The 67,500-nt window shown below is 39.1% G+C and overlaps 4 protein-coding genes across 4 annotated transcripts in view; 2 read left to right on the top strand and 2 right to left on the bottom strand.

The window, feature by feature from the left end:
* Nucleotides 1-6,102: 6,102 nt before the first annotated feature.
* Nucleotides 6,103-15,533, top strand: LOC139716105 (elongin-C). The gene is made up of 4 exons (XM_071627665.1): nt 6,103-6,164; nt 11,967-12,172; nt 13,461-13,509; nt 14,996-15,533. Exons 2-4 carry the CDS (start codon nt 12,010-12,012, stop codon nt 15,135-15,137), a joined length of 354 nt encoding a protein of 117 aa, XP_071483766.1. The 5' UTR covers nt 6,103-6,164; nt 11,967-12,009; the 3' UTR covers nt 15,138-15,533.
* Nucleotides 15,534-28,254: 12,721 nt separating this feature from the next.
* LOC139715279 (ribonuclease H1-like) lies at nt 28,255-35,409 on the bottom strand. The gene is made up of 6 exons (XM_071626890.1): nt 35,306-35,409; nt 32,717-32,991; nt 30,680-30,828; nt 29,856-29,943; nt 29,112-29,236; nt 28,255-28,377 (listed from the first exon to the last, which is right to left on the bottom strand). The coding sequence occupies exons 1-6, from the start codon at nt 35,407-35,409 to the stop codon at nt 28,279-28,281; spliced, it is 840 nt and encodes a 279-aa protein (XP_071482991.1). The 3' UTR covers nt 28,255-28,278.
* A 5,056-nt stretch (nt 35,410-40,465) lies between these two features.
* LOC139715173 (small ribosomal subunit protein eS7-like) lies at nt 40,466-45,407 on the top strand. The gene is made up of 5 exons (XM_071626799.1): nt 40,466-40,550; nt 41,098-41,169; nt 42,199-42,342; nt 42,967-43,182; nt 45,239-45,407. The coding sequence occupies exons 1-5, from the start codon at nt 40,470-40,472 to the stop codon at nt 45,314-45,316; spliced, it is 591 nt and encodes a 196-aa protein (XP_071482900.1). The 5' UTR covers nt 40,466-40,469; the 3' UTR covers nt 45,317-45,407.
* An 8,648-nt stretch (nt 45,408-54,055) lies between these two features.
* Nucleotides 54,056-67,500, bottom strand: part of LOC139715064 (protein DEK-like) — a 15,347-nt gene continuing 1,902 nt past the window's right edge. The window contains exons 3-11 of the mRNA XM_071626715.1: nt 66,687-66,839; nt 65,345-65,421; nt 63,766-63,863; nt 61,447-61,583; nt 60,669-60,874; nt 58,432-58,654; nt 57,659-57,717; nt 56,814-56,966; nt 54,056-55,812 (exon numbers count right to left, since the gene is read on the bottom strand). Of these exons, the coding sequence (XP_071482816.1) occupies nt 55,801-55,812; nt 56,814-56,966; nt 57,659-57,717; nt 58,432-58,654; nt 60,669-60,874; nt 61,447-61,583; nt 63,766-63,863; nt 65,345-65,421; nt 66,687-66,839 (1,118 nt within the window). The 3' untranslated portion in view covers nt 54,056-55,800. The remainder of the gene's footprint in view (nt 55,813-56,813; nt 56,967-57,658; nt 57,718-58,431; nt 58,655-60,668; nt 60,875-61,446; nt 61,584-63,765; nt 63,864-65,344; nt 65,422-66,686; nt 66,840-67,500) is intronic.

The raw sequence follows: 67,500 nt of genomic DNA, 5'->3' as shown, positions 1-67,500 counted from the left end.
ATTGAGGGGGGGGGGGGGCAGTTACGCCACTGATTGGAGACCTATAACGGGAGAGGGTGTGGGCGGGGTATCTCCCTCCCATGCAACGGAGCTTTTGCATTTTCTGAATTGATAATACGTTGCACAATGAATGAAATATACCTTACGTATACAGTACGGGCGATAGTAAACACGTGATGCATGTATAGCATCAGTGCTGCCAGAGCCGGGTGCGATTGTTTTTGTTTTTTGTTTTTGTTCTTGCTTTGTTTTTCGTTTTGTTTTGTTTTGTTTTTTTCCTCCTGGTGCAAAATGAAAGAAAAAGAAGAAAAATGGAAAAAAAAAAGAACAATTATTTAGCGTCCGGCGTTGAGGTCACTTGCAGATTGAAGCGTGTTTTTTTTTTTTTTTTTAAGGTTCTGAAGGGGGGTGCGTTCGCACCCAGCGCACCCCCCCTGGTGACGCCCATGAATCGATAAGACGAAATAGTATTCTTTACTCGTAATATCTGTATCACTTTGGTTTTTTATACATCGGACGCCTATTATGTTTCTTTTTGAAATCATACTTCGAGCCCAGAGCACTCTCGACTGCGTGAGTGTGTATGAGGGAAGAGGATTGTCGAGTTGGTTGACTTATCAGGTTTTATGATTGTTCCCCCCTTTTTTCGGGATGCCACAATAGTAACGAATGATACATTCAGACCCAGAGCTTGTATCTTTTATAGGTCCCCATCACCTTTCGTTTTTTGATAGGGGCCTCGGAACGTTTGGTAATTTGGGGCCAAGGGGGCAGGATCAATGGTATAGCCTTATTCTTTCTTTATATATCTTTTGTTCTTTTTTAAGAGCATAATTGTGTAGGGGGTGGGCTGCTGTCACATCCCATCTTTCATTTCACTATTCCCTCTAGCAACAATCTTCACACATCCCCACTGCTATAATTATGTCTGACATTACGTAATTAATGATACCTGATGAGGTACTAGATACTGGGCCTACCTTCTTTGATAGTTGATACTTTGACTTGTGTATATATAGTGTATTTCATAATCAATGGCTGTCGGTGCATGCTTCCGAAAATATATGAAGAGTTTGTTCGCAAAAACCGACAAGTCCATATTTGCCTAATGGAAATATTTGCGATTAAAGGTCAAGAAAAATAAAGAGAATAATTAGAAATTTTTGCTTCTTTGACCATAACTTCAAAAATGTACCTTTATACACTGTATATAGTGACCAATATATCATTTAAAAGGTATTATTTTGTACCTTATGACAGAGGCCGCACTTCAAAATCTTCAAAAATTGACTTATCGGTTTTTGCGAACACACTCTTCATATGTCATCCATGCACGCAATTACTGTGAAGAAACACTACATTTTTTTTTTTTGTGTGCATGCATACGTCATTCATGCACTTCTGTTAACGACTTTTTGGCCACAATCTTGTAAATAACATTAATGGTGGAAATAGAACAGTATTCAGTGACCAATCAGAGGCAACAGTTGAAACAATTCCAAATTGTCATTGTGTCTTGTATTCTTCATGTCACTTTTTCGGTGTTTCTTTGCTGAATAAAACAAGCCAAGGACATCCGTTGAATTTCGAAATATCACATGAGGATCGAGTCGATAAAAGTTAAAAAACAAAACAAAAACATGAACCCCAAAAGCCCTCAGTCCCCCCCCCCCTAAAAAAAAAGAACACAAACAAACACTAAGGTACTTAACATTGTTTGTTAACCGCGACTTTGAGACGACCTATTTTACGGTGGAAGTTTTGCGGAAACTGGTATGACACCGACATCTCCGGATGTTTTTGTCATTATTATTTCTGAGTAGATAGAGATTATCGAAAGTGCATGTAATATATTATCTAGTGTATGAACGTGTGTGCGTGTGTGTGCGGGTATGTGTGATGAGCGTGCATTGGTGTGTGTATTTTAAAGGAGGGTTCGGGGGCATTTTCATGAAACGTTTTGTCAGATTTTTTTCTGACAAACCAACCATTGTGAGCTACTGAAATCCTTGCATCATTTGTCAGAACAAAACAAAACAAAAAAATCCGACAAAACGCTTCATGAAATCCCCGGTGGCTTCAGGTCTATCTCCTGTTTATTATAGTAGAGATATATAACTGCATCCCTTTACATGAATTCACATCAATGCTGTCAGCAAGCTAATATGATGAAATGTAGCCCTCAAAATAATGTAGGCCTATTCAAACGTAGGCGTATTTTCTACAAATAAAATAAAACAAATAAATACCCACGATCCTCCCCCACAACTTAACTAACGTAACAACCAACTGTGTAAGTGTGCAGCGTCCATTCCAGGTGGATTTTACACAGGAGCTACAATAGGCCTACAGTTCGACCTCTCCTATCCGGCCTCCCTTTATCCGGATCCGGAAAAAAAATCCGCCGGATGCGATCTCGGCGGATTTTTTTTTTTAATTATTATTATTATTATTATTGGGTTTCTTTTAATCTAATAGTTAGGCCTACGAGGAAATAGAGGATATCAAACTCCAACGAAATTCCTACACAAACTCACATGAATTACATATTATTCCCAATATAGTAACGCACATTCATATCTTATATTCATCTAACATAACATGCATTAAGACATTCAACCCCCCCCCCATAAATCACTGCATCGCACATTACGCAAAATTATCAGAGAATTCTGAACTCTGATCTGCTGACGAGGACGTGAAATGTTCACGCAAAATTTATACATATAAGAGCTCCCATTGGGTAGGCAGCTGCGTGTTAAACATTGAGTCTCCAATATCCGGCCAAATCCCTTATCCGGATGAGCTCCGGTCCCGACATGTCCGGATATAAAGAGGTCGGACTGTACAATCTACTAGTAACAGGTGGGGGGGGGGGGGGGGGGGGGGAGTAGCTTGGTATGTGCATGTATTGTGTACATAGAGTGCTTTTATCATATTATTTATGGTGTAAAATTCATGATTTAGCAGCTGGTGAGCAGGAAGCATGAACCTGGCGTATATTTGGCTACAGTCAAAGTGGACAAAGACCAAAGTGCGACCTCAGATTGGCATAGGCCCTAGGTTCTCATTCCAAGAAATCGTTGAGTACAGTGTACCGAGTACTGTATGATTCCTGGAATCCTTATGCGCTACTGGGTAAAACAGAAACGTCACTACACCGGCGGCCAGTACTATTTCCGGCACATTATTGTGCTTTGGTTTCATACTTGATTGATTTAAATAAGTTTAGATATATTTCTGCATAACAATTTAGGAATGAAAATTATTTGTGTGAACTTCATCCCAGGCATTAAAAAGTGGCAGTCGTTGCCTGCATATTAAAGTCTAACAGCTCGGAGACTCTTTGTACTGTTGAAAAGGAAACGACTGTTGTACCGCGTGATGGATACTGCTTGCCTTCGCCGTCGCCTATACTGCAAGCCCGGCTGCCCCTATGGCGCGCTATTTGCCCAATAATTCCGATAATTGAGTTTGTCGCCGATAAACGTAGTTTTTCTTCTTCTTCTTCTTCCAAGTTAGTGCATCTCTCTTGCAGAGTATTGTCGCACTTGAGTATAAAAAGGTAGTGCCAATAAGCTCAGTTTATCAATCGATAAACTCAGTTTTTCGGGAGAAACTCTGTTTATCGAGTGAAAACCTAGGTTTATCACGATAAATTTAGCTTTTCAATTGATGATCAGGCTTTATCGATAAACTTAGTTTACACTCGATAGACAGAGTTTATCGATAAACTAAGTTTTTCGCTCAATAAACAGGGTTATTTTTGATAAACTGAGCTTATTAAAAATCTAAGTTTACACTGCAAAAAGTCCGGTGTTAAATAGTGAACACCGAGCTGGTGTTAAATTTTCGGTGCTCATTCATGGTGTTAAATTAACACCTCCGGGTGTCATTTCCAAATTTTAAACTGTTTTTTGAAGAGTTTCTTAGTAACTGCACTTCTTATTGATTTTTAATTTAAACAAAACGATGAAAAATGTGAAAATAAATTTACACCAAAGTAACATCAGCTGGTGTGGTCTCTTATTGAAGCTGGACGGGTGTTAAACCATTGATATTAACACCAACAAATATCAAATCAACACCAGTACAGTGTCAAAATAACACCAGGTACAGTGTCAAATTAACACCACGAAGTGTCAGGTGAACACTTTTCAACACCATCACAGTGCATTTTTAACACCTGTGGGTGCGGTCCTTTATAGAAGTTTGATCGGTGTTAGATTTAACACCCGTGGTGTTAAATCTAACACCGATGTTTTTACAGTGTAACGGTAACACTTTGTTTATAAAGCGAAAAACTAAGTTTGTCGATAATCATGGTTATTTAAGCATTGCCGAAAAGGGCGCTTGCACAGAATTAGGGCAGGATTAAGACGTGGAGCTCAGGTAGCTGCAGACTTGCAACTTTAAATAGTCGCGATTGCAAGCATCCAACATGAAACCAAAAGGCCACTTTTTTTCTGTGTGGGCCTCATGGCATGCCGCAAATGCTTGATGCGGTAAATCCTCACTAGCTCATAGCAGTCTCATTGACAAATTAAGGTAAATTTATGAAATATGCCATTTTTTACAGAATTATGTTGAATGATAAATATGAAAAAAAAAACATACACAATGTCACTTTATTTTTGATTACCAATAAAATGATAACCTAAAACAGATATCATTTTGAAAAAAATTATTTGCAGTTCTTGATTGCCATAAATACATTGCGATGTATCGACTACTAGGTCTCGAAAGTTCGAGCTTTGCCCTTGGTTTTGTCGGTCAATTTCACCAAAATGATCAATTTTATCCTGTATGAAGGTCTACCTTTTCGAACTAATTCTATCTTAGGGAAGTCGGATGTATAGGTCATGTTAGATGAGAAGTATGTGCAAATATTTTATTCATATACAGTACGTCCTGCTGGCCTTTAACTCCTGGGAGCTGTAACCAATAACACGAACTTACACTTTCACTGTACCAGTCTGAATCAAAGTATTTAAAATAACAGACTTACGTCTGCATCTCAAAGTTCTGGATATGCTGGCTCCTCTGGCTGCCCACTTGTACCTTCGGCGTCCATGGCAAAACAGCGAGCAAAAACGATACTTCATCGATGTCCGTTGCGTTGTGATTGCAGGGCGACGCGCGTGGTGAAGTTGACAACTGCCGTAATGCAGCAGTGTCGTATAGCACCCACTACTGACAACAAGGCTAAACATTTTTGTTCTAAAGAATATTTTATTCTTCATCAATGGAATCAAATTATGCAGAACAAATATGTCATTGTTATCTTTACATCAATTGAATAATCCTTACATTCTGGTGTATTTTTTTTCCACAAAACATAAAACACAAAATCATATACAGCAATATCCTTTTTCTTATTTTTTTTTTACTGACAAACAATCTCTTTTTCAATAACATTCATTTGTCATTGTGCAAAATATTTTATCCTTTATCAATAACAAAGCTTTTATTCTCATGTTCCTTCCGTCTGACCTTAAATATCAATCAGTGAAGTTTAGTACTGCCATGCACAACACCTATTTCAGTTTGAGTGCGTCGAAAGGTATTTCCTGGTGGATGTGCAATAGGCCAAAAATAACTTTTATTTTCGATTAAGTAAGTTTATTGACTGAAAGGTTTATCACCAAAATACTAAGTTTATCAGTCGAGAAACTAAGTTTTCGAGAAAAACTCTGTTTACTGTAAAACTTACTTTTCCACGATGAATTTAGTTTTTCTCTTGAAAAGGTTATATTTTTTCTGTTTTTTTTTCTTTTTTTTGGATAAACACCATTTCTCTCGAAAAATTTGTTTATCGACTGGTAAACTGAATTTCTCCTGCGATAAATGCGATAAACTGAGTTTTTCGGAATTATTGGGTGAATGGCGCGCCATGTGTACCAGCAGAGAGCGCGTCGATCTGTGCGCCTCGCAATCGAAATCGCCATCAGCGTGCAAGCGGCGAGCACCAAGTTTTTGTGCGTACGCGTACTACACAGCAAACTGTACATGCGTACTGCATCCGGCGCATGTGAACGAACGGACAACGTTACTGGACTGGTTTGTGTGGTATGAGTTAGCTGGCTGTTGTACTGCACTGTTGTTTCGTTGACGTCTTGACGCTACAATCGATCGTTTTGGTGTGGCCAGCAACGAAGGAGTCGGTGAGTAACAACGGTTGTATATTTTGCCTAAATCCTTTCTGTATCACGATGGACATGTTAAATATTCATTTCTATGTAATGACTGCAGTCAGAGATGCGAATGTTTACATCTAGATGGTTATTGGTATAGTTTTGGCCAAGATCGCCGGTTTTAACTACACCGGATCGTGATGAAATTTTCTGCCTCAAAATAGAATGTAGGCCTATGCTGCAGTGTACAATTGTATACATGTTGTACACGGCCTGTGACACACGGCCACTCACGAGCTCACCATTCATTCGTTCGTTCGTAGCTCAACAAATTCACCTTCCTTGCAACATGCATGGACCATCGTCCACGGTTTGGGGGTAATAAAGTACGTGAATTAAATGGCAAATCAATCCTCATTGTCACCGTGATTACTCTAACATTGGCACAACATAACTTCAAAATGCGATAGTCAATTATTTACGTACAAAACTAGGGAGGGGAAAACTAACAACAGTCTAACAGAGCGAGGCAGGTCCATTTAAAATTCTAACCTTAGTCTAATAGTGATACACAACAATCTAACAATGAAAAGATTTTCTAGATTCTTTGTAGCTATGTATGTGTGTAGCCTCAATTTTAACTGATGAGTTGGTTCTAATATACTTCTACTGGATAGAGTATGCATAGAATATTTTTTCGGCATGCATTATGTTAGAGTTAGTGCAGTATCCAAAGCCAGGCATGGGCAAAATTGTGAAATCGGCCCCACCGCACTGCGCATGCATCCGTGCATATGTTATTGTTAGCAAGCAAGGACAGGTTGGGCTTAGGGTTAGGTTTTTAGGGTAAGTTTAAGGTTTAGGGTTAGTACACTGTACTGTACACAAGTGTAAGTCGCGACAGGGCTGTAAAGTTGTAGCTGTACCGACTAGCGACTTGCGGTAACATAATCTTTAAATTCTTGGGCGCCGACACTGTTCTGAATTTACTAGAGTTTCTACACCATATTTGTTACTCAGACTATGTAAAATGAAAACTTTATCTATTTAGCTTCCGTCTTTAGCTATTGATATTGACATACAAATCACAACTTACTGAAAATGAAGCCTTTTTTATTAATTTTAATTGTATGCGCCGCAGAAATCGCAGAAATGATTCGAAATGTCGGCGCAGCACTGCAAAATGCTGGGCAAAGGGGGTGCTGTCGACCGTGCGGGCATACAAACTCTACCAGCGCAATTTGCATTGTTCAAAGCTGGGAAAGATTTTTTTTTAATCGCCCAGCGATGATCACAGCATTCCGGGTTAAGATTGGACTTTTTGCTCAGTGTATGTTGCGTGAGGGCTCACTATGGACTGATAATATACCACGCTCATAGTCCAAGCATTTCAATTCACGTGAGTGATTCGTAAAATTTGTGATAAGAATGTAGAAATTTTCAACAGTTTTGTTGTTGTGTGGCCGTGTTCGAGGGTCTTTAGTAGATTGGTGTATCACAGTCCGTCTGATGCCGTCTTCGCACGGCGTCTGGTTGGGCTAGGGTTAGTTTAGGGTTGTATATGGTTAAATTAGTCGAGGGACATTTGGAAGTCTTTCCAAAAATAATAGGGAGAAAAAAGAAAGAACAAAGATAAAAACAGGAGAAAGGAAGGATGAAGTTGTGGAAATCGGCCCCACTACTGCATTGTATCAATCTCGCGTAAACGTTGTTTGGTGGGGCCGCATTCACGAGTACATGTATGTATTACGTGGAAGAAAGCCCCGCTGCTGTGCTTGTGTACCGCTGTCCTGAACACCACACTGTGGGGCTGAATTTACGAGTTGAAACAGGCAAGCTGCCATTGTTCATTTTCCATCTGTGAAGATGGCTGGATAGCCCATATTCAGCTACACTAAGCTGGTCTTCCATGGGGTCCAGTTGGTTGTGGGGTGGGACCACTTCACCGGGTTAGACACCCTGCTCTTTGCGATGAATGAATGAAGCGGGATCTTTTACGTGCATAAGCTGTGACTCTCTCATACACGGGACCTCCATTTTATGTCCTATCCGAGGGACAGAGTGTTTTGCCTCTTGCTAGAGGGGACGGTATGTTTACACACAACATTGCTCAGTCCAGACTTGGGTTCGAACCCGGGCCACGTGATCGTGAGGCAGACGCGCTACCGACTGAGCCAACTCACCGCCCAACTCACCGCCATAGTATTAATAAGGACACGCAGTGGTGGGGCCTACAGTGTATTTCACGAGTATACCCAGACATGTATGCTGTTCAAGCAAAACATCCAGATTTGACAGCGATAGGTCATGTGATCTGTGACTGCTACATTCTGAAAATTTTACATGTGGTACAGTGTAGATCTATAGTGAATAGCGTAGCTATCAATAACATCAAATGAAAGAAATAAAGCTTGTGTTGGTTGATCATTCAATTCAAATTTATATTCAAAGGAGCAAAAGCTGATGATAATGATATCCAGGTGCCAGGGAATAATATTCCTGGTATCGCATCACAATTTGCTATAAATGCATCTATGGTTACATAAGTCTGTACAGAACTTTCTTACAACTATTTTGAACTAGAATCCTCTTATTTACCATTGATCAAAACTGCTAATCACATTTGAGAAGTAAAGTTATTTCCTGGCTATCCGTCCTTCTTTCTTCATCTGGTTTTGCCCACATCCTTTCAACGCTTTTGTCTTAGATACAAGTACAAAGAAAAGTAGGCTCTGTGTAATCTTACACTTTATCACATGCACGTTGTGATCTTGTGCAGGTCAGGTGCGCGGTGCAGTAATTGCAATTTTATTAACAAGAATGATTGAGTGTGATCAACGAACATGATTGGGTCCACTAACCCCAAGGCGCCCCACTGTTGGATCGCCCTGAGTGAATGGCATGCTATTTGCCAAGTGGAATTTTTTGTTTTCTCTCATACAGTGTACAAAGTGTAACATACATACACTCTTCTGGTAAGTGATTGTGTAGTGATATGTGTGCCGTAAACAGTAATTAGTGTTCCTCATATTCATTCCAGGAAGTTACAATTACTTGTACATGTATGTCTGTATACAGAAAATATAAGAAGGATCAGGGATGGGGGGGGGGGGGGATTAACCCACCCCTGCTAGTTGAAGTTCAGTCTTCCCAACAGTTGAGAACCACTGACTTCACAACTTATGTCAAGGAGCATAATAACATAGCATAACATAACTAAGAGAAAACTTGTACATTCACAACAGTGTAGCTGCATGCAACATGTTCCTTTAAAGGTGTAGGTCTACACCCCTGAGAATTTCTCCTAAGGTTGTAGCATTTTGTTGCCAGCAGTCAGGTCTCTAAATGCTAGCTGTATGTGTACGCTGCATGCAAATGAATAAGGTGATTTTACGCACCCGGGCGCAACTTACTGTCACGCTTTCGGTGTTTACTAACAGTGCATTTCTAGTCTAAATGCAGAGTACTTTGCAACAGGCACTCACAGAGTATGTCAGTTGTACGTTAATGCAGCATTAAATCCCACCAAATTTTCTCCTTTTTACCATGGCTTAAACATTGTCGTGACACAGTACTTAAAGTTAAAAATACATTTTAGGGTTTACAAATTTGTTATTTCTTTCTCCAATACGTTCTGTGCATATGTAGCAATTGCTGAGAAAATGTGCAAAAATACGTACTGTGGAGCTAAAGATAGTGCTCGCTGCTTTTCGTGTTTGACCAAATAGAGCTAGTGCTGAGCACTGGCACAGCATTGTGAACAGATAATTGTAAAAGTTAAATAGCGCCACCACTGCTTTGATTTGTTCAAATGCATGTATATGAGATGGGGTGACTTGATCCACATGGCCAAACATTTATGTTTTGCACATGTGTATAGTGTTTATCAGGGTGAAAATACCTGTCAACTATAAAGCAGTTGCCTGTTACAGTGTTGGGACCATTTTTAAAACCAGGTCAAGTTAGGCAATACCTTGAATTGATAAATGCAGACTCACACAAACAATTTTATGTGCAGTCACAAATGGCAAAAATCAAGGCTTCTTTGTCATTTTGGACTTCCGCAATTTGTTGATGAAGACGAGGACAGCTTATTGGAGGTTTCCTGCATTTTCATAGCGAAATGTGACGAGTCTAGGATGATCTAGAGCAATCAAGTGGTAGATTTATATTGAGACTTACCAAGTAATGAAATCAATGTGGGGAGTTTATCGGGAGGTCTTACGATTAACGCTACGTTTGAATGTTTAATGTCAATCAGTTAATGAATTTGGATGTCAATACTTGGGTACAAAGGTGAGGGTTTCTCGAAGCCGGTCAGTGTTCAATGACCTTCTTTGAATTTCATACTATACCGCACATGCTCACTAGTGAACACAGTGACCGTGTTTATCGGGGCTCACAGCAGTCATATCTGATGATGCAATATTTAAGTGATTTTTGCTTCAGGCTGGGACTTTGTATGGGGATGAGCTATGGATAGTGGACTTTGTATTGTAAAAGTTTGTCCCGGCCAGTGGTGCCATGTTTGGTATGAATGAAAGCAAATAATTGATTGCCCCAACACATGCTGTCTTGCATGACATGCCTCGGGAAGCACCTGAAAATGAGTCACTGTGACCTAAGGCCCTGTCGCACTACATTGGGTAGAGCTACAGTTTGTAGCATACGTGCAACATTTCTAAAAAATTTATGTAAGCTGGTGTGTGTTGTCATTAGTGACACATCCTGTTTTTTGTTCGATTCATTGCACAGGTAGCACCACTTTAAGGATTAAGTGCTTGAATAGACCCTGTACTTCAGAGCCTCTTTTCTCAGTTTACATTTTTCCAGAGTGTGTGCTTTCTTTCAAACATGTTTCAAATGTTTAGATACATAGGTTAGGAAAGTCCATTTGAATTCACATTTTAAAGCTTAGAGTCTGCTCTTTCAGAATATGCACTTACTTTGTAACTAAAAATCCATGTCTTCCGACTTTTTAATTTGTTTTTGTGCAGGGTCACATATAATATGCTACTTTTTGAAGTGAGACGATGTCATAGCCACTTTCAGTGAATTGACAAAGTTCTGTGCATTTGTAGAACACACAAGTATGGTGGTTGAATAGCATCGATGACTTTTGATGCGGTAGAGACAGTTTTTTTTTTTTAGATACAGATCATGTATGATATGTGAAATCATACTGGTAGTAGCACACAAAGAATATTATGGAAGAGAACATACATCAAAGAGAGAGAGGGAAAAAAAATCCCTTACCCTGAAAAAAAAAAATTCTAAGACAAAAAAAAGAAGTAATAATGATTGCCTTCTTGTACAGTACTGTACGCATAGTACAGTACAAACTAACTATGTGTATTTCTTCAAATGATTTAAAAGCTACACTTGTATACAGTGTTTTCCAAAGACAAGTTATAATGGCACATTTCTGATGCTCATTTCAAGTGAAATTTCTCCAAAACTTTTGTTGAAACAAACATCTCCAACTGTATAATTGTGCAAACAGATAAGATATACCGGTAGTCTTTCTTTATTCAGGGTAGCCTGTTCACAGGACATTCTATTGCCATTGTTCTACCAGAGTCTCCTGTAGTTATTATTACCCTTGCATTGCCAGGCACCCATTTATACACCTCGGGCGAGAGTTTACATGGTGGGTAGAAACATCTTGTTCAGAGATGAGGCACTAGAGGAGATTTGAACTCCGGACCTCCGATTGAAAGACGGGAGTCTTGTCCACTATGCCACAGTGCCCCCCCCCCCCCCCACAACAACAGATGTGCATTAATTCTCAATATAGGGATATCACTTGATGTTCTTTTGTTCTCCTCACAGAGAGCCCTTCCCCCCCACACACAAACAGACACACTTGTCAAGCATGGCTGACAACAAGGACGGAGACGATGAGAAGGTCTACGGCGGCTGCGAGGGCCCTGATGCCATGTACGTCAAGCTGGTGTCCTCCGATGGCCATGAATTCATCGTCAAACGTGACCACGCGCTAACCTCGGGAACAATCAAGGCGATGCTGAGCGGACCTGGTAAGTGATGATAATGCCATCAGTTTTGTATCACAAGCTATCCGAAACCTCTTGAAAGGAAAAAATGATAAGAATTGTTCTTTTTCGTATCAGTTATAAGCCCTGTTCACCATCTTGACGTATAAGCCAGATCGGGGTTAGCTCATGGGCACATTGGTATAAATGACCTTTCTTCTTTCTCAATTGATGAGGCACTCCACAAGTTTTCAAGCGAGAGAAGGTATTTCAGCTTACCCGACATAACAATTTATGGAATTCATCAGTCATCTTCAAACAAAGAATGAACTTGCGTAGACCAGGTGACCAGCACAATGATTCGTTAATTAGCACTTTGGAAAGCATCCATTTCATTATTTTGCATTGAATGTATTAACAATCTTTTTCTATTGATATTGACAAGTACCACTTTTGCTGTTAGGTGGATGTGCTGGCAAGCACCACTCATAATGATCACTTGAATAATCATTACGTCACAGATGCTTATCCCAGTGAAAAAAACCCCAACATGCTCTGCCGGTACAGATGACCTTTTTCTGCTCATGCTCAAATTGGAACCCCGAACTGGCTTATTGTCATCTATGGAAAGTTATCCTGCAGTGTGTACCTACATGTATACATCTACAGGTGTATGCATATTCACCGTCACAGCAGAACTTACCATGCGGGCATTGGGACACAATATCATGCAAGATACGCAGAACATCCCGGAATGTTTCAGCCCGTGGGAGAGCATTACACATGGCCCCAGATCACATTATCAATTTTCATTGGGACTCACTCAATGTTAGACTGATAGTTAGATATACTGTCTATTGAAGCAGTGTTTAAGTACATTTAAATGACGGACCTCTGAGTGCTGTAAAAGCAAAAATGTTCACTGCGTTTTAATTTGTGATGCTCAGCCGGGTAAGACAAATTTTATATACAATCTCAACAAATTGAGTGAGCACTTTAACCCGTTGAGGACGGTTTGATTTTGCTGCAACATGCATTTCCCATAGACACCTGCCCGAGTATACTCGGGACTCGTCCTCAACGGGTTAAGCAGCTCACTGCTGCTACAGCAGCACATGTACGGTCCAAAGTAGCTGGTCTACACTATGACAACAAATTCACTAATGCGTGGACTAGCATACAGTGAAGAAAATCTCATACATAACAGTTCTGTTGTTTCAAGGAAACATTTTTAGTTTTGAGTTTGGTTCCAATGTTTATTGTATGTTACATGTACATGTGTATTGATTTCAGTACCTTATACATACTTTGTATTTTCTACTTTTTCCAACAGGTCAATTTGCTGAAAATGAAACAAATGAGGTTCATTTCAAAGAGATCCCGTAAGTGTTCACAAGACAGTGATTTGCAGAAAACCTGTCAATATCTAAATTCTTGCTAATCTTGCAGTGTATGGATGGTTTTGCATACTATTGTTTTGTCTTACTGAAGCTTGTTTAACTGTAAGACTTCAAGACTTCTGTTTAAGTTTTTAAAAAATGTAAAAAGCATTATAAAATGTGAGAGCAATTTCTAAAAGTGATCATTCATCAAAATTCAGTGCGTCATCCCCACTTTGATTTGGCTCAGTCAGTAGCGCATCTGCCCCCAGATCCAAAGGACCCGGGTTCAATTCCTGATTCTCACTGAACAACGTTGTTTACAATCATACCGTCCCCTCTAGTAAGAGGCAAAACACTCTGTCCCTAGGGTAGGACATAAAATGGAGGTACCGTGTATGAGAGAGTCGCAACTCATGCACGTAAAAGATACCGCTTCATTCATTCATTGCAAAGAGCAGGGTACATAACCCGATGAAGTGGTCCCACCTCACATCCAACTGGACCCCATGGAAGACCAGCTGGTGTAGCCGAGTATGGGACATCCAGCCATCTTCTCAGATGGAAAAATGGAATAAACAAACAAACAAACAAAATTAGTGAGAATAAGAGGAATTATATGACAAAAGTTTATGTAGCACTGGCACATCTTATGAAAAGCATGAAATAATTTGTGAAACAATCTGGTCAATATTAATAATTATTGTAATTTGTGTCAGTAGTAGTAGAAATTGCATCGTGTACAAATGAATGAGATTTTCACACACCTCGTTGGTGTAAGACTTAGAGTTGTTAAGATACAACTGTATGACAAGCAGCTCCGCCTTGCTCTTCTCAGCCACTTCTGTGGTTTTTGTCTTGGTGGCAGGTTAGTTGTTACTGTTAACTTGTCCATGCCAGAGAATATTGTTTGCCATTACAGGCCGGAAAAAGTTATTCTGAAAAGAATGAATAACATTTTACAAGTATAACGGCGAATATTGGATCAAAATCATAATGTATACATCAAATACATGCGGAAGTTCGTGTCTGCACTATATGCATTGAATGCCAGTAGCAATTCATCAGAATTTCATGCTGCGAAAAAGGCTGTCAGCTCCAATTTGTGAAAATTTCATGCCGCAAAAATATGTTGCTGTTCAGTAATGATCGGTCAGATATATCAGAATCTAAGACTGGGGCATATATATTGCATTAGAACAAAAAGCTGGAAAATTCAACATTTTGTGTACAAACTATAAAGCAAGTTGTGAGGGGATGACATCATCAACTCACCCATGTGCATAATATTCATATTGACTGTTCAAGACCTGTTCTGTGAAAATTAGCGAACTTTACAATTTCGTAACTTCCTTAATTGTTATGCAGCTTTGATCAACTTTTTACAAGATTTTCCCCTTTAAAATGACGCATGGCTAAAATATCTCTGTGTGATCCTCACAAATTACCAGCATTTCATCAATCCATTCCACTAATATATGTATTTCAGATCCCACGTCTTGTGCAAGGTGTGCATGTACTTCACCTACAAAGTGCGCTACACCAACAGCTCCACAGAGATCCCGGAGTTCCCCATCCAGCCAGAGATCGCCCTCGAACTCCTCATGGCTGCCAACTTCCTGGACTGCTAGGCAGGTCAAAGGTCAACAAGCGAGGGCGCAGAATCCTGGGGATTTTTTTGTAGGATTCTGGGAAAAGGCGTGGTTCACTGGTCGGTCAGGCACACCTAAAAGCTAACCTATGAGTGACTTACTTTATAATTGCCATCTTCTCCTAGACTAAGAGCTGAAAACCATGTTATCGTAGCCTGGGATATTAGAAAGTGGCCTATCACAGTTAGGGTGTGTCACTGAAATGGTATAACACAACGCGGAGAGTGACAGGAGGGGTAGAATACAGGAAACGCAATTATTTCTTGACCCTATCCCTCCTATTTCTCTCGCTCTCTCTTTAACTATGTTGTCAAGATTTGATGATGCTGTAAAACATTTCTTTGCAAGAGATGTATGGTTCATTTTTCAGGGAAACAAAGAGTTTCTTTTTTTTTCACAGGTTGATTTAAAGGTGTCGCAGATATTTACGTGTTCCTCCTGTGGAAGCAGCACATTAAAGGCACTGTTAGATGTTTTTCATTCAAATTCCATTAGCTGCATGTTCCTACCTGCCACCGGTGTGTGTGATATTTTGTAAAAAGGAGGAACGGGAAACGGATTGCTGTATTTGAAATTCATTCAAAATGCTTAAAAACAAATGAAAACTCTGTAAGTGACAAGATTTAGTATACTCAATTTCCCCCAAAGACAGTAGTATTAGAATGAACCATGTATTGAATGGTTTTTATGAGCAGGGAGATATTTGCTTATAAATATCTTAAAAGTGACAGCATAACTTTAAACATTTTTGTATTAAAGCTGGAGTGTGTTTTTCATGCATGTGTACATCATTGTACGGCTCAGTCAACAAAGTTCAACCATTTTGTTTTATTGAATTTAACCACTGCAGTGCTACACAGCGTCGTTAACTTTGGCGCTGATGCTAAGTTTGATTCTGAGGTTAATTTTGATCCTTGGTAGTTGAGTGTTTCGCACCCTGTGGAGCTCATACATATGCAAATTTGTATTATCAAGGCAGGTTCATGTGTTGGTCACACGAGAAAAGCGTATTGAACATTTTTAGAATGGGAGCGATGTATCGGAGATATTACAGATATTATTGATTATGGCTATCGCAATTAGAGTAGAAATTGATGACCATCTTTAGCGTTTAACACTGGAGTAATGAGTGTATGTGGTAGCTTGAAGTCATCAAACAGAAATTTTATTTTTCCCCTCATTTAATACTGAAAATTTCCATTTGGTATAGTTTTCGATGAGGGGAAAATGGACTGGCTTCTGTTGTTTGATTTTCATTACAATATCAATATCGATAATTGTAGAAATGATGTATGCATATATATATATCAAGATGATACTGAAGAGCATATCATATTTGAAACAAGGCACTTACAAGAGTTGCATTGTCCAGAGATACAACATAGCATGTCGTAGGTCTTTAAAGTATGGTAATAACCTCCAGCTAGCATCTGACTTCAGTGGAGTCAACTGAGTATTAATGAACTTGATATATTCAGGCTACCGGTACCAACCTTTGTCCTCTAACATCACGTTTCAAGTGGTCTGATGCTGGACGTTGGTCAGTATTGAATGCCCATATGAATCACGTGTGAGGTTAAATGATGTAGGACACTATGGATGATGGTGGTCACAGGTCCATTGTTCTTCATTCTTGCTTTGATCCTAAAACAGTGGACTTCGCACGTGACGCATGTTCTTGAGACTGTCGGGGAGTGTGAATGTTGCAAAGAGGTACAGTGTTGGGGAAAGTTTGTGTATTCGAATTATGATATGTAAAAACATACTCCTACACTCCTGTATTGATGTGGAAAAATACAAAAAAAAAAAGAAGAAAATAATTCACGACATATTTTCCCAACAGAGCAAATATTGACTTATAGCAAATATTCTTTTGGAAGTGATGGTTTGTGAGGACATTTGTGTTGCTTTTCATAGTTTTGTATTTAAAATATATGTGTTCATCCACAGACCCAATATTGATAAACGATCGGGATTGGCTTCACAGCAGTAAATATGACACACAGGTGTAGTGTGCATGCTATATAGCATTGTCAAAATCTATGTACAGTATTATATATCAAACATCTATACAATCAATATGCTCTATTTCTAGAAAGATGTATCGTTATTCCAAATTGGTATCACATATACTGTAATTCTGCATATGGAATACTGTATTGGACAGCTCCTACACACGAGATCTTCATCCCAGTATATTATCTATGCCATAGCTGGTAAACAATAAGCCTCCATTGGTGTCTTACACTTACTCTCTATCTATGTGGTCACAACTGGAGTCACATACCACACCATACATAGTGTTAAGATTTGATGTTGTGTAACTTCCTATGCTAATGATTGCCACTATTGATTAGCCAGATACAGCTGTAATATCCCAATGAAAGGGCAGTCTGTTGATCAAAGCCTTTAGCTATTTAAAGCCGTTCTCAAAAAGAGCTGTCGGGCATTAACGCCAAGAATATGCGAGGTCATGTTCAGTGTGCACCACTGATTAACAACTTCTTTGGAAGCAGTGGGTATTAAAGAGTAGGATGATACAGTGTATGGCTTGGCCTGACAATAGTGTGTGTGTGGAGAAGCGGATTTTGTCACTTGCTGAAACAAATAATAATGCATATTCTAATCAGCAGTTTTTGTTATCTCTTTTTTTTTTCTTTTGAAACATGTCTTGTTATTTTCTTCTTCCATTCCAATGTCATTACCACACACCAGGTTACAGCAGAACATGTGTGAGAAAATATTTCATGAAGCTAATTGTACCAAATCAAAATCTTGACTGGATAAAAATGCAATTCTAAATTTGATAAAGATGCTTATTTGTGGGTATTGGCTGAATGCTGGTTTCTCTGCGAATGATCTCGGAAACGATGCTATAACTTGAGCGACAGCTGTAGCCAGAGTGGAATGACCTCTTTTGGAGCATTTCTCAGTGAAGAGTAGATGAGGTATGATGACATTTTTTGTGACATACATGTCAGTGGCATCAAATTCTTGAGCTGTTTTGAAATTTGTCACCTGATAGTTGACATCATGTGATCAAAAACTGACTAGTCTCATCCTCATATTACAAAAAAAAAAGAAAAGAAAAGAAGGAAAGTTAACTCTTCTTCTGAAGTAGCACAATCTGATAACAGCAAAACCTTATAAAGAGGTTGGGTAACATGATTGTCACATAGCAAGATGACTTCGCAGGTCCTATCTCTGTGTATTTCTTCTATCTTTCTTTTTTTTACCTTGGTATAGTGAGAAACCTAACATAGCATGGCAATTGTCATGGCTTACAGGTCCTCATAGCAAGGTTCCTTTGTATAAACAATTGCTTTATCAGTGCTGATGTTTGCTCACCAAATTTGCATAACGCAGACACATGACTTCCCACCTTATGAGGCAAGTTTTAAACTCATCTTTCATCCTTTGTTTTCTCGTGAATATAAAATCTGGGCAGGTCAGTGCCATGTGCATAAAACTGTGTGTTAATTTCTTCTCTGACAGGAATGACTTGAATGTGTGTAAATTATTAACCTGTGACGAAGCCTGTGTACATAAGATGGCTGGAAAAGAAATTTTTATGTGCCAAGAAATGATGCAAGCTTTACGTCATTCTTCTGTAAAATAACAAATAGCAAACAAAAGCAAAACTGTGAAAATGAGCGTTTAATTTTCCAAATGGGAGGAACTATGTTGATGAAATATGTGTAACTGTACAAGAATATTACATCTTCTCAGTTTGCGGGCATAGATTTTACACTTGTGTATTTTGTGTATTTGTATTTATACAAATGTGAGTGTCATATAGACTGTTCGTCGTTTAGCTTGTAAAAACACACATTTCTGCACTTGTATGAAGCTAATTTCTACTCAGCAAATATGTCAGCTCATATTGTGCGAAAATATGAAATGTTTTTTGTGGCACCTAGTGACGTGAAATTAATTTCCAAGAGTAAATGAAACTACTAAAATATTCGATTAGTTTTTGATAGTCACCGCTTAATAGGAAATGTTTGAAAATGAGAAAGAAAAAAAAAAGATGTTGCAGTTTTATTTTTGTAAATGATGAAACCCCTGAGGTAGAATATTTCAGTTGTCTTATTCATTGGAAAAAATATGTACAGTGTATGTGTGCATTAAAATGAGTGTAAGGAGTACAGGTCTACCGATGGTCAAGCTAATGTAGCAAGTTCTGCCAGTCACGAGCAAACTACATTTTGCGAGGTCTCTTTAATAATGAGCAGTTAGTGTTCTGTGGAGCAAAGGAGAAGGCCCATCCATTTGGGAGTATCTCATGTAAGACTTCATTAAGTTTGTTCCCATTTTCTGTTTTTGTGTGATTTGATGCATTTTCTTTCTTTCTTTCTTTCTTTTTTACACATGACATTATGAAGATATGCCCCCTTGTATGCCTATTAAATGCACATGCTCATTTTTTTTTTCTGTGTGGTGATTTGTGACATTGTTTTGTTAAGTTATTTTGTAATGCAATAATTAAAAAGAAAATGTTTCTAGACTTGTTTTCTTTTTCTCCCTTTCAAACCAGTTTGTAAATTCCTGTGTCTCATTTTGTCCGAGCTTCTTCAAGAGATTGTTGGTGGCACTTTGGTGAGAGATGGTCATCTGTGAGTCAGGCACCCAAATCCATGTGGAAAAATTTCAAGCGCAGGGAAACCCTGATATAACGAGGTCGCCAGGACCGCAGGTTCTTACCTCAGTACATGTAAAGTGCACTCCCATTATAACGAACATGGTTACATGTACTGTGTAACAAAATCTGAATACAACAAAGTAATATTCAGGGCCCCAAATTATCATCTTGATACACGTATCTTAAAACACTGTATTTGTTTAGATATAAAAAAATTTTGATATAATGAAAGAAAACTGCCAGTCCCGAGGACTTCATTATTTGCGGGAGTCGCCTGTACAACTGCTACGTACCTCGTAAATGTACTAAAAAAAGATACCAACTACACACTGTAATGGAAAACCATGACCAGCGGATTAAGCACATTGGCCCGAATTCACGAAGGTGGTACAATCTTTGTCCATGGTTTAAACCATGGACAAACGTATGGGGCACCAAATGTCATATGGCCTATTTCGTTACGAAATCAATCATTTCGTCAACGCAATGTTAACATGGCCTATTTCGTTACGAAATCAGTCATTTCGTTCGACGAAATGACCATTTCGTTGACAAAATGACTGATTTTATAACGAAATAGGCCATGCGACACTTGGCGCCCCATACAAAACTACTGTAGGGTCTTTGTCCATGGTTTAAACCATGGACAAAGATTGTACCACCTTTGTGAATTCGGGCCATTGAGTGAGTTTGTTATAACAGGGTTTCCATGTAGAAGATTATGGGATTTTGTTGTTTTTGTAAATGAACCCTCTTTTTTTTTTCCCCCTCAACAATACAGAAAGATATTTTAATTTTTTATACAGTCAACCTCGCATATTAAAATTGAATACAATTCAATAATCACCCAGGTCGAAGGTCTTGAAGTCCTCTTCTCTTTACATTGTATATTTTATTGATTTTAATCCCTCGTAAGTCAAATTTTCTCTATTAAAGTCAAATCTATTTTTTCAGTCCAAAATTTGGACTTCATAGATTTGTCTTGGGCAATGTTGACTGTACTTTAAAATACTTTGTAGTAAAGGTACAAGTATATACATGAGGAATGAGGGATTCAGATAGTTCATCTCCCATTGTCTTGCACCGGTGTGAGTGTCTTTGTGTGTTGGGTTTTTCAGTCTGTCTGTGAATGTATTTGCAGTTCATTGTGTATTAATGCCATCTTTTTACTCTGTGCGTGTAAATGCAGGCCAAAGTTTAAACCATTCTTCAAGCTCACCCTAGTCATGCCTTTCCTGGATTGTAAATTTACTTGTTAAAGGGATGTTGTAGTATAGGTTGAGATGGTGATTCAGCTTGAAACTTTTTGCGAGATGCTTAGAAATCACTTACGAAATATTAAAGACCATAATGATTCTAAGAGGAAGTTTATTTGAAGAAAATTGGCTCTAAAACTGGCTGAGATATCAAAAAACAAAGTAAAACAAAGCGATCTTAACAAAACGTGGGTCCCACCTTTTATCAGAATCGCTTTGTTTTGGATATCTTGGCCATTTCAAAGCCATGCATTTTCATCAAATAACTTTGAAATCCTCTTAGAATTATATGCTCTCTCATATTCAATGAGAGGTTTCTCATTGCTGACGTATCTCACAAAAAAGCTGGAAAACTGAAGCCCCACCTCAACCAAAAGTGTACCATCCTTATTTAAGCAAGCCGTGATTAAGTCCAAAAAATGCATTTGAAAAAAAGATAATGTATATATAGGATAAAATGTGAAAATGACTTGGTACGTGTATCACTACCTGCACTTGAAACAGCATCATATGAATTGTTTGTTTGCAAAAACCGATAAGTCCATATTTGCCAAATGGAGATATTTGCAATTAAAGGTCAGGAAAAATATAGAGAATAATAAGAAAATATTTGCTTCTTTTGACCATAACTTCAAAAATGTACCTTTATATGTAGTGACCAATATATCATTTAAAAGGTATTATTTTGTACTTTATGACTGAGACCGTACTTCAAAATCTTCAAAAATGGACTTATTGGTTTTTGCTAACAAACTCTTCATAAGTTCACTTTCATGCAAATGTTTCTGGCAATTAAGCACATAACTGTATCTATTGTTCAGCTATAAAAGGGTTACAGGTTGATGTCACAGTGGAAATATGAATAAAGATGTTCTCGAGGATTTTTTTTAGGGGTGTGGCCTAACAGGGTGAAGAAAAAAAGTCAAGAAAATATTTCAATGTGATGTACAGTGTTTATTATATAGTGATTTGGCTTACGTACAGACTAAAATGCATCAATAGAGGGCAACATACATTTGGATTGCAGGGAACTTTTAAGGGCTCTGGAAGCTCTAGGGTTATAGATGCTCTCTTGTGCTACCCTAGCCTTACTTTTGAACATACAGTGGACTCCCGTTAAAACGAAGTCCTCGGGACCGACAGTTTTCTTTTGTTACAATGTATGTCGAAATTGCATTATAACTTAACAAAAAACAATAAAAACACAGAAAGTGGATACTGTTTCCCCCTGAATTTTTACTTCATCGTAACCGGAATTTCGTTATAACCGTGTTCGTTATAATGGGAGTGCACTGTATTACTGTACATGACATACCTAAGTTGGGCCAAAGAAACCTCATCTTTAAGCAGGAGAAAATGTGTCTCATATAATCACATAGCTGGAGCTGGAGAAATTCAAACTCAAGCAAGAGAGTGATAGATTTTGAAAAAGTGGACCCAAAGCGGTAGAGATGGAATCTCTGAAACATAGAAGTAGTGTCACCAATAATGCAAGATGCTACTGTAAACGCCATATATTTAGTGAGTCTAATTTTTCACGAGTCGAGACTTCCTAACAATTTTGCAAGTGGTTGAATTTCAGGGGCGGATCCAGGAATTCTGTACCTCACGTGCCCACTCCCCTCCATTTTTTTTTTCTTTTGTTTTAACAAAAAAATAAAGGGGGTGCGTGCCCCCAACTGGATCTACCGCTGAATTTGCAATTGTGGAGTACAGTATTGAACAGAGAAATGTATGCGTGCATGTCACATTCGTGTTGGGATGAGAGTTTATAAAGGGATAGTATAGTATTGGTTGATACACTGTATAAGGATTCAGCTTTGAACTTTTTGCAAGATACACTGTACTTAGAAACCACTTTTATCAACTGTTAAAAAGCATATAATTCTATAAAGAGGAATTCAAACTTTGTTTGATGAAAATTGGTTTTGAAATGGCCGGGATGTTCAAAAACAAAGCAAAACAAAGCGATCCTAATAAAAGTGGATTAGGATCACTTTGTCAGTATGTACTGTTTTGGATATCTCAGCCATTTCAAAACCAATATTCATCAAATAGAATTGACTGTCAGCTAATATGTGCATCAAAGCATACATTAAAGGGATCATAAAGTTTTGGTCAAGACATAATTTCAGGTTTCTAAAATTATTTGGTGAGATAATGAGAAACCTCTCATGAAATATGAAAGATCATGTAATTCTATGAGGAAATCAACGTTTATTTGATGAAAATTGGTTTTGAAATTGCCGAGATATCCAAAAAAGAGTGATTGTAATGAAGTGTGGGACCCACACTTTATTACGATCTCTTTGTTTTACTTTGTTTTTGAATTCCTCTAAAAAGTGTTTTCTTGGTATCTTGCAAGAAGTTAAAAGCCCAATTCTCATCTCCACCAATACTGTACCATCCCTTTAATCAGTAATGGAAAACTCCTGCTGAGATTCTTCAGCCCTGTGTGTACGTACATAGAGATCATTGATAAAGCTGTACACAGTGGGCCGAATTCACAAAGGTGGTACAATTGAAACCATGGTTTAAACCATGGACAATTTGTATGGAGCGCCAAGTGTCGCATGGCCTATTTCGGTACAAAATCAGTCATTTCGTCGACGAAATGATTATTTCATTATCGAAATTAACATTTTGTCAACGAAATGGTAATTTCGTCAACGAAATGACTGATTTCGTAATGAAATAGGCCATGCAACACTTGGCGCTCCATACAAATTGTCCACGGTTTAAACCATGGTTTCAATTGTACCACCTTCGTGAATTCGGGCCAATATGTTACAGAGATGTTACGGAGATTTTCGAATTCATCCAAGCAAGGCCAGCCTTCCTACTCTATGGTATCCACACGCTATTAGGTCTTCCACGCTTTTGTCATCTAACCACCTTCGCTCACACCCTCACCACTCATACGCTTCTTATCTACAGTCCAACCTCTCCTATCTGGCCTCCCTTTATCCGGATCTCTCTATTATCCGGACGAGATCTCACCGTGAGTAGTAGTAGTAGTAGTAGTAGTAGTAGTAGTAGTAGTAGTAGTAGTAGTAGTAGTAGTAGTAGTAGTAGTAGTAGTAGTAGTAGTAGTAGTAGTAGTAGTAGTAGTGGTAGTGGTAGTAGTAGTAGTAGTAGTAGTAGTAGTAGTAGTAGTAGTAGTAGTAGTAGTAGTAGTAGTAGTAGTTGTTGTTGTTTTTTAATCTCATAATTACAGGGAAACGGGGATTACAAACTCAGACAAAATTCCTCCACAAACTCACATGAATTAAATTATTATTCCAAACATAATTTAATAATTTACATTATAAGCATATCAAATTTTCAGCTATAAAACATGCATTCAGACATTCATTACCCCCAAATCACAGCAAGGACATGGAGAGAAAACTTTTTATTACATCACACCCAATGAAGCGGGGCAAGGTACAGGCGATCGTTCATTGAGCAACTTATTAGAAAATTCTGAACGCAGACCAGCTGACGATAGAGGACGCGACTTGATCACGCAAAATAGATACATGCATATCACGGCTACCATTGGGTAGGCAGCTTCGTGCATAAAACATCGAGTCTCCCACATCAGGCCAAATCCCTTATCCGGACGAACACCGGCCACGACATGTCCGGATAGGAGAGGTCAGACTGTACTATGCGCACTGTAAGAATGATTGCAAGGGGCTTTGTTAGAGTTGCTTTCCATTTAAGAGATACTGGATACAATGCAAGAGCTTTCTCTAGAAAATCACACAATCTTTGTCATTGACGATTGCTACAATCAAAACTTGCATTTCAAAACAAAGGAAATGTATGCAAAGTGTGTAACATATCTTCCGTTTATTTGGCATTCAATACAATGTACTTCAAAAGGTTTACATTTGCTTTGGGCATAGTGAAAGGTATTGTACACATCTTTCTTCTTTTTTTTCCAAACAAAATCTCATTAAATATTCTTGGGAGATGACATAGAGCATGCAAAATGTACACATATGATTTTTATTTCAATAAACACAATCTGAATATGACGTACAAATGGTTAGAGTATCCCAATGTACATGTCGCTCTATAGTTACCGACTTATTGCACTCGCTATCACGGTCAAAACTTTGTCCTCCAATCTGACACTTTGAATTCCAAACGTTCTACTCCTTTTTCTTCTTCTTCTCTTTTCTTTCTGCCCTTCTTAATCTTAAAGGGACTGTACAGTACTGGTTGAGGTGGGGATTCAGGTTTATAACATTCCTAAGTGAGATAATGAGAAACCTCTTATGAGATATGAAAGAGCATGTAATTTTAAGAAGGATTCAACGTTTATATGATGAAAATTGGTTTTCAAATGGCTGAGATATCCAAAAAAGTGATAATAAAAGGCGACAGGCTACGCCTTTTATTAGGATCTCTTGGTTTCACCTTGTTTTTGGATATCTCAGTCATTTCAAAACTGATTTTCATCAAATAAACTTTTGATTCCCCTTAGAATTGCATGCTCTTTAACATCTCATAGAGTGGTTTCTAAATATCTCACAAAATGTTAAAAGCTAAATCCGTACCTCAACCAAAACTGTACACACCCTTTAACTGTTTTTGCTTATCTTCTTTTCCCTCTTCTTGATCTTCTTTCTGCCTTTCCTCTCCATGTTCTCTTTTTTTTTTTCCCTTCTCCTTCAGAGCTCACCTCCAAGGCAGTACTTTGTCTCTTTAATTCTTTCTGTGCCAATGAGTCAAATGTGCACAAATTTTACACACAAACCTATGGACAGGGAAATGACGTGACAAGCAGAGGCTTAACTCTTAATGTGCCAGGCCCAAAACCCCTAACGTGCCAGAGGTTTTTACCTAACGCCAGAACGTTTCGAAACTGGACTGACAATGAAATTTAAAATCGCCATATCTCTGAAACTATTGAATGTTTCGAATTGAGTTCTACACAGCATATATCAAGAAATGTTTGTTCTTTTGTGTCATGTAGTCAGTTTACCATAATATATATCTGAACCTGAAATATTGCAGAAATAACTGATACATCAAAAAAATTATTAGAAATTTTTGTGTAGTATGGAAAAAAAGAGTCAGGCATGTTTTTTCTTCAATAGAACGCTCCCTTGACTCTGTGAGAAGGTTTTAGAGCAACATCTCCTCTTTCAAATGATGACAAAATTGCCTTCTAGAATTGTATGATTCCAAAGATACTAGCAGTTTATTTTGTCCTAGCAACTTCTCTTTCTACCTCAGAAATTCATTCCCAAATCTGAGTCCTCTAGTCCCAGATCCTGTATTTGCAACTAAAGTAATTGTCCCGGGCCCTGGAAGAGTGTCTTTTGTCCACTTGAGAAGGAAGAACCTACTAATCCTCCTTTTGTCTAAGCGGACCACTGGGGTACTCTATTGAAATCGGCAGCCCTTTGTCCGCGCGCAATTCCTTTGCTAGCGTGGGGACGATTAGTGACGTTTACGAAAACAAAAGGATGAACTACTTGACCGACGAACGAAAGCTGACCCTCTTTGAGGGACAAAATCAAAGCAACTCCCCGCAGGACAGCATCCAAGCGGAACAATGCGAGTGGAACCGCATAGACAATACACACAGATTCAATAGCATATACGCGCGTGGTTTACCACTGAGACTTTTGATCCATACACATCTCGCTGAGGGTGCGCTCGCTGAGGATTTTCCCCGACGTGAAAAAAAAAACATCTAGCTGAAAAATCATGTATTTACTCAAAATTTTCCAATGTAAGCATGCTCATATTTTTAGTGGAAACGATGGCTATGCTTATCAGCTACCAGTACATATCATTGTCAATTTCATAGTGTAACACACTATGGTACCACTAGAACTTCAATGACCAATAATTTTCTCACTCTTCTTAGTCGCAGAGTCGCCGATCGGTGACCATGGCACATCAGGACTAAGGTCGCCATTTGGCGACCATGGCACGTTAAAAGTTTAAAAAGGACAAGTCCACCTTCATATACATGTGGATTGTGTGAATGTAGCAATATCAGTAGAACACATCAGTGAGAATTTGGGGAAAATCAGACAATCCATTCAAAAGTTATGAAAATTTCAAAACATATATGCACAGTCACTGCTGGATGAGAAGACTACTACAGTGTATGACATCACATGCATAGAACGATAGCTGTTTACGGAAAATATAAAGAGAATTTCACAAAGTGTTACTTTTTGAAAAAAATGCACAATTCCTCAACTTGTCACTGACGTATGTTATGGGTAATATAATTTCCCCTGCCTTCTGAAAGAGGGAGGTCAACTGTTCTTTTATTCTGCCAGAAAAGTGAAAATAAGTTGAATTTTCTTTCTATTTTCTTTCTATTGTTGTACACATATGACGTCACAAGCTGTAAGTCTTCTCATCCAGCAGTGACTGAGCAGAATCTTCAAAAGTTCATAATGAACGGATCGTCTGATTTTCCACAAACTCTCACTGATGTGTTCTACTAATATTGCTGCATTTACTCGATCCACATGTCTATAAAGGTGGACTTGTCCTTTAATTGTAGTCTTGGTTTCAGACCTCTGCCTCTCTGTCCTAAATTTCCGATCGATTAAGCATGTCGTAGATTGGAATAATGTTCACACAAATGAATGGTCTAGCAGAAAGATTTCCATCATAATAAATTGAACAGTGAGTGGGCATTGGGAATTGGGAAATATGCTAACATGGGTTTGGCATCTACTGCAGCAATCAATTTGGATTAAGTATTCAATATATTGCAATGTTTTGCTATTATTTCTTAATTACATGAAGGAAAGTATCTTTCACATCCCTATGAGTTTGTTTAGAGTGAAAATTCCTATTGGAGTAAAATTTAGAAAACAATTTTCAAAAAGAAATGAGGAGCATCTGGTCACCTTGTGCACATATGAGAAAAACTTGCTACTGTGAATTTTCATGTAAATATTGTATACAAAACATAATTTCAGTACCATTTTTCGAAAAAGGGACATCTTGTGGCAAGAGTGAAAAAAAAATTGAAACAGAAAAAAAAAATACCACAATTAGACAAAACTACAACAAAAATAAATCATTTTATGACATCATTCTTAGTTCTTTTCTTCATCCCTTTTAAAGGCTCTACTTCCCCTGTTTAATTTCTGTTCTTTCTACAACCCGCACAACACTGCTAGGAACAAGTTCATTCATTCTTGTACCATTTGTTGTGACGAACATACACCTCGTACAACCCCTCCTGGTGCTACCTTCCCTTTGACGGCAGAGGCTGATCGGCGCCCTCTCTGGCCAATCTGTCTGCCTTCTCATTGCCTTTGACGTTCGAGTGTCCTGGAACATATTTCTGATGGCAGAATAAAAATGAAATAGTCAAAGAAGTGGATATCAGGCGAAGACTATGGAACAAGCAAATGATGTCATTAATTAGTTGAATGAGAAGAATTTACATCAGTCTAAGCATACAATGTGTCTCCAGTGACATTAAAGGCCAAGTAAAGGTCAAATTATGTCAAAAGGTGAATAAATATCTCAACAGTTTGCTGCAAGGAGGACCTGAAATTTCTCTTAACCCGTTGAGGACGTGTCCGGAGTATACTCGGGGAAGCGTCTATGGGAAATGCATACAATAAAATGTTGTAGCAAAATCAAACCGTCCTCAACAGGTTAATAAGATTATCATGCAGTAGTAAATAAACAGGAAATCTGGAGGAGCATTATTTGTGGGGTCTACTGCTGGCTTTAAATACAGTACTTCATTTCTGCATAGTCCAATACATGCTTTGCCTTTGGTTGTACAATGATTGTATCTCTATGAAAAATGCAGTGACCGTATCTCAATGCATAGAATTCTCGAGCTGCTGTGATAGAATAAATTTTGAAAGTTCATTTAAAATGTGAATACAATAGATAATGGAGCTAATACAAAGTAGATACTGTACTGAAACATAATATCTGTCTTGAGTTGTGCAATCAACATTGTATTACACATGTCAAAAACTGCATGAAGAGCAATTGATGAAGAGTAGCTTTGTCATTACTATCATCCTTTACTTTTAGACAAAAATCATGATTTCTCACCCAGTCTACAGTCAGCTCCTTGTTCAGGATGTCGAGTTTGATCAAGTCATCCTTGTTGATAACATCTGTCTTCTGGGACGTTTTCCACCCGTTGGTCTTCCATTTGTGAATCCAGTCAGTCACACCTGAGAAGTTTTGTTGTTATTTAGGTTTTTATTTGTAAACAAAGAGATAGATATAATAGATAATAGATAGATAAATAGATTGATCGATAGATAGATAGATAGATAGATAGATAGATAGATAGATAGATAGATAGATAGATAAGATAGAGTAGATAAAGAGATAGATAGATAAAGATATAGATAGAAAAAAAGTATGGAAGAAAGAGAAAATATTACGTCTTACACTTGTTCAGGGATAAGGACACAACTTATATCCCTCTCTGAAGAGGTCAAAAATCAACGACCTCCTGATCTCAGGACAGGCATCCAATCCACTAGACCATAGAGCTTCTGCCCAACAGCCAGTGCTGGTTCCGATCCTTATTGCATGCAGTGGGTACTGCAGAATTATTCAAATTGATGAAATTCTTGCATCAATCTATTTATCTATTTATTTTTTTCTTAATTGAAACTGATTGACAAAAATTACACGAGTCTGGATTTCGCCATCACACAACTGAGTACAAAATTTCAACAATATCCGTCACAATACATATATATATAGTGGAAGAGAGAGAAAGAAAGCTGGCGAAGCTGCAAGCATGAGAAAAGTATTAAAAATGCCTTCTGTGCAACTTACAATTTATTGTGTATTTACTGTCTGTGTAGAGAGTCACTGGCCTCCCTTTGTGATGCGCCTTTATCTGCTCCAGAGCTTTCAGGGCCGCCTTGAGAGAAGGAATTACGAAACATGGCACATTAATCTCATAAATTGACAAAGGGAATAGCGAAAACTTTTTTTTTTCACAAATCATGATTGCTGCAAATTGATAACTAAAAATATTCTGCTTGCCTAGAAATACATGTACTTGAACATGCTGAACATTTGCCCCCAAAAAAGTGGTCTGTTCAACATTCCAGATTCAGAGAAAACTGCAATGCTTCTCCATTGTACCATCTACGTCTGGATACATATTACAAGTCGTTTGTTCTCTGTAAAATTTGACAAGGATTGATTAATCATAGGAGAAGAAGTGAAAAGACTGTCCACATAGTCAACTATGTATTTGCCAGCGCCAGCTCAGTAACATGATGCGTGGCATGCCCATATCACACAAGGAACAGAGTTGTGTCTGCATATAAAATGTGGCAAAACAAGACAAAAAGAACACTGTAAAAGGGGATATTTCGTGTGACTAATTTTTCGCGCTCAGCAGGGTAAGAAGAGTTTCGCGTGTTTTTACTTACGCGGAATCGAGACCTCAACTACTGGAACATATAGCACGCAAGAATATTCATGTGCTTTTATTTTCGCGCTAGTATCTGGTTGCGCGAAAAGCGCAAAAATTTGAACACTGCGAAAATTTCCACTTTTACAGTAGTATGCTCTCTACTAGTTTGTGGGTACCCATGCATAATGGAAAAAAATCTCCCCAAGATTTTGCAAAATTGAACATTGCTTACTGTGAGCTCTGCCCTCTGATTGGTCTGTTTGCCTTCCAGACGGGCGCTATAGTTCAGTGGATGTTCATCGCCCCAGTAGACTCCAATGCCAGCCCTCGCCCCATGGGCCCCGTTGTGCGTGCATGCACCGTCCGTGTAGACAACGAGTCCTGGTAGAAAAGGGAAAGGCAGCTCATCAGTTTTGCTTTAAATATTCACACTTTGTGATATTTCAATGACATGGCAACATACAGCCCAGAATGGAATTCCCTTGCGACAGAAAAAAAACACCAGTTGTGCCTTCTGCTTTAATACTCACAATAGGCGTTTTCACATCAGCCCGATAAAAATCCGAGCTCGAGGTATTTTTCGCGATCACAAATTAGCATGCTATTTCATTTCCTATTCACATTAGCCTGAAATTTTTTCGAGCTAATTCGACAGCTGAGTATGAGCAAACAGTGTTGGGTATACCAGTAGAGCACTAGGCATGATGGGCTGCATCGTGCTAATTTCTTGAGGCGATTTCACATTATCAAATAACGCGCTAGTTCGCAAGTTATCCCGCTATAAAAACGATAATATTTCAAAACATCGGGCTTATGTGAAGACGCCTAATGATCCAACACAGATCAAAGAGGCAATATCTTGAATGGGCGTGAACAGTTCTGGTATCATCATTTTGTTCTGCTTGTTTGGTGCTGAAGGTGGGTCTTTATGACTTGACAGAAGCCAGCTTTACATTTCTTAAAACACTTACAGTACTTTACCAGTACAATTCTGTCTGACTTACAATTTATTTTGTTTAGTAGTACAGTTAACCTTGCCTAAGTCGACCTCTCGTAAGTCGAATAATTGCCCAAGTCGAAGGTTTTTTGTGTCCCTTCTCTTTGTATTGTGTTGATATTAATCCCTCATAAGTCGAATTTTCTTTAAGTCGAAGCTTTTCTTCAGTCAAAATAGATTTGACTTAGGCAAGGTTGACTGTATATTCACAATACTCTGCCATAAAGCTGTACACATACAGATTCATAACCACTGGACAGGAAATTATATTTTTTCACTCTTGAGGAACAAGGAACTAACTTCAAGTGCTAGTTCATGCATCAGTGTTTCCCCTTGTAAAATGAAATGAAACAGTGACTACCATATGTCTGAAACATTGCAGTGTAAGTGAGAGGCTACACTTCATCTTGCCACAGTGCTCTATTTTATAGTCATCCTTCCTTTTTTTTTTTAATTAAATGCAGTATATTTTCCTTAGATCACTTGGCTTCATCTTCAACACACTAAAATGTTGACAATGAATGTAGTAGACCTATTGGCCCGAATTCACGAAGGTGGTACAAATGAAACCATGGTTTAAACCATGGACAAAAACCATGGAGCGCCAAGTGTCACATAGAATATTTCGTTACAAAATCAGTCATTTCATCGATGAAATGATTATTTTGTAACGAAATGACAACATTTTGTAACTAAATGATCATTTCGTCCACGAAATGATAAATTCGTTAACGAAACAGTCATTTTGTCGATGAAATGACCAATTTCGTAACGAAATATTCCATGCGACACTTGGCGCTCCATGGTTTTTGTCCATGGTTTAAACCATGGTTTCATTTGTACCACCTTCATGAATTCGGGCCAATCTGTCCGGTTTGATTTTGGACTGGTTTTGAAAATGCACAATATGGACATTGCATATCTACATCGTAGGTGACACAACATTTGCTCCTGCGACAAATGCTCCAATCTTATTTTCTCAAAGGACTTAGGGTTTAGGTAAGGGTTGTGATAGGGTTTTAGATTTAGTTTGATGTGAGGATTAGGATTAGGGTTAGGGTTATGTTTGAGGGTAGAATTTGCTTGGCTTAGCTTGCAAATATTCAAGAGGAGCAATTGTCGCAGGGGCAAATGTCAAGGAACCATATATCTAACACCACCACCACCACCACTACTAGTACTACTACTACTACTGATGATGATCATGAGAAGGATAACAGTAATATCAATAACTGATATAGAGTGTGTGTCATGACGATTTTTATTATTCACCTGATGCATGTTCACTAGCTGACGGCCGTTGCATCGTCCTTCTCTTTGCACGAACAACTGGCTCTGCATCGGTAGAGTGTGATCGTTTGAATGTCTTGATCGGACAAGAGCAACCACTGGACAAGGTTTCAGTCAGTAGCTTAGGTTGGCTGGATGTAGACGCCCCACTGCCTTTATCATCTGTCCCACTTACAAAGCCCCATGCTTCGTCCTCAGTTCCAAACTTCTTGTACCTTGCACCAGCAAATCCATGGACTTGGTTCTTGCATTCATCCCTGTGAAGTAAGGGGATAGAATGACAATATTTATCAAACAAGAGACCCAGGGGTCTAGCAATCACCTGGGTATCGCAAGTTTACTTTCCATGCATTCTTGAAGACTGTTGTTACCTTGAGAAGAACATAGCAAACTGGGGGGGGGGGGGGGGGGGACTTTGGGGACCTCTAGGGAGGCGCGGTGTCCATACATTAACTTTGTGCATTCTATCACACTGGCGACAATACTTGTCAAGTTTGTAGAAAATTTGACCACACACTTTCAAGAAAAAGAGAAAAATAATATACTTGGCCCCATGCAATTCTGCTCGCCAGCCTCATAGGGACTATTAAACCCCTAGATCTGTGATTACCACACTTGGAAGTACACTCACTAATGCATTTACTCAAAGCATTTGTGGTTTTGTAGAAGATTTTCACAACTGATTTTTAAATATATAATTTCAGGATTCTGGGGTCCCCTTACCCTTGGGTCCCAGGGCCGGGGACAAGGGGCATGCATGGTGCCTATTTGTGCAAAACTATCACAGTATCACCATGACCATAATACTTGTCAGGTTTAGTGAAAATTTGACCGTGTTTTCAACAAGAAGATAAAAATGTAAAAATTGCACCTCAATTTGATCCCCAGGACCCCACTATAAGGGGGGAGGGGGGCACCTCTGGAACCATAATGAACAAACTTGAAACTACAGTCACCAATGTACTAACTCATATGGACATTGTAGCACTAACTTGATTAGCTCCATCACTTCTAGTTGTGGAGAAGAAGACTTTTTATGTTACTTCAAGCATTTGGGGGCTAGTTTGTTGGGAAATGAACCCTGCCCTGCCTGGCTGGAGACCATCGCGGTGGCCATGGTGCCCAGTTGAACGAATTGCAATCCTATTCCTACGTGCGCGTCCCAAGTTTGGTGACTAGACTATACGGGTGGGATTTCAGGAAGGAGGTGAAAATGAGAAAAAAAGAAGAAGAAGTTTACAAACGGTACACACAACGCACAACACACAACACAACATTAATAACACTGACAGATCAGTACACTCACAGAATCCAGCTTTATATATGCAGGCATGATGTGTATATATGCGCATGTGTGCACTAGTGACTAGACAGAAAGATCCGTCTGTCCGGAGGAGTCTTTTATTTTTTTGATGTTATCACTCTCCTCTGGATCTGTGATGCCAGACGCAGTCTCCGCGGAACATATCCCAGTTCGGGAAACCCACTCACAAGGGGGGCCCCTCCTTATAAGTAACCCATCCCCCTTATAAGTAACCCCGTCCCCCTTATAAGTAACCCCCGAGGCACCCCTTATAAGGAGTCTCCACGCTTTTTTGCAATGCAACGCGAAAATGAAAGGACTGCGGCAATTCGCTTGATTATGTCCATAAAGCTTCACAAGTTTCCTAGTTACTCACGAAATTTGAGCAAAATCGGTTTGAGGCATCATATCTAAAATCATGGATTTAAATGCGATGTCAAACGACCCATGCGAATGCTGAAATGCGAGCGATTACTGGCGTGAGTGTCGCCAGGCGCGACGGCGCGGCAATGCTTGAGTGCAGACGTGGCGACTGAGTATGGAGACTTTCGCCAGTAATCGCTCGCATTTCAGCATTCGCATGGGTCGTTTGACATCGCATTTAAATCCATGATTTTAGATATGATGCCTCAAACCGATTTTGCTCAAATTTCGTGAGTAACTAGGAAACTTGTGAAGCTTTATGGACATAATCAAGCGAATTGCCGCAGTCCTTTCATTTTCGCGTTGCATTGCAAAAAAGCGTGGAGACTCCTTATAAGGGGTGCCCCGGGGGTTACTTATAAGGGGGACGGGGTTACTTATAAGGGGGACGGGTTACTTATAAGGAGGGGCCCCCCTTGTGAGTGGGTTTCCCGAACTGATCCCCGACGACCAGATACAGACTGATCTTTCGGTCATAACTCATATTAAAACAAAAATGTGTGCACATGTACACATGCATGTGAGTTGTGACATGCCTGCGCATTCCAATTCCCGCGTGCATGCATGCTGCCTGCTGGATGACGCATGATGAATGCTAGCAATAACTCACTTTTCAAGCATTTAGCTCAGGTGAGCTAGTTACGGTAAGTTTTATCTAAATGGACACATAACATTTGATATTCATTTTAAAAAAAAGAAGAAGAGTAAATTTAAATCATCAAAATAATATACTGCCTACATTACCAACATGCATTTCAATATATGGGACTACGATCCATTGCAATGAACGTAAGTAACTAAAATTCTGAACTCTTCATCTTGGAGAAACTTGCAATAACACTCACCAAGTCAAATACACCCCAGTCCTCCTGCCTCTTCGAACTGCGTAGAAGGACCGCCCCATTATTTGAAAGCAGTGTATACTGCCTGTCAATATTTTCTTGAGCATCAGAATTTAGGGCACACTCATTTCTCTCAAACAAATCCATCCAAATCGTTTCAAATCGGCAATTTCAAATTAGGTTCTTAGCAGTATTTCATTGTATTATGTTTTGATATATGGTGGATTTTTAAATTATTGTGGCATGCCAATGGATAAAAACTATTTTTAAGATATCAACAAAATTATTGTTATTAAGATGTGTAACATTTTGTTTACATAAATTTAGAATGAAGTAGCATTTTTTATTCTTTTTGGTAGGAACGATTGCAAAATATCTAGTGCTGCCAAAGTCTGCCAGTGCCACCGTCCGCAGACAGCTCCCCGTATGCTATGCTATGCTGTGAATGAGTCCATTGGTGGCAGCGCATAGGCGCTAGTGCTGTACCAATCGGCCTCTTTTCATACGGCCGTCGATGTAAGGCACTAGCCCATAATGGTTGTCGAAAATATAGCCCATTATTTTTATGCCTGAGCTTCACTCATGTGTAAAACTTCTTTGAAATTGATATTTTAAGAATCGAAAGTACAGATAATGTTAAAAAGTGTGTAGTATTTAGTCGGATTGATCAGATAGAAGCGGATTATTTTTCCGTAACGAAGCATCAGATTTACATGATTATACCCTCGCGGCGGCAGGGACAAATGAAGGCGACTCATGCCAATCTGACTGTTTTCACTCGAGTTGGATCTGCATAGATCTGTTTTTGTTCTGTATAATTACTAATTCCATGTAGCAATGGCTAGCAATTGATATGTTCTGATACAAATGGGAAAACAGTCACTGCCAGTCAGTATTAGGTTGGATATTCGCACTCTAAAAACTACGCAAGATGTCGCGCACGCACATCGTCGCGTTATGTCTGCACTGGACCGGCGATACCGGCGACAACATTTTAACACTAAATATAGCACAACCACAACAGAGTGACAATGGGTTAACTTTTTGGTGTGTTGTTTTCTTTCGCGAAAGTATGGGAGGGCGCTTAACAATTTGTCCTAGAATCATGTAAAAGTCAATAGGGTAAACATGCAGTGTTTAGCCAGGGAGGTTTTGTACATGGAGTTCCAACTGGCTGTAAATTTAATTATTCAAACAGCTGAGTTGTCAGATTTCTATTGATGTACAAAAGAATTCCACAGGTGCACTTGTGCCTTTTGGCTTTGATGGTGGATGTTCCAGGCCGCCGTCTTGCTGAGCAATCTGAAGATTCATTTTGAACGTTATCATAATGTTGGCCATATTTTGCGGCATACTCGTGAAATAGGCCCCACCACTGCGTGTCTGTACTCACTACGGCGGCTCGCCTGTTTATGCACTTGTCAATGTAATGACTCACCCCACTACCCCCGGACATGGGTGCGTCATTTCCTCGTTTGGTCCGTCAAATTTGTGACCCAGGTGTTCGTCATTTTACCAGCTTTGTCCGTCAAATTTTTGACCGAGGGGTGCGTCAAAATCCCATCATTGTCGGTCAAAATTTTGACCGAGGGGTGCATCATGGTACGTCACTTGGCTATGGAAAATAACACGCATTATTTTGAACCGAGGGGTGCGTCATGGTACGTTACTTGGCTGTGGAAAACTGCACGCATTTTTGCACGCTACCGGTCCCCGCATCCCGGATACACGTACCGCGAGTGAAATTACAGTGAGCGCTTTCCCGCGGCAAGTGAAAATCAAAGTCGGGAAGCGTTTTGGAATAAGAGGGAAAAATGCTTGCCAGAATCTGGCAAGCAAAGAATTTAAAAGCCACCCTTTCTCCTTACATTTTCCCTCCAACAAACCCATGAAATCATGCATACTCAATCTCAAACCAGGGACTGTTCAGCGATGTAACAACTTAGTTCAATCTTTCCTGTCGAAACGGCAGCAGAAGAACTGCCTGCTGCATGCCATTTTCTGCTCGCGGGATAGCCCGACCAGCTGGCCAGACGCGCGCGCGACGTTAGATGTGCGAATCTCTACGTACAGCGACTAGTAGGCTGTAGTTACGCAGTACTCGAGCGGGAATATGAATGCCGTGTCGTGGTGTGTACCTACCTGCGCTGCAGCAGTATGCATCCACCGCACTAGCAATGGCCGCGCACACACAGCGCAAATTCTGCACACATGTGATTGTCATGTATGGATTGCATGCACAGAATACATACTACTATACAGAATACTATTATCGTAGCAGCAGCGTGATGTACGGTGAATGACAATACGGTGCTTACATGGTAAGGGAAACTTGCCGAAACTTTTACAAATTATGTGTACGAACCAAAAGAAAATGAAATTGCTTGAATAAAACGTATGCAAAAATCGTTTCAGTATTTACGGGGGTGCGTCACATGTACCGAGGATGTCCGTCACAAAAGTGACCGAGGTGTGCGTCACTTTCAACGTGTTGTCCGTCAAAAAAGTGACTGTGGTGTTCGTCACTTGCAGCGTTATGTCCGTCAAAAAAGTGACTGTGGTGTCCGTCAAAAACCCCGTGTGGTCAGTCAAAAAATGACCATGACGCACCCATGTCCGGGGGTAGTGGGGTGCGTCATTACATTGACAAGTGCATTATACTTGTGAATTCAGCCCCACCGTGCACGTGTGGCGTTCATCGGTAGGTAAGCACGGCGGTGGGGCTTCCTTCCACAGTATAATAGTAATACTCGTGAATGCGGCCCCACCAAACGGCGTTTACGCGAGATTGATACAGCAGTGGGCCGATTTCCACAGCATAGCATCTTTCGTCCTCCCTTTCTCCCGTTTTTTGCTTTGGTCATCAACTTTTTATTCTCGGAAGGACTCCCTAATGTCCCTCGACTAATTTAACGGCCAATTTAACCATAAAACCCTAACCCTACCCTTGCTTGCTAATGCATGGGTGCACGCGCACTGCGGTGGGGCCTATTTCACGATTTTGCCTATTTTGCTTATTTATCTATTAAATGAAATGAAATTTCACTTAATCTATGAACCATGTGAAACAAAAGTCAATTCCGTTCAGAAATTTGCGCAAAAGTGTAAATCAGAACTGTATTATGTGAAAATGTTTAAAACTGTAGGGCCTACCATCCTGGAAAGCTGGCTTTATCAGTAATATCACTTTTCCGCTTAATTTCCACAAATGAAACTAATGCACTTGTCAATGTAATGACGCACCCCACTACCCCCGGACATGGGTGCGTCATGGTCATTTTTTGACTGACCACACGGGGTTTTTGACGGACACCACAGTCACTTTTTTGACGGACAAAACGCTGCAAGTGACGAACACCACAGTCACTTTTTTGACGGACAACACGTTGAAAGTGACGCACACCTCGGTCACTTTTTTGACGGACATCCCCGGTACATTTGACGCACCCCCGTAAATACTGAAACGATTTTTGCATACGTTTTATTCACGCAATTTCATTTTCTTTTGGTTCGTAAACATAATTTGTAAAAGTTTCGGCAAGTTTCCCTTACCATGGCCCTGTAAGCACCGTGCCGCCATTCACCGTACATCACGCTGCTGCTACGATATTCCGTACAGTAGTATGTATTCTGTGCATGCAATCCATACATGACAATCACATGTGTGCAGATGCGCTGTGTGTGCGCGGCCATTGCTAGTGAGTGCGGTGGATGCATACTGCTGCAGCGCAGGTACACACCACGCCACGGCATTCCCGCGAGTAACTACATACAGCCTAGTGGCTGTACGTAGAGATTCGCACAGCTAACAGCGTCGCGCGTCTGGTCGGGCTATCCCGCGAGCAGAAAATGGCATGCTGCAGGCAGTTTCTTCTGCTGCCGCTTCTTTTACTGTCAAGAATTCGCCTTTGTCACCACAGATTTCATGGGTTTGTTGGAGGGAAAATGTAAGGAGAAAGGGTGGCTTTTAAATTATGTGCTTGCCAGATTCTGGCAAGCATTTTTCCCTCTTATTCCAAAACACTTTCCGAATTTGATTTTCACTTGCCGCGGGACACCGCTCGCTGTAATTTCACTCGCGGTACGTGTATCCTGTACTGGTAGCGTGCAAAAATGCGTGCAGTTTTCCATAGCCAAGTGACGTACCAGGACGCACCCCTCGGTTTAAAATAATGCGTGTTATTTTCCATAGCCAAGTGACGTAACATGACGCACCCCTCAGTCAAAAATTTGACCGACAATGATGGGATTTTGACGCACCCCTCGGTCAAAAATTTGACGGACAAAGCTGGTAAAATGACGAACACCTGGGTCACAAATTTGACGGACCAAACGAGGAAATGACGCACCCATGTCCGGGGGTAGTGGGGTGAGTCATTACATTGACAAGTGCATAATATGGAATAATCTTCAAGTATAATTCTTTATTGATAGATATATCAGATTAGTGCCCGGGTATGCCCAGTCGAGTAATTGTCATCTTCATTTCAGCATTTTTTGCTCAATTTCTATTCGCGCATCCTTGTGTCTGTAGTAAATGTACCACCTACACTGTGTACCTTTTATATTAAAGAAGGGATAGCGAAAGTAATTACCATCACAAAGACATATCTTCCTTTGAAAGTGGCTGGTGATTATGCAATGAGACACAAGTCAATTGTCTTCGTATCTGCGGGGCAGATCCTGTTTGGCACATGCTTCAAATATTTTTGAGCGGCGGCTTCGAACATGGGATCAAAGGGAATAACTCTGTTGTTACTCCATCTCTTCAACCTCCTTGGTTTAGCGAGTCATTATATTGCCCTGTATTATTGCATGCTTGCACTTGCAGCCAGACAGTGCAGAGATGACAAGTATTATTATCATATGATTATTTACATGACTGACAGTGAATGAATTTTGAAAATTGTTGATGGTTCACACTGTCACTGCAATCAATTTCAAATGCCTAACCAATGTTATCTAAAGAACAAACTTCAGCTTATCTGTATGTGTACATCATTATTCTGACAACAAAAAGTAAGAAATTGGCACCAGTTAAATTTTTTTCCTAACTTCTAATATATTTATGCTGCTATCCCAATGTATGTGTGTATGTTTCTGTCCTCTTGCATTACTGTATAAATTAGATAATTTATCTAATCCCCCCCCCCGCACAGAGGTCAAGATGGCGGTGTTCAGTGCCAGTGCAAAGGTGATCAAGCCCCAGGGGGAAACCCCTGACAACTTTGAACTGTCCGTCTCACAGGTGGGTATCTGAATTCTGATGCTGCTTGTACATCTATGATCTACATTGTATACTCAACTGAAAGTTGGGTTATCTAGTAACAGTAGCATGTAAACAGTAGGGCATCTAGTACTCTGTAGTGTCTATTCATGTGCAATGTGTAACATGCAATCAAATACCTTTGTATTCTTGTACACACTACAGCTATGTCATATGCAGACAGCGAGCAACCCCAAGATTTTTTGTTTAGAGACATCCCTAACGTTCTTTACTTCTTGTCAGTCATGTTGATTTTTTTATTCAAGCTTAGCAATTACACTGTAACTGCAATTTTCTACAGTGGCTTTTAGTAGAGCCCAAGTTATGATAGGAATGTATTCTGACAGTCCATTCATAGACACTGTTTCCTTTGTTTACTGTAGTAGAACTCTTGCAATACACTTATGAATTTATAAGTATATGTAAATGAGCAAGAAATAATATGTAGACCATATTGGAGATCCAATATACGTAAGTTCTTGACTTATATTTTGAGTTTGTTATTTCGCTTATTTCTCTCTCACCCAAGGCTCTGATTGAGCTGGAATCCAACTCGGAACTCAAGGGTCAACTGAGGGAGCTCTTCATCACAGGAGCCAAGGTCAGTAAATGTTACTCCTGCAGGGCCCTGTTTCATAAAGCTGTTCGTAAGGTTAGGCATGACTTTACAAACAACAGGAATATGAAGTGCCAATATGTGTGCCCTTTTTTTTTTCCTTATGTTTTAAAAAAGTTCAACTGCATGTCAATACATTGCATTTCATGTACCAGGTGCATTGGGGCAAAAATACACTTTCAACTAAAAATGAATGTTGACATGTAAGAATAGTCATTATCAGGAGCAAATTTCCACTTCAGATATGGAAATTAACAATGATTAGGAAACCCACTTGGCTTGCCATATTCAAGTCGTTCGTAAGGTCGTGCATAACTTTACAAACAGCTTTATAAAACCGGGCCCTGGGGGCATTTCATCAAGTGTTTTATCAGTGATTTTCAGTGGCAAATTTTCTCTCTGCCAATAAGCTGCAGGGAATTCTGTAGCTTTAAACAGTTGTCAGTGACTAACAAGTTTCATGAAATGCTGCCAAGACGTGTTTAGATTGACCAGTGGAGGCAGTAGAAACAGGCATTTCAGTTTCATGAGGGAAACTCTTGAACACCCAATCTGGAAAGAATGAATACTGTAAAACATGATATATTCGCAGCATGAAAATTTCGCGAATTGGAGCCGACGACCTTTCTCGCGGCATGAAATTTTCGGGAATTGCCACTGGCGTCCAATGCATATTGTGTAAGTAAGAACTTTTGCGTGCATTTTACAGTAGCCAGGAACAACAAAACTACAGAAAAGAAAACTGATGATAGGAATGCCTGCTGCATGTGAAAGTAAAAAAGCTGAACTTGCCCAAAAGTTGAGATTGAAGATTGAAAAGCTTGAAAAAGTGTTTCAGTTTGTACAGGTGTTCTGATGATGCAAGAACATGCTGATATAACCCATGGGTATTTAATTGCGGGAGGAAACTGGTATTATGCACACTTCGGCGATTATTGTATGGTGACCATACCCTGGAACTGTAATATTTTTACAATGAATCTGACATTGGTACATTTTCCAATCAATCCGTAGGAGCTCGACGTAGGTGCAAGCAGGAAAGCCGTCATCGTGCTCGTTCCCGTTCCCCAGCTGAAAGCCTTCCAGAAGATTCAGGTCAGACTAGTACGCGAGCTGGAGAAGAAGTTCAGCGGCAAGCATGTGCTCTTCATTGCTCAGGTAAGCCATTTTTTTCTCTCTTTCATTTTCTTTCAATTCTATTTTAAACAACAACATCCCAGGTAAGCGAGTGACTGCCAAGTACATTTGGAAGAACATTGCTCTGCGATACAGCACTGTCATCCCACTAAAGGACAATACTTGACCAGTTTAAAGTTAGTCTGAAAAGAAAGAGAAATCTTTGATAAGCAGAAGTGTGAAAACTTGATCAAAATTGGATTAAAATCAGGGAGGGCAATTTATGAATGTTTCAAGTTTTGCTAATTTTTTACAAGACAGTTCTTCTATAGTCAATATGAATGTGCAAAAGATGAGTTGATTCCATTGCTTCATGAATTGCTTTATAGTTTGTACGCAAAATTTTGAAATTCCCCCATTCTTATTCAAATGCAGTTGTGCTTTAGTCTAAAATCCTGATATATCTGACTGATCATTGTTTCAAAATTATTTAGCGTGGCAGACAATTTTGTTGCACACTTTTATAGCAGAAAATTATTATTATAATTTTTTTTTTTTTGCACACGATCAATGCCGATGTTGTTTGATCACTCATTTGATTGTTAATATGAACTGTTTGAAAACTTTTGTCAACTTGTTTGAAATCTTTGGACACACCCCCCACAGAGGAGAATCCTCCCCAAGCCGACCAGGAAGTCCCGCAACAAGAGCAAGCAGAAGAGGCCCAGGAGCAGGACCCTGACCATGGTCCACGACAACATCCTGGAAGACCTGGTCTTCCCATCCGAGATCGTCGGCAAGCGCATCCACGTCAAGCTGGATGGCAGCAGGAACATCAAGGTGCACCTGGACGTCAGCCAGAAGACACAGATCGAGCACAAGGTGGGTCTGGAAAGCCTAGACTATTCTAGCATGCTCGGATAGAGAGTGTCAGTGTGTTTTGCATTGTTGGTTGTTATGTGTTTTCTTTCTCTTATTTGTTTTCCTTTTCTTTGTCTTTGCATGTTTTCTCATGTTTTGTTATGGTGAGAAAACCCAGAGCACCACACCTCTACTCAGTTTTTTAACTTATATCTGCCGGTCATGTAAATGCAATCTAAAGACTGTTGCTGCCGAAGGCTATTTCATGTACGTTCACTAAACTGTGCCGTCTCAAATTCAAGTTGATGTCACTGACACTTATGAAAAGAAAACTATGGAAATCTATATATTAATTGAAAGAGAAAGTTATGGCCTTTCATATAGTATGTAAATCAGCATCATGTCATGAATTATGTGACGTCATATGATTTTAGTATTTTCGTATGATTTACATATAATGAATAAGCACATCTTTTATTCAAAAGAAACCACTGTTGAAAAATATTCCTAGCCTTTATACAAAAAAAAAAACTATCAATTTTGAAATCTTCATAATGTAAGCTTTCCAATGGTATATAACTTGGGGTATAATGCTTACAAATATGAAGAAATATTGAATAATAACTCAAAAGATCTGCGCTCTGCAGACTAGTCTGGTCTATAAACTCATAGACGCTATGGATGGGACTACAGTAAAGTAGTCCAATACGTACACCAGGGCTCCACACTAACTTTTATTTTTGATGGCCCGATCGGGCCAGCAAAATCATTGATCTTTATTTTTTGGTGGCCTGAAACTAAGAAAAATATAGGAAAAATAAATCGGTCCTACTAAACATAGAAAATAAATATTAAGTATTTCTAAAGTGATAGAGGTACCCATGTCTAAACTAAAGGCAAACATCCGACATTTTTTGGTGGCCTGATGTGCGTTTTTGGTGGCCCCGGGCCACCGTTAGTGTCGAGCCCCTGCGTACACGTACAGTAGTGTACGATCTCACATAGATATAGACCTATTCCGTCAGCAGCCTGCTGTAAACCTCCAAAGCAAATACAAATTATCCAAATTAAAATATCAGTAACAGGAAGTGATGCAAAGGACTGGGGGATATCACGTCAGAGTTCACAGACAATAATAAACTATGTAGATGACATCATCGTCCAAGCCATTTCTGCTACAGATTATCCCGTAGATCGGCTTTCGCAGCGTTTGCGCAAACTATGGTATCCCGTAGATCGGCGGATATGGGTCAATGAGACTTTAGTACAGTACACCTCATTTTCTGTAGACATGAAATGTCATTCATTTCAGTTTTCATTTAGGTATGGATAGATTTTCTCAAAATCCTTCAAAGGCACATTTTCCAAGACAATTCCTTTTTTTTTAGGACTATGTTTTTTCCACTTATTTGTGGGGCATGATTATTAGTCCTATGATTTCATGAGATATTAGACCAATTGTTCTTTTGCTTGGATGTTAATAACATACTTTTATCAAACAGATCTTATGACCTCCATCGTAATCCAATCTCAAAGTGCCTAATGAATCACAAGTGAGTATTTCTCAAAGGGATGGTATGTTTATTGGAGATGGGAGTGTTTATTGAGATTAGGATTCAGGTTTTAACTTTTTGCAGGTTAATTAGAAACCACTTATGTGAAATTTAAAAGAGCATACAATTCAAAGAGGAATTACAAGCTTATCTAATGAAAATCGGTTTTGAAATGGCTGAAAAGTGGTTCTAATAAAAGGTGGATCATACCTTTTATTAGGATTACTTTGTTGTTTTTTTATCTCCGCTATTTCAAAACCAATTTTCATGAAATAAACTTTTAATCCCTCTTAGAATTGCATGCTCTTTAATTTTTTGTAAGAATGGTTTGTGATTATCTCACAAAAAGTAAAAACCTGAATCATTATCTCACAAAAAGTAAAAACCTGAATCATTATCTCAACCAAAACTATGCGATCCCTTAAAGTTTTCTGTTGAGATTGACTTTTTTTCAGTCTTATATATCTTTTGTAATTTCACTTATGTTAATTTGTTGTCTTTTTGTTGCCTTTATGTCTGTTCAGACGGAAACATTTGCTGCTGTCTACAAGAAGCTGACTGGCAAAGAAGTGGCATTCGAGTTCCCAGAGTACAGTCTGTGAGGAGGGGGGAGAGTGTAGTGTACAGAAAAATGGCACGACCACGACATGTGTAATAAAGCAGGCTGGAAATCTGCCTACCAAAAAAAAGTAATACAGTTGACTCTCAAGTTGTTTTGATTACAAAGGTGTACACTGATGTATGTGTGATTGAGAAGATGAAGAGAGCTGTAAAAGTCAAAAATTTTCGTGGTGTAGAAATTTTTATGCATTTTGCGCAAGACAAACCAGCGCGGAACTAAAAGCACACAAATATTTTTGCTTTTTGTGTGTAACACTATTTTACGTTTTGATTCTGCATAATTAAAAACACGCTAAATTCATCTCACCCGACTGAGCACAAACAATTACTTGTGCGCCAATTTTCACTTTTACAGCACGTTGTGTTTTGCACCATGTTAATAGATATGCCCAGGAGTCGACTGATGCACATAATTCAGAACACTAAAAAAATAAAGATGAAATACAGTCAACCTTGCTTAAGTCAACCTAGCATAAGTCGAATAATCGCCTAAGTTGAAGGTCTTTTCAAGTCCTCTTCTCTTTATTTTCATTATTGTGTGGATTGTAATCCCCCATAAGTTGAATTTTCTCTAAGTTAAAACTATTTCTTCAGTCCACGTAGATTCGACTTAGGCAAGGTTGACTGTATTACCTTACATAACACAATGCGATTTTCATCATCAGCAATGTGGGAAACTGCCAGCTTTTCTCTCAAATAGGGACACTACCTATTTTAAATTCAGTTGCTCTGTTTCTCAAATCACAAATTCAACTTGAAAAGTTATCTTGCTGGTCCTAATTTGCAGAGATACCAGGTGTGCCAAACACATTGCGTATGCTCGGCTGTGTTGATAAAAATGTTGAGATCAAACATAAGTCGGAAAATCAAATGCAAGCCTCTGCATACTCAAATCTGATTGGCTGATGCCTGATTTACGGTTGATTTTCTGACTTATGTTTGATTGCATCCTTCTTACGCAACAAGGTGTGAGGCCTCGGTTCATGCACTTGAGGGCGGGAGGCAGAGCAAAGTGATCTTTGGGAGATTTGCATAATGTATGCGTGATGGAATCAGAAAAAAAAATGAGGGCAACTTGGCTTGTCACTGGCTGATGTGAAATGATTCAATGTGATAATGTGTGTCTTGATGCCATTTTTTAAGGAGTGTGTAAATTTTTGTTTGTTTGTTGGGTTTTGGTTTTTTTGTTGTTTTTTGTTTTTGCATTTTATCTGTTCATTTTTTGTACTATTATTATTTGTCCATTGCAACCGAGATACTGGGTTACCCTTATACCATATGTCAAAAAAAAAAAAAAAAAATTACAACGGTACCTTCCGCAAGGATAACTTTAAAAATAGTGAATCAATCCAAATACAATTTCAGGGTATGAAACTATAACTCATTTCCCACATCTTACAGAAAACCCCATTCGATTTGCTTCAGTGCTCGAAGAGAAACGAGGGATTTTGCAGAGCATGTCAGGAATCTCTTCCCTCAAGTTCTGTCTATTGTGTTCACACACTAATATGCAGTTCCAAGAGCATCCAAGAGCTAAACTTGGAAGAATCAGACTTGTGACATGCTTTACAACAATCCACATTTCTCTGTGACTGCTTAACCAAATTGAATGGGGTTTTCTGCAAAATAGAGCTAAGATGTTATATTTTGAGATCCTGAAGTAGCTTTTAGACGGTTAAATCATATTGGGTGTTATCAATGCGAAAATCTGATTGTAATTTTTTTGGGGAAATACTGTATGGCAAGGTCATCAATTTCACCTCCTCATAACGAATACCTTGTAGATCTACAGTGGAAACTTGGTATAACAAGATCCTTGGGACCAAGACAATTTGTTCTTTATGTCAGATACATGTATTTTATTATAACAGTAGTCGATAACCAATACAAAACAAAGGGAATAGATTCATTGGGATCTGTATATTGAGTTTTCACTGTACTGAGAAAGAGACCAGCTAAATACCCATAGAATGTAACAGAAATCAGTACTGCAAAACTCGGCCTACCTCATAAGCAAGCTAGTTAAACACGATTTCCCTGTAGCTAGATTTGTAGTGCCAAAGTCATACACTAAAATTTTACGGTATGTCCCCTCCCCCCCCAAAAAAAAAAACAAACAAACAAACAAACAAACAAACAAAAACAAAAACAAAAATAAAACAAAAACAAAAACAAAACCAAAATGATAATAAAGAAATATATAAAACGAAAATTACAGTGAGACCCTCCGCAACGATAGCCGTATAAATACTGAATTCAAATACAATTTCAGGGTATGAAACCATAACTTATTACCCACATCTTGCAGAAAATCCCATCCGATTTGCTTCAGTGGTCAAATAGAAATGAGGATCTTTGAAGAGCATGTCAGGAATACCAAGTTGTGTCCATTAAGTTCACACATTGATATGCTGTTCCAAGAGCATCCTACTGCTAAACTTGGAAGAAACGGACCCATGTCATGCTATACAACGATCCACATTTCTTTGTGACTGCTTAACCAAATTGAATGGGGTTTTCTGCCAAATGCATGTACATGTATAGGCAAGATGTTATATTTTTAGACCCTGAAATAGCATTCAGACATTTTAATCATATTGAAAGTTATCAATGCGGAAATCTGACGGTAATTTTTGGGGACATACTGTAAGTTGCCTTTGTTTGTGTGTTGAGTGCTCTTTGCCCCAATGTGTGCACATATTTCTGTATATCTGATTTTACTTCCCCATTTGCCGAGAGACCATTGCTCATATGCCAAGTAGACGGTGTAAAGGTTGCACAAGACTAAACAACATTAGATAACTTTGCGGTAAGCAGTGTAGTTTCCTTAGAGAGCTAGTAGCTATTGTAATATATTAAGTACACAAAAAACACCCCCCAAAAAAAACCTTTTCAGAGGGAAAAATTTACCTTGTCATATGCGGCAATGAATAACCATCTCAAACAAATCACAGCTTCAAGGAAAAAAAATGACCCTCAAAATATTACAAGATATTCTGTCATGACTCGGTCTCTGTTACACCTATGGGAAAATCAAGAAAAAAAAAAACCCAACACATACAAAAAGACAAAGAGTACACATTTACTGCCATACTTGTTTCAATTTATTTTATTAAAAAAAGGTAATGTACAAAGAGGACTAAAACTTCACATTCATTATTATCAGCATCACACAAACCTTCAATTAAAAAGACGTCCCAGTATTTCTCTGACATCTTGCGCAACGTGCCGATATTCCCTCATCAATCTTGGAGTCTCTATATTATCTTCACAAAATGAAAATTATTAAAAATGAAAATAGCCGCTATAATAGCTGAAATGTTGCAAGAGCAAATGTTTTGTGTATACAGCAGAGTGACATGAAGTACAATGTGTAGGACTATGAGCTAGAGGTCACTGAAAATGGCACTCGGCGTTGCAGAACTGTTTAAAATCAGTTACTATGATAGACAACATAATGGTATGTGATGTCGGTAGCATTTTGAGGTGGTGACTGCCTGAGAATTAATATTCATCAGGCCTCTTCACACAAGCTGAACAGTGTGTGATAGACTGTGGACATCACACATCCATTAAAAAACAAACAAATGTGAAATGACTCAACACATTTACTACACAAATGTATCGCATTGTGGAAAACAATGGATATAAGGCATACATCTGGTGCTGAACAATCCACACAACCACTACCTGCAGTTGCTACAGAATTCAATTGCAGAGCCTTTTTTTTCTGTTTTTTTTTTTCTTTTTGACGCACCTGCCAACAGCCAGGCAAAAAAAAATGAGCTAGCAGAAAGGGACATTTCTTGGAATCGAAAATGGGGCATATCGTAGGTGTGGCCCTAGGGGCCCACCTGGGGACTAATGGTGTAGGTTCTAAGGTGTGGGGTGCCCCAAAACACCCCTGCATTGGAGGGCTTTTTAATAAGGAACCCTAGCTTCACCAACAAACTAAATCTTCGACTTACTAGATTGTGAAGACTTGATTTTTTTTTTTTAAGCAGAAATGCCTACATGGTAGCAGCATCTGAAAGCAGGCCTGTCTAAAAGCACTACCATTTTGCCGTATATCTTTACATCTAGAGAGAAAAAAAAAAGCAAGACAAGCCTTTATGAAGTAATCTGTATGATATCAGCATTGGGTGTGTTGATAACAGTCCTCTAGTTAATCAGGGAGGCTCAGCAAAGCTCCCCATGCTTTCTTCTCAGATCTGACTTGGCAAATATCTCAAACGGGTAGCAGAGGCACGGTAGGAAACATTACATGCAAGTTTACCACGCGAGTGCGGTGACAGAGAAACATTCTCAGAAATACACTTTCTCAAAATATACATTCATTTCAAGTGTATCCGTGCATTGAAGTATACATGTATTTCATGAAACCACAGAGGCAGATTAGCACATATATACGAGAACACAAAACACACTTTAGCTCCAAATGATATGATTATGGTAACTTTGTCTCATACATTATGTATGTTGCAGTTTGCATTGTCACAGATAGAAACAAATACATATTCACTTGTCGTCAATGAGAGATAATGAAAGATACTGTAATACATCTGTACAATGAATGTCTACACCACAGAACACAACCCTTGAGTGCCAGTGAGATCACATGGTTGGCACGAGTCCTCAGATCTTTCTCAGAATATTTTTGAAATGATTCTTTCACTGAATTGACAGCAAAATCAGAGGGTATATACATACAATTAGTGTACTTTCATTGCAGATGTTACAATGCATCAGGCTTGCTGCAATACGTTTTCTTTTGTCCATTTTCGTCCTTTTATTTCTGATTCTTTTTTCTTTTCTTTTCTTTTTTTTTTGGGGGGGGGAGGGGGGAAGAGGTTAGGTTTGCTCCCGCATGGAGCAAAAGCTTAATCAAACCAGACCATGTATTCCTGTTCATTTTATTCAAGTTGCTTGAGTAGATCCATGGGTACCCAAAAATGAGCAGAAGATTTCCATCTCTGTATTATTTCTGACAAACAAAACAACCATTCTACACTAGTACTATGTCACACCAACTTTATGGGCTATGTGTTGTTACATTAATTCTTTAACCTTTCATTCTTCAATCTTATACACTACCAGGTATACACTTCTACTCACACTGCAATGCAGCATATGTTTTTGCAGCAGCAACATTGGTATTTGCACAATTTCTGGCAAAACTGTTACAGTTGCACAGCAAACTCTTGGGGGGAGGGGTGGGGGAGAAAAAATGCTTCTGAAAGAGCTAGATGCTAAATACACTACACCAAATGGCGGTGCAATAGACGGATCGGCATAGGAGTATGCTTGCAGTATGTATCGGTATGTGCCTTGCTTTTATGCATAGAAGACCCAGGACTGCGTCTGAGGGCACACTGGTCCTCTGTGTCAGATGCGTGTGCAAGGTAAACTGCTCGCGAAAGCTAACTGCAGAGAGAAAATTTACACGTCACGCTGCAGTTGCTCAGTAACAGGTAGGGCAATGTGGCACTATCAGGCACCCAGGCACAGCAGGTGGCAAAACAAGAAACAAAAAACAAAAGAAAATGCAACGTCATGACATGTAAGTACATTGTAATGCCAAACCCACACTGCAACATACAGGAATACTGAATAACAGATGGGTCATCCAGAGCAATAGGATAACATGAAGAAAACACTACAGTTACGATAAAAATCTTGGTACAGTATAAAGAGACCCATGGGACTGAAATACACTTATTTTTGCCATTTTGTCATATTGTTTCTTCAGAGGCTTTTAGCACAATAAAAGAACAAAAAACAAAATAACAAAAGGAAACAGGAATTTGTTTCATTAGAACCAAAAAAAAAAAGAGTTAGTTATACAACAGACTCACACTTACAACAAGCTCCTTGGGACTACAAAAATCATTTCGTTTCTTTAAAAGTTTAAAGGATAACAAAGTCACAAACTTTTGGGGGGGGGGGGGTGGAGAGAAACTACATCATCCTGATTACTCTTTATTATGTCTGTGTTATCATGACAGTTTGTTGACTTCAGATCCTTACATCAAATCTCTTCATATCAAGTTCTTCACAGCATCTGTGTTACTACAGACTTGAAACCGCATGGTACACTAGTGCTCACTGGTATACTCCACTCAGCCTTCTACATCAAATCTTTTTTTTTTTGCTCCCCATTCCAAAGGTGTGAGGCAGTTTGCAATCAGCTCCCATGAGTACAGCCAAGTGTTAAAGCCAAACATATATCCTAATTCTCATATGCCTGCCGAACTGTCGATTTTCGTTCCAAAATGTACACATATGCATAAGAAATGTGTGAAAAAAAGCTGTAATAACAAGATTTCAGTTGTGTAATGATGAAAATGCGAGATATTAACCAAAAAGGTTCACCAGATGTCCACAATCCCAGAATTTGCCCAATAGTGGTTGCGACGTAATTTTTTCATAATCGACTGTCGATAACAAATCGAGCCACAGCAATCTTCAGGGCTAGAGTAAATCGCATGTAGCTTGTTGGAAAATACCATTGCAAAGGCTTGATCGATCGTCATGTGATGTTCTACAGTCCCACAACATTGAGCAGGGAGAGCTATTCTGGAATAAAAGTCGTGTACTACGATCGAAATCATTCTACACTTGTGATCTCAAAATACTCCACAACAACTCATCCTCTTGGCAAATTGCATCAGCCAGGTAAGTTTCTTGGTGGACCCTTTCGATATATTGCAAGCAAATATGAAATGATGCAAGACAGATTCTCCAACCCTTTAGAGAACAATGTTTTAGCTTTAGGACCGAGATGAAGGCACATTTATTCAGTGAATTAGCATGCCTCCATATCTGCTACCTGCCATACCTGCCCTTCCTATATACACAGTTATCTCAAAGCAGAAACAACCAAAGAAAAGAGCCTTTCAACTTTCAAAACTTCCAGTTTTTGCAGAGAAGGTTATCATGAATTACTAAGTTTTGACTCTCGCGAGTCTGGTGCAATTTTCAGAAGACAGTGTGTGCGAGATAGAAATCTCTGCAGCTGGACAATCTGCAACCAAAGAGCAATTTGGAGAGAGAAAAAGTGGGGGAAAAAAAAGAAGAGGGTTATCGATGAGAGAATTTCATATTCCTGAGCATATCATGGATGTTATAGTAAGTTGGATGTGAAGTTTTTACATTCCAACATTCAATTACATGTAGACTACATGCCTGCTATCAAATAATCCAAGTCAATGGGGCTGTATGGAACTTTGCATTGCAAGATGGTTGCAATATTTCTGGCAAAACAAACAACAACAAAAAAAAGTGGTAGAAAAAGTCAAAATGCCCACGACAATCACATCAGAATGTCTCGAACATTTTTTGTTCCTTTGCATTTTCTTTTGCATTTTTGCATTTTCAAATGCTGAAGACCTCATTTTACATGTGTTATCAAAAAAGTGCCAATTGAGCCCAAATCGTATACTGTCCTAGTTCTGTGTGCTCCGATCCAACTGAAATATCACATAAAAAAGGTAAAACAAAGTATTTTTTATCAAGAGTCTTACAAGTGTTTCCATGTTTGCTGCAACTGTGGCAAATTTCCAAGACACTAGTGGTAGCAACATATATACACTGTTCCTCTTTCAGAAGATAAATTGCCTGACTTCTCTCACTTGGCACCGCAACTTTGAAAAACCAGCACTACAAGTTACTAAAATCTTACACACACAATACATACATACATACATTTTTTTTTTTAACGCTATATACAGGAATTAGGAATCATTTACTCACGTACATTTCATTCATCACACCAGTACAGTCATTCTCAGCTTTTGGGCGTTCTATCAACAGAGTACCAAAGTGATGATATCACAGTCTTTTGATACAGCTTAGTGCTGGCTCCACACGAAATACCCTTACACACGGCTTCGGACAGTGGGTTGGAACTGGCTTAGCAACCGATGTTGTCACAGATCTATATTCGGGCTATGTGAGGTTGTTTTAGAACCAGTTTCCATGGCAACGAATGGCTACGATATCACACTTCAGTACTCGACACCCTTCCCACTTTAGGACTTCACCACCCACTGTGCCACACAAGATGATTATATCTGCTGGACATGATTATCACTTTCACTACTGGAAAACCAGAAATATTCCCAGCATGAAATTTTTTGCGAATTGGAGCCGACAACCTTTTTCGCGGCATGAAGTTTTTGCAAATTTCCACTGCCATTCAATGCACACAGTGCAGACAAGAATTTTCATGTGCATTTTTATTTCACGAATCTTGGCTCTCAAGGTCACAAAGTTAAAATGCACACAAAAAAATTTCTGGTTTTACAGAATATTCTCGGGTGAACTCTTGGTCCAGATATCCGGTAACAGTCTCCCTGTCACGATAACCATACAGGCCAACCGTGATCCCCAGATTTTCCTTACTGGATAGAGGGTGATCGCAGTGCAGACATTGCTGGGAGTTGCTAATATGAGGATGGGTATTGCGTAAAGATTTTAAACTTGCATCCCAGGAAGTATCTCTCTTCTTATCAGTCCTTACAGTGACGTCCTTACAGTGGCGTTGGGTTTTCAAATGAAGAGATCGGGTTACCCAAGAAAGGCAGGCATGTTACATGTCGGGTCAGAGTATTCAGCATTGACCATCCACCCAGGGGACAAAACTGAAAATACTCTGCAAATTTTCTTTGGATTCCAATCTGTTCCATAATGGGGGGGGGGGGGGGAATAGTTTTAAAGACTATTAATTGATATCCCATGAAACTCCCAAAGTACTATGAAACTGGGTAGAGGCTGATTGCCAAGTGGGATGGGACTTTCTTTTTGAGCGCCATGTTGGGCGAATTTGCAACATGCTCGAGCTGAATATAGCTTGGCTCCACACTACCCTATTCCAGTTACCTTCTGAGCATCTGAACTTGATAGGAAAATGAAAGACTCATGGAAGAATTTAGAATTTAATGTACTCCACACATTAAATGGCCTTTTCAATGCTAGTGATCAAGGTCCTTTCTTGAACTCTTTCCTTCCCTCCACTAGTTGTGTGTTTTCACTCCCTGGCTGTGGGGAATCAGCAGTCCTGTCCTAACAATTTCCTTTCACAATATAAGTCACTTGGCAGTGTTTTTCAACCCAACATCGTAATAATTGATGAATATGTCAGAGTAGTTGATGGCACAAGGGCAAATAGATATGTTATATTTGAAGTATCATGTTGTACAAGAAACTCTCAACACTGGTCTATTCTACAATATTTATATGCAATCTTTGAGGCGGAAGGACTGTTACAAGCACGACAATTGAGAAAGACAACCATAATAAAAATATCTCTTCTAGTGTTTGTTTGGGTTTTTTTTTTTCACGCATTGCTCCTCCTCTCAAATAGTTCTAGAAACATATACTGTATACACCATATATTTAGCGATTTTGCGAATCGTGACTTACCCAACAATTTCGCGAGTGGTTAAATTTGTGATCGTTGAGTACAGTATTGAACAAACAAAGGTGCGCATGCACGTTGCATTCACGTCGAGATCAGAGTCAGTAATTTGGCATGTTGTTAAATCGTGAGCAGCATCCGACACTCAAAATTTGTGAGAATAAAAACCTAGCAAAAATACATGGCATATACAGTAATCCCTGCATGTGTTAGACAGTCAAGTTTTATTTTTACAACTCTCTGTTCATATTTACAACATCATGGGAGGGGGATGGTACCACAAATCAGCTGACAAAGAATGGACATCATAGAGGAGATATGATTAAATATCACATGGATCACCATTCAACTCTTGTATGTCCTCTCAAAAGATTAACGGAGGTACTGTCCCCTGTATCGTGCCATCGGGTGTCCTAAAAAAACGTACAAGACAGAATCAAAAGTATAAACAGATTACACAGACGAATTTAAACCCACATCGGTAATTCACGGTTCACGGTCGGTGAATCTGTACTGAGGTTGAAACAGCAGGACAAGTGCCCAAGGTGATGCTGTATGTGTGAAACAGCATCCAAAGGAGAGGAACGAGACATTATCTCGCTCTTGGCATGAATTGGCACAGTCCAATACGTAGCAAAAAAATGACAAGCAGAGTAAGGATGGGGGACAGAGAGTCAAATTCAACAATACCGAGAGAAGTTTTCGAGGAGTGGAAGTTGATAAAATAGGACGCAAAGAAATAATCTAAACACATGGAATTTCAAAAGTCTGCAAAAAAAATCATGGTGGGATCTTCCAGAGAACAAACGTTCCACAGTGAGGAGTGGAAGGGAGAGCACAAAAATGATTTCCCCGATCAAGCAGACAATCGAGGCATCCATTCCCGAGAAGAGCAATTAGTGTGAACAGTGCCGGGGTGCTATGTTTTCCTGTCCACTGTTCCACGCCAGTGTTACAGTTCACTGTCACAGTTCCATCTGAGGGACAGAGTGCAGAGTCACCGGGGGACTGTTCAGGTGCGAAGTGCGTGAGGGCGCCGATCTGTCATCACGAAATGATCTGGAAAGGAGGAGCACGAGGCAGAGCGTAAGCACGAGTCAATGATACATTCAACTACGCATAAATCAACTACATATGTTGAATAATCGGCTAAGTCAATAAAAAGAAAAGAACCCAATTTACATTCACAGCCTGACATGTGTATTTATTTGTACAAGCAGAACACTGCAATCGCCAATGCTCAGGGTAAATTAATACTTCAGGCATAAAATGTATTGCAGACAGACAGCATGAAATTTGTACTTCTTACAATGCCAATCAAAATACAGTCTCTCCTAAAAGATGATGACCACTCTAATGGGTAAGGTTTACATTACCACAGACAATTGTTACAGATTTGGTTTGGACTAAATTCCATTGATACCACATACACACTGTTCCTACTGACACACAAAAAGACATGTGCATCATCTGTTTATTCAAGGGGGGACACAAGAGATTCAAATTTTAATCATGCATCTTGGTGGCAAATCTATTGGAAGCGTTTCCTTTTGGCTTCCCATAGACGAAAAACATGCATCCAGTAATTACTTGATGTACAGTAAATTTACTGGATGCATGGTAAGCTAGCCAATAGGCGTCTCTTACTGAGTGTGTGAACGCTTACTTAGTGCACAAACTCTTGCTACAAGTGCACGATAACAAGTTTACAACTGGCTATCATCAGTGAGGAAGTGCGCGGCCAGTAAAAGTCAAACACACAGCTCTCGACCAATGAGAATGCAGAATTTTCTCCTCCCGTTCTATATAATAGAATACCTGAATACAAAAATTACCCAAGTCTATTACAGAAAATTGAGAAAAACTAGAAATCATGAAATAATTTCCTAATGTCTTCAGTTTTTTCAATTAGTGAAATGTTATTTATACAAATTCAAATGTAAAACATTCATTTGACTAATTATCAATCTTTGTATGACTTCGTAAAGGGTCTCCAAAGACGATAGCTGAATTTGGACTTGGGTCATTTTTATATTCCAAGTATTCAATAGCTAATGTACCTCTCTAACAGTTGATTTGATGAAGTCCTTTTTGTGTTGCAGGGGGAAGTCTGGATAGGAGTCGTACACCCTCCGGCAAACCATCTTCATGGTGACCTCCTCCAGGTTGGCTCCGTCCAGGATGCTTTGGATCGTTTCCCTCAACTCTTTGTCCTTTACAAATCAAATGAAACAACCGGATATTCAGAGCAAGATGCTGCCGCATTCACGGTCGGAAATGAAATCTGTTTTGATTTCTTGATATTTTGTCAAAAGAGCATTGGAACAGTGCATACTGAAAGGACTTCAGACAGCATTACTTCCAGTCCGGTCCCAAGCTGAAAATTATATGCAATTGTCTGGACTTTATCTTGTATTGGTTTGCTGACAGTTTTTATTCTGCACTCTTTATTGATCTATCTACACACACACACATACACACACACACACACACACACAAAATAAGTAACATAAAATAAATAAATAAATAAATAAATAAATAAACAAAAATAAGAAGAACATCGGACTGGATTTTCTAGTTGGCTATATTTATTCTTTTAGATGTTCCTCTGTTTTGGTCTGTTTGTTTTAGTTAGCTTGTTTGTCAACCAGTGGGAAAAGATTCAGTCAGTATCTTGTTGATTGCTCAACAATCAACCAAGCTGCAAAATGTTTCATGTAGTTTTCATCTGTAGTGTATTTGCTAATTCCCACAGATTCTTATGAGATGAGACAAGAGACAAATATGTGATCATCACCTGATTCTATGATCTCAAAACATCACAAAGTCTTAGATATTGACAGTTTCCTCCAACAAAAGATGACTCTTGACACTTGACTGAAGTTGTCAAGCACACAATACTCACCGTAGGGGGGCTCTTGGATTTCTTCACCAGAGGCTCATCGTCTGAACTGTCTCCATCATCTGCAGAACACAAACAAACAGAAAAATCAACGACACTTTATACCGTCAGATTCACAGCTTGAAGGACTTTATCCCCTGACATGCCAAAGATGTTAACTAGCACAGAACTTTTATGTTCATCAGGCCCACAGGTCATATGTGTGGGACAGAACCAATATTTGAAACTCAAAGCAATCTTTCACACACTGTACACGCAACAGTGCACTGAGAGAATGCAATACTTCTAACACAACTGCATTCATCCTTCAGCCCAGATACATTTCAAACAATGTCAACATCTGCTTTCTGAAATCAGCAGTAGAATGTCACACTAGTTCGAATAATTTCAGCTAGGATCCACGGATTAGAAATATCTATGGAGACCATATTGCAGATTAGGGCAAAACAAGAATGATATGCACTGTTATAAAAAAAAAATCATCACATACAATATTCTAAATTTTAAAAAACAAACATTTCACAAATACAAATACATACTGGTGGTTACTGGCAGTTGGTGAGCTAAACGAAGGGTTAAGACCTCACTTCAATTGGAAGTCTTCAGAAGTTAACCGTCAATGATAAAGCAACTGTCACTGAATAAAGTTACAAATATTTCAATTCAATCTCATGGGAGACCCCTTTCGTCTGCGGTTTCCGAAGATCCTTTGCAAACTAACTTCTACAAGAGAAATTGAAGACAAAACGAAAAATTGAGACATCTTGACAACTCACCAATCTCATCCACTTTTCTCTTCTGGGGCGTCTTCGACTCGTCTTTTCTCTTCTGTGGTGTCTTCTTGGCCTTGGCGGGGGTGGATTTGGCCTGTTTGGAGGGCGACTTGACGGACATCTTCTTCTTCTTGGGGGTCTTCGTCTTGCCCTTGGGTGTGTCCTTCTTTGATTTTTCCTTCTTCTTTGGAGTGGATTTTGATTTGGTCTTCTTTGGTTGCGACTCCTGAAGGGTACGGAATGAAAAATTAGTGTTGAAGATTTACAATTGTATATGTGCTGTATTTACACTTTCAAGGATACCTGTGTTTGTCATTCTTTCCGAGTCTGCAAAGCCATACAGTAGGTGGAGATCACAAAGTGAAATAATATTGTTGTTGTTGCTGCTGCCTAAAATGGCTTTAGCTGAGAGCTCATTGGTAGGATATGACGAGCTGGTATGTATGCCTTTCTTGAAAACATTTATTGTTACAGTGCGCAATACCAATACTTGTAAGGAGAGTCTAATTCACAAAGCACACATCACATATCTACCTTTACACTGGCTTCTACTTACAGCCTGCTAACCAACTGTTAGCCTTTTACTCCAAGAGCCAGCCTACCACAGTCCTCGATCAAAGAAAAAAAAGCCTCAAATCCTCCTCACCCCCTCCCCCCCCCCCCCAAAAAAAAAAAAATATATATATATAGAATCAAAAGCCCTATGAACATTCTCCCTAGATAAGATAATTCAGAAATGGCTGGCATAAACAGGAGTGAATATTATTTCTTGCTCCAAAATGAATAATAAGATATTTTAAAGGACAAGTCCACCTTCACATACATATAGATCGGGTGAATGCAGCAATTTTAGTAGAAAACGTCAGTGAAAGATTGGGGAAAATCGGACAATCTGTTCAAAAGTTATGAATTCTTAAAGCATCTGCAAGGCCACTGCTGGATGAGAAGACTACTGCAGTGCAGTGTATGATGTCACATGCGTAGACTGATATAAGGAAAATATCTACAGAATTTTACAAAATTTGATCTTTTTTTTAAAAAGTGCACATTTCCTTGAGTTGTCCCTGACAAATGTTAAGGGTAATATCATTCTCTCTGCCTTCTGAAAAAGGGAAGTCAAGTGCTCTTTTATTATGCGAGAAAAGTTAGAATATGTCCAATTTTCGTTATATTTTCATTATACTGTTCTACACATGTGACGTCACAAGCCGTAGTAGTCTTCTCATCCAACAGTGACTGTGCAGAAACTTCAAAAATTCATAAATTTTCAACGGATTGTCCGATTTTCCTCAAACTTTCACTAATGTGTTCTATTAATATTGCTGCATTCACTCAATTCACTTGTATTGTACAAGAAGGTGAACATGTCCTTTAACCTAACTAGGCCAGGCTATTTAGGTAGATCATAGAGCCGGGGGGGGCCTCCCAGGCCCCCCCCCCCCCCCCCAGATCTCGGCCGTCGACTGCGCAGTCGCGACGAAAATTGGCACACACATTGCTTATGATGTAATCTAAAGTGCCACGAAGTTAAATTAAAAAAAAATTATCATTTATGCTAAACTATGCTAATTTATGCATAATGATGCATGAAATCAGACAATTTGGTTTAAATCACTTAATAAAGCTCAAAATGGGCACATTTTTTGTGTAAATATTCTTTTTAGTGTCCTGATCAAATATAAGACAAAAAAATTGTGCCATCAGAAAAAAATTTCTTATGTATCTTATTGGGGTTTTTTTTATTTCTTATGTATTTCTTTGTTTTTCGACTTTATGTTTTTCATTGTGTTTTCATTGAAACTTGTCCGCTACATTGTTCCAAACAAGAAAATATATTATTAATTGATTTTAATCAATAAAACCCCCAAATTATCATGCTTTTATGAAATTTGCCTGTAGGCATAGTTTGCGTTGAAATTGTACACGAATTCACGTTTTCGAGCAATTCTTGGTCTGACATGCACGTACATATTTATGTGCAACTTTGGAACCGCACGCCCGGGCATCACAAATTTGGTGTCAAAAGATGCGGGAGACTTGAAAGAAAAAAGTCGTGAAACGTCGCGGCGATAGCTTTTCGCGTTAGCGATACATCGCACGGAACGTCAAGGGGGGGCCTCAGAGGCCCCCCCCCCCCCCCCCCCCCCCCGGCCTAGTTAGGGTTAAGAATGAAACTTTCACTGTTCCTCCTATTATCAGTCATTATGCCATCAGAGGCAGTGATTGACGTAGATCCTTACTCCTTCTGCTACACTCGTGTCCAAGCTCTCGGCGGTGGTGTCTCCCTCTGTGCCGTCTTCCGCCGTCGTGTCCAGCTCGTCCTCCTCGCTGACCGTCGAGGCGTCCCCTCCGGCTGCGGTCGCCTTCTTCTTCTTCCTCCCCGGGCCTCCCGACGACGGCTTCTTGGTCTTCTTCTTGGGCTTGGTAGACTTCCTTCCACGCTTCCCTGAGAGAACACCAGACAAAAGTAAATTTTCCATCGGTTTTGAATGTCTTTTGGCAGGAATCCTCCACAGATCAAGAAATTACAATCTGCAGACAAGCATTTCGGATTTGCATTTTGGGTTTCCAAAATTTGGATGGAACTGGCATCTGATAAGGCAAATATCAATGTACATTTCGTTCAAATGTCACTTGGAAATTTTAATTTTTCATAACGCTTTATGCATTTTCCAAATACTTTCAGTATCTCAACTCAATCTGCACAAAATTCTGTAACAGTTGTGCAAGACAGCACACCATGTTAAAACTAAATCAGTACCAATACAGTTACAAAGATCTCATTTTGACTCTTGATCACCCCCACCCCTTACAAAAAAAGAAAAGAAAAGAAGCAGCAAATGAAAATTACACAAACTGAATGACTCTTTTGGAGGCCATGCCATTTCTTTATCTCTTTCTAATACTCTTTGAATAGCAATGCCTCAATCCAGATCACATTTTGAGAATATTCTAAGAATATGCTTTAGATAACAGAACGGAATGAAAAGGCACATCCCGTCCTCTAGAAGTGTCTACCTTTCTCTGGTGGCTTCCTTCCCGAAGGCTGCGGGTTCAAACAGAACTCCATCAATCTCTCCATCATCTTGTCCTTGGTACCCTTCTTCTCAACGTCAAGAATAGTACAAAGCTCCTTCTGCCCCTCCACGGTGAACCTTGTTGGATGAAACGAGACAAGATTACTCAATCAATGACCCCATCTCAGGTGCCAATGCAGTTCCGCATCCAAGTGGCTGTTTCAAATTCCCTGAGCTGCATGACAATGTGCCAAAATCATACATTTTCGAATATATATCACATCACTCACGTAAATATGAGCGCAACGGAATATGGGTAGTGTTGACATCCGGTACCAGTACTCGATGCTGTCACCCAGTACAATAACACATAGTTGCAGTTGGTAGCTTAGCTGCACACTTAGTTTGACAATAACAAAAATCTTTAAAAATTGATAGTGACCGTAATCTGTTTCGTGACTATATAAAATATTGAAGCCAAAATTGGCAGTCCCTGGACCGGTTGCATCACAGTTTTTACCTGAGAAGAACTCTGGTAAGAACTGAAAATTCAGGTTAGCATAATTCTCCCGTTGACTTTCACACAGGAAAAAGTTTGTCAAAAATAACCCGAGTTTTCTCGGATTAAAATTTGTATGCACCAGGCCCCCAGTGATCTAACGTGGTTTGAATGCATCTAAAAGGATACATGATGGATGATATTTTGTGCAATTCTGATGCACTTTGACACAAATTCTCAATACTCATGTGTTTAGGATACTTCGTTTGCACGACTTTCTCAATATGATATTTTGTATTTAACATATTGTTTTCTCCATTTGTGTATTTTGGATTACAGTAGTCTCTGGATAAACCCGGTTGGTTGGGGCTGCTCATTTTTTTTGGTTTTTTTTTTTAAGTGGAGTAAGTTGTGTACCCACATGTGTGAAGAGCATAGGTTATCATTCACTTAAATACACACAATCATTATCAATCACACAAACAGCACACACAATAGATCAGATCACACACCAATCAGACTGGTAGGTCTCTCAACAAGTGAGGTTTAGCCATTTCCGAGATATGGAGAAAAAACACTGAAATTTTAGCATTTTTTACCTTTGACCGTATGGCCCCAAATTTTCCCTAGAGAATCTTTATTTGGTATATATATGTGTACACTAAGTTCCAAGAAAATATCTTTGGGCAGAGCATAGACATGGGGGAAATAGTGAAATTCTATGAATTTGACATTAACCTTTGACCTTGAGCATGTGCACCCAAAAGTTGATAGGCACAACTTTGTCCACTCATACAAACATTTGCCAAGTTTCACTGGGATACCCAAGACCTAAGTTCGTAAGTTACACCCTCCACATCCATTATGCATTAATTAGGAATGATAAACATCAATGCCTAACATAAAGGCGTGTTCACCAAAATAACAAGCCCTTGGAGCAAAACGTGACCCCAAGGGCATGCTTTGTCATCTTGGTGAAAAGTTTGATTTCGTCCAAAAGCGAATCTCTGCAAGCCATACGTAGGCCAGAGAGAATTAGAAATGGACAAGTGTGTGATTTCACGAATGCAACCACTTCACAAAATATTATATATGTGACCCTGCATCACAAAACCAACAAAAAGTCGCCACACATGGCTTTTTATTTAAGGGCAGATTCTGAAAGAGCAGACTCTAAGCTTTAAAATGATGTATAACTCAATTCAAATAGATTCCCCTACCCTATCGAAATACTGGAAAGAAAGCACACACTCTGGAAAAGTGTGAACTGAGAAAAGAGGCTGTGAAGTACAGGGTCTATTCAAGCGCTCAATCTTTACCAAGCCTTGGTAGCTGTGCGATGAAAGGGACATAACACAGGATGTAAACCACCGGAGCAACAATAATGAAGGGATTATCAGATTAAGCTGAAATTTAGCATGCTCTTTTAACACATTCTGTCAATGATTACCTCCAACTTCCAAAGCAGTTGCATAATCCTTTCAAAAGTTATTAGACTTGAAAGTGAAGGGAGTGTAAAGAATTTCAAGAAATGAAAGGGGGCCTCTAAGACCTATCTGATCATTCTACTCTCCCCAAAAAAAGAGTTGTAGGAAAACTGCTGAAAACACACTTTCCCATTCATGTTATGATCATAAACTAAAGAATAATGTAGAAGAAGGATAGCTCTTTCAGAAAATATGAAAAACTCAAGATTGACTCGGTTGACCCATTTCACCTTTTTTGAGTCCTCACATAAAATCAAGGGGTGCGACTTTTTGTTGGCTTTGTGATGCACGGTCACATATGGAAACTATCAAGACACCTGTACACTGAACTCACTTGACCAGTAGATTCTCCCTCTTCACGTACTCCGGGTCGTCCTTCTCAAAGTTGAATCCGCTGAACTCTTTGCAGTTCCTTTTCGTCTGCCTAAGATCCTGCAGTGGGTGAGATTGAACAACGGACAACATAATAATGTGGAAGTCACATGACAAGTCACATGATTCTCATGTCACTACCTTCTCTATGGTGTGCACACACTCCCTTGCATGCAGTGAAATCTTTAACACGTTGAGGACGGACTGATTTTGCTACAACACACATTTCCCATAGACAGCTGCCCGAGTATACTCGGGACTTGTCCTCCACAGGTTAACCTGCACACACAAAGGGCTACGCCAATGGCCTTGAGCATGACAGCGTAGTTGCCGTTTTCCCATTCTCGTAAGCCCACAATTACAGTGAACAAATGCAACACAGATTCTTTCGCTACATTTCATTTCAGAGTTAAACTTTCATATGAGAGGGAAAGGTTCATGTAGACAATCATCTCACGTCCAAACTTTCAAATGTGTAATGCAGAACTGCAACTGCAGTGCCATTTCAGAGCCATATTATCTTAATATGTATTCATGAATGCATGAAAAAAGTATTCCACAAGTGCATTCTCCATCCTTTGAAGGGAGAAGTTGAGTCTATGAAATGATAAGATGACTAATGCATTTCAGAGTGGTCATCCAAGAAAGAAAAATCAAACGAAATTGGCATTTACAAGATACAAGATCAGTGGGTCTTCATTAAAGGTTCCACAATAATCTGTGTCAATGAAAATCAGAAGATAATGAATTGCAATACAATAAAATTCAAGAAAAACACACCAGAACACAGAGTCTCTTTCAAAAGGGAACTTTTCAGAAAGGATATAGCTTGAGTGAGCCTAAATACCAATGTAGCCAGTATTGCTTGCTGTCAGAATGCTAAGTTATCATTAGAGGGCCAGAAATGCAGAACCTTCTTGCTTTTAACCCTTTTTTTTTTAAGTGTCCAAATCCCCTTCATAAGTTTTAATTTCTAATAATAATTACATCAATAAAATTGTAATACCCAGTAATCATGATAACCATAATCATCAATACCCAGCTCAACAAAAATAGAACAGGACATATAGAGAGAGGATGAGTATTAGCAAAAGTAAGATCTAACACATTCTGTATATTCCTTCAAACAGTTCTTGAAACAGGTCATGAAATAAAATATTTTGAATTTGCGGATTAATGTCAGTTACTGATGACATTTCAACATCAGCCAAAAGTACAAATTGTATCGAATGCAATAGCTTAAATTGACATGTTCTTTGAATTACTGCAATTTCTAATGAATTAGAAATTTGTGAATGGCATTTCAATGTTACTTTGGGAAGAAATTGGCATTCATTCTTGAATAATCTCTACTGCGCTACTTGAATTGATAAATGTGAAAGATCACCTCACATCCTCTCATCTTTTTTACTTTACAATGTATCAATTTCCATCCAGATCCAGATCTCTGATTCGGAAATGGCGACTACACACTGTAAAACTGCACTTCTCACTGTAGGGCAGAGATGTGCCAACTGAGGCAGAGTTTGAAGACGTCTTACCTTGACAGTCCTACCAAAAAGGAACTTGTGAAGCGGCTTCAGGTCGGGGGCCTTGAACTTGTCCAACTGGTATGCGACTATGCAAATATTTAGAAAACAAATCACCAGTAATTAGCTATCACACAAAGTATCATTCCTGAACTACTGTAACTGCAGGCAAGTTTAAAAGGACAGGGTGCTACAAATGCACTTGCCCCTTTACAACACAGGCAGCTGAGACCCACTGTTGGGCAAGTAAAATGAAAAAGCACTTGCCAGCTATCAGAATGAGGCCCATGCTAGAAGGCCTATCTTGGCAAAAAGGAAAAATATTTTGGGGGGCCTTGATGGAGAAGGCAGTAAGATATTATCAAAATTAAGCACACTGATTGAAAAATGTAATAACTCGAACACAAGTGTGATTGTTGTTAGTATATTGCAAATGTAAAGAAATCACAACAAATGTTATTTTCATATTTGACACTTTAATAACTATGATACACTGAACGACAGAATACTGTCAAATGAGGAATGTTCGTGTGCTTTTTAATTTCGCGAGTTTCACGAGACCCAAGATTCGTGAACTTAAAATGCACACAAAAGTTCTTGTCTACACTATATGCACTGAATGTTAGAGTTTCATGCCGCGGACTAGGCCGTTGGCTCAAATTCGCAAAAATTTCACGTAGCGAAAATATAGTGTTTTACCCGTATCTGTCAACAAACTGCAAATGTCATAATTCCTTGTTGGGGTAGGTTACAAAAAGTGCAATATATCTTAGTCATAAATCATTCTGCTTTTGCTAACTCTGTGCACAGGAGGTTGAGTAATACCTTTTGCATCAAGGGTGTAAACAAACTTCTGGGAAATGACCGTCACTATGACCACTTTCTACAACTACAAACGATTTGGTTTGGCGAGTCATGTCTGAATCTAAATATTCTGATAATCTACTTTGCCTCATTCAGGAAACAGTCTGGTAAACAGTTTGAGCAATGCCAAAAAGAAAGAACAAAGAAGGCACCCCCCCCCCCAAAAAAAAAAAAAAAAAAACGACAACAACAAAACAAAACAAAACAAAACAAAACAGAACCCTGTATTTTTTTCCTGATAGCTCATAACTCTTTTATTTATATCCTGAATACTGAAATCAATCTTGGCATCCTAAATCTTGGCTCTCATTGCGCCTACATTGTCATTTCCCTTTGTCTGTTGGCTTTGACCAAATATGCAAAATAAAATGATCAGTTTATAATATATGAAATTGTTTTCAAAAATGCTTCCATAGCCAGCATCCTACAGGGCAGAGGCATAAAAACCTCATTCCACGTAATGTTTCTGCTCTCTTGTTTCTTCACTTACTCATTTCAATGTCTCCAAGTTTCACTCCCCGGCCCGTAGGAACTTCAAACTTTTTCTCTGGCGTTTTTGGGGTGTCCATGACCACAAGGCGCTCCACCTTCTTGCGATCTCTCTTTCCAGTCATAATCTGAACCGGCGCCTCCACGGATCCCACTGCACAGAGAGGAGGAAGGGGTAGAGAAAAGAGGACAAAAAAAACAAAAAAAAAACAGGAACGATTAGGAGAGAGCATGACTTTTGTAATTATGGCTTGACACCAGACACAGGGACTCCAACTCTCCCGCTTGAAATTGAATTTTTCTTGCTCTAGGTCAATGTACAGTACATGTATGTGTTTCTCGTTTTCTTCCACCCAACTTGTGTTTTGTCACATATGTTCAAAAAAAAGACCAAAGTAGCACCAGATAGCATCACTAACACTGCAGTTCCAAGAAATTGTTAAGTGAACATAAAAGAGTTTCAGTGCACTACTGCACAGAATTATACATCATAAAGTCTTCTGAGGTTGCTTTTGGGTTTTGTTTTGTTTTTTCTTTTGTCTGGGGGTAAAAAAAAAATGCTGTATAATTTTCTTGATACCATTTCACTTCCAATATAATATGAACTGAACATGTAGCCCTTTTATCAAAACTCTGAACTTGTTGAATTTTTAAAGCAATTATTTTATTTTCCTACAATTTTCTAATGTGTTTAACTGACATTACTGCATTCAATGAATCCACATACATAGTATATAAATGTACATGGTAACTGGGGTATACATGTATATCTGGGGAAAACTGTCCTTTAGGTGGGAACCATGGAGTTTTCCTCA

This window comes from Diadema antillarum, unplaced genomic scaffold (genome assembly GCF_040938485.1).
Source record: "Diadema antillarum isolate AM-2024a unplaced genomic scaffold, OU_Dant_1.0 scf00000006, whole genome shotgun sequence".
Classification (NCBI taxonomy): domain Eukaryota; kingdom Metazoa; phylum Echinodermata; class Echinoidea; order Diadematoida; family Diadematidae; genus Diadema; species Diadema antillarum.
The sequence above is the reverse complement of the archived record's forward strand: the minus strand, read 5'-3'. Positions and strand labels throughout refer to the sequence as shown.

Coding starts and splice junctions, on each gene's coding strand:
- LOC139715173 (XM_071626799.1), top strand. CDS start 40,470: ATGGCGGTGTTCAGTGCCAGTGCAAAGGTGATCAAGCCCCAGGGGGAA. Junction 40,551..41,097: donor TTGAACTGTCCGTCTCACAG/GTGGGTATCTGA, acceptor CTCTCACCCAAG/GCTCTGATTGAGCTGGAATC. Junction 43,183..45,238: donor AGACACAGATCGAGCACAAG/GTGGGTCTGGAA, acceptor ATGTCTGTTCAG/ACGGAAACATTTGCTGCTGT.
- LOC139716105 (XM_071627665.1), top strand. CDS start 12,010: ATGGCTGACAACAAGGACGGAGACGATGAGAAGGTCTACGGCGGCTGC. Junction 12,173..13,460: donor GGCGATGCTGAGCGGACCTG/GTAAGTGATGAT, acceptor TTTTTCCAACAG/GTCAATTTGCTGAAAATGAA. Junction 13,510..14,995: donor GTTCATTTCAAAGAGATCCC/GTAAGTGTTCAC, acceptor TATGTATTTCAG/ATCCCACGTCTTGTGCAAGG.
- LOC139715279 (XM_071626890.1), bottom strand. CDS start 35,409: ATGCTCAAGAAAATATTGACAGGCAGTATACACTGCTTTCAAATAATG. Junction 29,237..29,855: donor CAGTAAATACACAATAAATT/GTAAGTTGCACA, acceptor AAAACTTCTCAG/GTGTGACTGACTGGATTCAC. Junction 28,378..29,111: donor AGGAGCTGACTGTAGACTGG/GTGAGAAATCAT, acceptor TTCTGCCATCAG/AAATATGTTCCAGGACACTC.